The sequence below is a fragment of the Dendrobates tinctorius genome, unplaced genomic scaffold, assembly GCF_039654945.1.
Source record: "Dendrobates tinctorius isolate UK_male_01 unplaced genomic scaffold, ASM3965494v1 ptg000065l, whole genome shotgun sequence".
NCBI lineage: Eukaryota > Metazoa > Chordata > Amphibia > Anura > Dendrobatidae > Dendrobates > Dendrobates tinctorius.
Window position 1 is genome coordinate 22,072,561 of NW_027361733.1, and position 72,089 is coordinate 22,144,649.

The 72,089-nt window shown below is 43.5% G+C and overlaps 1 protein-coding gene across 1 annotated transcript; it reads right to left on the bottom strand.

Annotated features, from left to right (window-relative positions):
- Positions 1–2,572: 2,572 nt before the first annotated feature.
- PMEPA1 (prostate transmembrane protein, androgen induced 1) lies at positions 2,573–54,797 on the bottom strand. The gene is made up of 4 exons (XM_073580694.1): positions 54,316–54,797; positions 8,044–8,198; positions 4,432–4,485; positions 2,573–4,068 (listed from the first exon to the last, which is right to left on the bottom strand). Exons 1-4 carry the CDS (start codon positions 54,416–54,418, stop codon positions 3,529–3,531), a joined length of 852 nt encoding a protein of 283 aa, XP_073436795.1. The 5' UTR covers positions 54,419–54,797; the 3' UTR covers positions 2,573–3,528.
- Between the last annotated feature and the right edge of the window lie 17,292 nt (positions 54,798–72,089).

The window sequence follows — 72,089 nt, forward strand, 5'->3', positions numbered from 1 at the left end:
AAAAAAGGTGGCACAACAGCTGGTATAATATCACACAGCATAACAATCGATGCAACAAGTTTTATTTTTTTCTCTTTAGACTTTCGTCGGAGGAGGAAATATTGTAAAGCTTTTTATTTTGCCATGAAAAAAACTTTTTGAGATGGTTATAAATCAGAATTATGTTTCCTCCAATTATTCTTAAATAAAATGAGAACACTATTTCTGCAAAATTGAGAGAGGAAAATACAGATAGATGATAATTTGTGGGAAATGAAAGTTTTAAGCTATTTTTTTTGGTTTGAACAGTTTTTTTCATTTTTCTCAAAATGGTATTATAAATTGCGGGGAGAAAAAAAAAAGTGTCTATATTGAGGATACAGGGGTAATAAGGGATGAGATATCCTGCGATATATTGCTAAAAGGCGTTGCTGGCCGGGGAAGGCGCGGTGGGTCCTGTTTGCTTTTAAGCTTATTAGGGTTGTAACATTTCTGGCTGAATTGCAGTTTCGCTAAAGAGAAGAAAAATATCTTGTCATTTTAAGCTCACGGAGATATAGATTTCGGATGAAATCTCAATTCAGTTCACTTGGAAGGTCCGTTAATCACTATAATTAGCAGTTAGACGAGCTAATTTATGCCGTGCTTGACCCATTGACTCTAATCTGGTGTGAAAAGCTTAAGCGGTGTCCTAGCGAGACATAATATCGTTTAGCTACCGATAGAGCGACTGTATTGAATATTACTCCAAATAACTACTAAAATGCTGGGAGTTGTAGTCAAAGCGTAAAAATCTCCTGTCCTTCATCATTCAAGATTAGTAAAAAAAAATAAATAAAAATTAGCCTATGCTTAGCACAACAGAAAAGTTCCTTCTAGAAGAGACTTCCAATATCTGTACCCAGCCCCGATCCTTACCACATGTTCCCAGAGGATAATCTATGACCCATATTTATCAAAGCACTGAAAAAAAATTTGCAAAATAAGGATTATTTTCCCGAAAACTTAAATCTACTGACTTAACAGCAGTCAGTGTAGTCTTGAAATTTGAACTAATTATTTCAGGCAAAAAAAAAAAGATTCTGAATGACAAGTAGAGGAATCGCTTTGGGATTTCTTGTGGATTATTTTTAGACGTCCAAAAACGAGAAAAAAAATGCATTGAATCTTTTGTGGTGATGGGTCCTCCTGGCAGCTCTTATAGCAAAATGTTCACGTTACCACTCAATTTTGCCGAGAATGAGTTCTACACAGTACTCAGTGATCAAATTAGCTGTCCAATCCTTTGCTAATGTTTTGGTCAGAAAATGTAATACTTATATATACTGCTCAAAAAAATAAAGGGAACACTATTTCATTTGCAACAGGCTGTTTGTGTTCCCTTTATCTCTTTGAGCAGTATTATATATATATATATATATATATATATATATATAAAAAAAATTTAAAATAGGAGTCCAGACATACACCAATTTGGTTGAAAAGCTTAAATTCCCAGTAGGCTCTATAGGAAGAATAAAAAATTCCCTTCCCTTTCCTACCTTCCTCTTTTACCAGGTCCTGTTTATTTTGAAAAAATAAAAAAAATATATCTAAAAAAAAATCTTGGTATCACCATTTTTGGACAATCAGATCTGTAGTGGAGCTACAGACTTGAAATTAGAATTTGTCATCAAAACAACAAAATATATATACGGTAAGTAATAAATGCCTACAAGTCCCGGCATGTTAGTGAACATTTTGCATAAGCCTGCAGTATGGTTTTGCGTTGTTCTGTTGCAAGCACAATGGTAGACATTAACTAACACAAAGCCAAGTGGCTGCCGGCGAGCCGAGCCATTGGCATTGTGCAGGAACGATATGTTTCCTGTCAATCTGTTAAGACCTTTAAGGAAAAGAAAAACAGAATTGTGTAACAGAAGCTCTTAAATAAGATTATTTTTTTTCCAATTAAGATTGGGAAATTGGCCCAATTACTGTTTCTGGTCTACTAGGGAATGTATCAGCAGTGCTGGATGGGTCGGGTCTGAATGTGATGCTTGTTTTAATGTACAATTGTTTTTTTTTTTAAGTTTTCTTAAACTTTGCATTCACGGCAAAAGAGAATTTGCACATCAGGTACTGTCCCTTTAAAAAAAGCAGGCACAGGCAAAGAGAGAAGACTATGCATGGATGTAAGCACCCATAGGGTCTAGGTACAAAAATAGTGCAGATAAAAAGAAGCAGACCTGCCAAATACAGCCAATCAGATCAGAACTTTCCTAGTGAATAGGCCACATCCTATATTTTTGGTCACAATCTGACAGCCTTTATTGACCTTAAAGGGACAGAAGCAAAATTTAAAAGGGGTTTTCACCTAGTGAGCAAATTTTCAAAAAGTAATTAACTCTCAAAAACAAGCTCACGTTTTTCCTCAAGAACGGGCATTTAAAACAACAGAGACCTACAAGTAAGTTGATACGTTACCAGGAAAACCATTCAAATGTGCCATGTGCTACATTCGCTAAATTAAACATTTTTTGTACCATAAAGCCAAATCTTCCAACCCAAGACTTCACCAACCCAAATCTGTGAAAAAAACAAGTGCTGTAAAAAATTTTTATAATTATTTTAATTTGGGGGTTTAGAACATAGTTGATCAATGCAGCACATAACTTTCTTTTTTTAATTTTCCATTTTTTTTTCTTTTTTTTTTGTATTTCTTTGTGGTAGACATGATACATTGTTGTTAACACAAGGACAGCTATAGTCATATAAAAAAATAGTGCAATTTTTTTTTACATTTATATAAATAACTCTAGTCCCCGCTTTTTTTTTTTCCTTTTTTTTTTTTTTTTTAAACACTCTTTCAGAGTTGGCACTCAACAAATCGACCCATTCCCTAGAAAAAAAAATTCTGTTTCTCCATTTTTTTTTTACATCCATTTTCTGACAAACAAAACATCCCAAAATGTAAAGGCCCTTTTCGAATACAAAAATACTTCCCCATCACTCATACTATTTTTCTCTTAGTTCTCATATATATTTAGATATTGCAAGTCTTTTTTTTTTCTTTAACAAAAAAGTTTTGTGCAAATATTTCAGGATTTTGTTTCCTTTTCTTTAACATTAAGTGAGATACTTAAAAAAAAAAAAAAAAAAAAGTACATTATATATATAGATATAAGGTGATGAGGGGTATATAGGTAAGCACTCACGCAGGCTAGTCAACTTCTTAAAGGGTATCTGTGTAAGGAGAATCCAAGACACAGCGAAACATATAAACAGGATTGCAAGCTTCCTCGGCTTGTGCATTCAAACCAGACAAAACAACTAAATATTTATACAGGAAGAAGGTGAAGAGGCCGGGAGGGTTTTCTTGCTTAACATTTATTCTCTCCCTCCTCCCCGTTGTCTTCTTTAAAAGTTTTTACCACTGCAATCTGTTGGTCATCAGAAAGGCACGCAACCATATTGCGACCCGGCTGACAACGAAACGGGCCGGTTTAGAAGTGCAGCGTTTACGGATTTCCACTTTTTTTTGCCAATCAGTTTGTGTTTTTTTTTATCCTAAAACGGCTGTCCTTTTTGTTTGTCCTTGTCTTTGCTCCGTGCAACTGTGCTGTCAAGAACATTGCTTTGCAAGTGAAGTCTGCTGCTTTCTAATATTGAGGGAGTGCCCATGTTTTGTTGATGCTGGTAAAATGAGGACCCGGGGTAATGACCTATGACCTCACTATAAGTTGGCGGTGGACCTTCCATTCTCCCGTTGCTGCTGTAAGAGGTGGCGCTCACTCCAGAGTTGCTGCTCGGGGGACAAGGTCCTCCGTAGACCGAACTATCGATTAAGTCGCTGTCAAAGATGGTCCGGTTTGGAGGCGCCCGCACACTCTCTCGATTCAGTTCCATCTGTTGTTCAGGGTCGCGGAGCTGCAAAGTGCAAGGTCCTTGGTACGGTGGTGGCTCCTCTCCGTCTGATAAAGAGATGGTGGGCGGGAGGTCAATCTGGTGCTGAATATAGGGATAGGTGGGCTGGAAGCGGTTGAAGCGATCTCTTTGGAGGAAAGGTGGGATGTTGAGTCTGTCTGAGGGTCTCGGTGTGTAAATGTGCTGTAGGGGGGAGCAAAAGAAACAATGTATATATTAAAAATCAATAAAATGGTGCTTGCACATTAATATCATGGATTTAATTTCCATGCTCCTTTAAGAACTATGATAACATAAAAAAATAAAAATCTTTATTTTTTAACTTGCAGCCCTTGGCACGTCAAATCTGAACATATCTTAACGTCCTCACCAAAATAAAAAAAATAAAAAACGCAGGTGCTCAACCTTTTTAGACCTGCAAGTTGCCTTGTGAGGCTACTTTGATATGACCCTTTTTGCAATCATTAGATACAATCTTACAATCTTCAGGTTGTATGATCATTGGTCAAAGAGAGCAGCGAAAATACATCTGCTTTGCCATCTTACCTCTGCCACCCCGTTTCCCGATACTGTGCTCTCCGAAGGCCACAGGCTTCCTTCCTATGTCAGACAAAGAAAAAAAAATACCAATCATGACTATTGGCTTGGGGCCATGTGGAGCGTCTTGATCACCAAGAATGGGATTTTTATGTAATTTTGGTCAATTTGGAGGCGAGGGTCTCTTAAGAAGTTGAATAGGCATTAAAAAAAAAAAAACAATTCACCCCAATCCCTTTTGAACTTTTAAATTTTTGATTCATATAAGGTCAGCCCCCTCGCCAAAGGCAGCCTACAATTTTCACTAAGATGATCAGACTCCTGAGCTCTGACATCCCCGTTCCCTTTATCAGCTTGCAGGACAAATGTTGGACCATAAATGGAGGAATAGTCGGGATTTTGTATGAGGGAATGAGGTGGGGATAAATACGGTAGTTGGTCAAAATATATTTTTGTAAACTGGATAAATACATTGTTGCTCTGAAATGTATTCGTCGGAGACAGAGTATTTTTTTTAGCATTTAGTATAGCAGTCTCCAACCGGCATGCAGACAGATAAGGCAGTAATTGTAATCCCACTAATAGTGGCATCTGAATCAGTTGATCTTTTAAAAATCAACCTCATTTAGGCTATATGTACACGTGCAGAAATGCTACAGAAATTTCCGCAACATTTCCGCACTCCCGCCGCGGGTAAAATGCATGCGAATCCGCATGCATTTTTCCCGCGAAAAACAATTGTTTTGCAAGCGTTTTTCGCTTGCAGAATGCTTGCGCAAGCGATTAGAATCAACTGGAAATGTGATAGATAGGATGTTAAAACAATAATAAAAAAAAAAAATTGTTAATCTCACCTTCCGACGGCCCTCGATCTGCTCTGCGGCGCTCCTGGAATCTTCCGGTCCCAGTAATGCTTTGCACGAAGGACCTGAGATGACGTCACGCTCTCGAGAGCGCAACATCATCAGCGGTCATTCGCGCAAAGCATTACTGGGACCGGAAGATGCCAGGAGCGTGGTGAGAGGCGGGAAGGACTTCGGGGGCCGCCGGAGGGAGATTTTATCTCTATTTTTTATTTTTATTCTATTTTTTACAGGATTACGGTACCCAGCATATTCATGTCTTTAATGAGTGGTACCATGTGACCGCTGAAAGAAGGAAGAGCTGCCAGAGACCGTGGGAGAAGCAGGGGCTGCGGAGACTGTGCCAGGAGGGGGTACTTATGATATTCATCTGTCCCCGTTCCACCGCTGTGTGACGCTCTGTCCTCCGCGTCCTATGTCAGTGACGTTCCGGTTCGGCGCGATGACGTGGTTAGTGCGCACCCTCTGCCTGAACAGTCACTGACAGAGGACCCAGAAGACAGAGCGGCGCGCATCGGTGGAAAGGGGACAGGTGAATATTGCAGGTGCCGGGGCCCTGAGCTAGCGGTGACACCGGCACCTATCCCCCATAGTGCGACGGTGTCCCCACCTGCTCAGGACACCGGCACCTGGCCTCAAGCGATGAAAGAAGAGTATGTCTTTTTTTTTTTTAATTTGCAGCAGCATATGGGGCCATAACCTCTATGGAGCAGCATATGGGGCATAATCTATGGAGCATTTTACGTGGCAGCATATTGGGCATAATCTATGGAGCAGCATATGGGTCATAATCTATGGAGCAGCATATGGGGCATAATCTATGGAGCAGCATTTGGGGCATAATCTATGGAGCAGCATTTGGGGCATAATCTATGGAGCAGCATATGGGGCATAATCTATGGAGCAGCATATGGGGCATAATCTATGGAGCAGCATTTGGGGCATAATCTATGGAGCAGCATTTGGGGCATAATCTATGGAACAGCATATGGGGCATAATCTATGGAGCCTTTTATGGGGCAGCATATGGGGCATAATCTATGGAGCAGCATATGGGTCATAATCTATGGAGCAGCATATGGGGCATAATCTATGGAGCATCATATGGAGCATAATCTATGGAGCATTATATGGGGCAGCATATGGGGCATATTCTATGGAGCATCTTATGGGGCCATTATTAACCTTTGTGCAGCATTATATGGAGTGTATTTTGTATGGAGCATCTAATGGGAACATCATGAACTGTATCGAGCATTATATGGGGCTCCTGATTCAATATGGATATTCAAAAACATTTAAACTACTGAGGTCTCAATTAATTTTACTTTTATTGGTATTTATTTTTGAAATTTACCAGTAGCTGCTGCATTTTCAACCCTAGGCTTATATTCAAGTCAATAAGTTTTCCCAGTTTTGTGTGGTAAAATTAAGGGGGTCGGCTTATACGAGTATATACGGGTATATACATACACATATACAAAAACTAGGGTGCATCATTGTGTCAGAAATAAACCACTTTACATTCTAATGGGCGTGTGCCCCTCTACTGGTCATGCTAGGCAATGAATGGTGCCAAGAAGTTGTCAAACATCAACGATGACCCTATGAGTAGAGTCCATAATCAACCTCGTAGTTCCATAGAACGAGTGAGTGTGTGCCCTTGGAGATGGGCAAATATAAAATTATCAGGGATGTCAGGCAGTCCCTGCATGTGTTGCGGCTGTCGAACAGTCGCGAGGCATGCAGCTGAAGGGACTCGAACATATTATTCGAGAACGCCGAAAACATTCAGTCAGTACCCAAGAATACTCGGATAACACTTAAGCCCCCGTCACACACAGCGATCTCGCTAGCGAGATCGCGGCTGAGTCATAAGTTTTGTGACGCAACAGCGATCTCACCTGCGAGATCGCTGTGTGTGACACCTATCAGCGACCGGCCCCCCTGCCGGGTATCGCCGATCGTGCTCGAATAGCCTGGAATTTTATTGATCGTTGGTCTCCCGCTAACCAGCACGCATCGCTGCGTGTGGCAGGCGGGAGAGCAGCGATCACCGAGCTCCCAGCTCGTAGCCAAGGTAAACAGCGGGTTTCTAAGCGTCGTGCGGCGCTTAGAAACCCTCTGCGTACCTTGGAGACAAGCACGCTGGTGCAGGGAGCTGGTAACCAAGGTAAACAGCGGGTTTCTAAGTGCCGCGCGGCGCTTGGAAACCCGCTGTTTACCTTGGTTACCAGCTCCCTGCATCAGCGTGCTGGTATCTAAGGTACACAGCGACGCGCGCGCTCGTCGTCGCTGGTGCTGATCGCTGGTGAAGGTGCCTGTTTGACAGCTCACCAGCGATCAAGTAGCGACACACCAGCGATCCTGACAAGTTCATATCGTTGTCGGGATCGCTGGTGAGTCGCTATGTGTGACGGGGCCCTAACTCGCTCATCACTAGACTTCACTTCTGTTTTGGAAAGGGTTAGGGGCAGCAGTGCTGGTGCTCTTAACTATGGTTCTCAAAGATTAATTTTATAAAGAAGTACAAAATCTCTTCAATTTACTTCTAGGCAACCAAGGCCAATTTAAAGTAATCTTTGGCTATGTGCACACAGAGGTTTTCGAGCAGAGCATGAGCGAAGAAACTCTCCAAATCCTCCTCTAGTTTCCTTTCTCAAACAGAAAACTCAGCAAAAAAAAAACTGTTTGTGCAAATAGCCTCCATCTCCATCTCAAACAATTGTGCTGTGGACATCAAGGTGGGAAGACTTACTGAAGACAGATTCTCCTCCCTCCTCCTGCCTTGGCTGTGCCGGTGGATAAAGGATCGTGCAGAAAGCTTGTAGTGGTTTAGGAGACATGTGATCACTACGACCATCACCATCATCACCACGACAATGATGATTATCTGAACAAATTCCAGTTCCGCTGCAAGAAAGAGAGAAGAAACCATGAGCTGGTGTTGCTATAGTTAAAACAAATGAAAACACAAATCAATAACTCCAAAAGCAAAAAGTTTGTTTCCAAAAGGAATCACATGGACACCTTGGGTTCAGCTTGTAGAGCTTACTGGCACACTAACGGGAGTTGTCGTCCCTCACAACACATGAATCTCCGCCGGTCCACAATCTAACCTCTGCCGCCGGTAAGGTGACCTTTCATTGCCTTTTGTTATAGCACCCAGACATGGAAGCTCTGCCAAACACCACAATAACATGATACTGGAGTCAGATAAACTGGATAATCATTAACCAATGAATGCATAAAACAACCAACGGGGTAATTTATAAAGCGGTGATACGCTAATCATAGAAAACCATTACATTTGGAGACTCAATGTCTGTAGCCAGAGTTGGGTCACAGATTTTTTTTTTTTTAAAGTACAAAATCGGATGTAGATCGGACTGCAATGCTCGCACTGGCCTGTGGCTCTCCCGACCCGAATGTGACAACTTCACGTATTTCCAGTCCGTGCACTGCATTCTGATCCACGTCCGACTTATTCGGCCGTTTGACTGCGCCCTAACAAATGCGCGTTCCAGATTAAAGGCTCATTTAGACATCAGAACAGCAGTGGCATTAACTATAAAGTTCTCATCAACAAATGTCTTCATTTATCTTGTGGGGTCATAAAATCAATTTTGATGGTCCAACAGTGGTCCTTTCAGACAAAAAATAAATGGAGCAGAACTATGTGCATTTCTTTCCAAGACGTATGTCTTCCCATTAGCAGGCATCCCTCCCAAAATTAACCCAATAAAGGCAAATATATATATTTTGCTATTAATTGCCATGAAGGAGAAGTCAACCCCTGTCATCTTCAGGCAGACACATTCCTGCCAGTCACCGCTCCCACAAAAGTGGCAGAACCTTGTTGTGCCCTGGAATGATTAAGGATGACCTCTGTGGCCTTATCTTGGCAGCTTCACTCTCCTGATCTCGGGGAGTACATTCCAGATGTAATTGCCCTGCCCTTGTCAAGATGACCAGTGATTCACAGACTACAGGCTGGCAGCAAAATAAAGACTTCTTTAAAGCAACATGCAGTTCTCTAGAGACGCGGCCCCTCCTCGACTATGAGCGAGTTCCTTGTACAGGCTCCCTGGGAGGAACCCTGGCTCTGAACCCAGCAGACATGACAGGTTCTGTGCAGATCAAGCCCTGCTATCATCACGCAAACAACTATCGCGTCTACCAGGATGGCGAATCTCCGAATTCTCTTCCTGTACATTGTAACCGACTAGAAGAATTTTTTTTTAAGTCATGCCCTCTGTGGAAACACAATAAAAAAAAAAAGAAAGGTATATGCATTACCCCCACACCTCATTTAGGTTTTAGGGGAGAATGCACAAATCAAATGCATGGTTACCACAATAGAAATTAACAGTAACCTGTGCAGAAATTTTTATTAGTAAAAAAGAAATATGCAGTCTGAAAGTCCCATCCACTTGAACAATAGTATGCTGTGCTTTTACGCATGCAAATATGTCGAGGAAAAAAAACCCCAAAAACTGCAGTATACACATCGTCCAGAACTTAGCCTAATACCGGTTAGAATCTGGGCAAAATCGCAAATAATTGACACATATGAGGTCATACCAGGCAAAAATGACAATTATCACATCACGGTTCCATATCGTAATTTTTACAATATGTATTGCATCATCAAAACAGTTTAAACCTTGTGGGTTTTTTTTTTAGAACTTCTGCATGTTTCATTCCTTTTCAACTTGTTTTTAGAGAATCAACCAGTGCAGTGCAACGTACAATAATTGATTACCAGATCATGCATTTTTCTTGGAAAAAATGTTTAGGTCACAATGCTCAGTCACCATTATCTACCTAGTTTGTTATTCTCCAGTTTCCCCCTTGTGAAAATTTCTGGGGACATTCGCTATGTACAGCAAGTAAGAACCAGTCTAATAAAATAGTTTAGGGAACTGCATGTAACATGATGCAACCTATGAAGGAGTCACCATCTGAACTTCTAATCTAGGTCTTCACCAAAAAAATAAAAGCTAAAAACATTTCACTGTATGGCCTCACCAAGCAGATACGAGGCAGCGATACAAGGACATACTCTTAGCTTAAAAGGCACTCGTCATTTTTTTCTTCTTTAAACTTAAAACAAATAGTATATTTTTAGGACTCGCCATCTAACCGGCTTGGCTAAGGTCACGTAAGGTAAGAGTTTTGCTTACCGAACGATAATGGAGTCCCAGAAGATCGCTGTTCACCTCTTTCTTTTTATAGTTCAAGAACAATTACACCCAGGATATTTGTTTTGCATGATCAGCAGCATGGATAAAATCGGTTCCCATGCTACTAGACGGTGGGGAGAAAGACCCATGTGGTTTGCACCTTCTCCCAACGGGGAAAAAAAAAACATTCAACATAGGATGGACGACCAACCCAGGTTAAATATGGGTGATGTAGGACCAGATCCACGGATGGGGAGCAAAAAATATTAAGGAGTAGAGTTGAGCGACTTTGGTCGGATCGGGTTTCGTGAAACCCGAATGAAACAAAATAAGTTTCAGATGAAACTCGTCCGACTAGAGCAAAAAAAGTCGGAGTTTCGTCCGACTTTTATTTCCCATTGACTTGCATTGGGGTCGGGTTTCGGACGAAACTCCGACTTTGTTTTGCTCTAGTCGGACGAGTTTCATCTGAAAATTATTTTGTTTCATTCGGGTTTCACGAAACCCGATCCGACCAAAGTCGCTCAACTCTATTAAGGAGCAATGTTTTTAGATCCCTACAAGTACTTCTGATCAACACAAGATTTTATTCATGGCCTACGTCAAGGAGGACTTATTCTCACATGTCTTTATATATATAGATCCTGATAATATTTTGTTTCATGGAAACATGGAATGGGAAGGATATCATGGACAAAGACAAAGTTCAACCACCCAAAATTAAAATCAACGAAAGTTTGCGTTGGCACCACCAGACACATTTATGCTTTTGCATTTGAAAGAAGAGGAGTGTCTACATGGGCTCACCTACACCGAAAAATTAGGCATTCCTTCTAAAAAGATGGTGCCTTGTCAGGTTGCTGACTAAGTAAGCAAGTGTGGACAAATGGAGACTAATTTCATTTGCCCTGTCAATTTTAAAGACAGAAGCTAGAAAAAATGGTTCTGCAGTTTTCCAAAAAAAATTACCTCAACTCTTGTTTATAGTATTGTAATTATGCGAGTACCAGACACAATCCATGGACAGCACGGTGGCTCAGTGGTTAGCACTGTTCCTTTGCAGCGCTGGGGTTCTGGATTCAAATCCCACCAAGGACGACATCTTCAAGGAGATTGAATGTTCTCCCTGTGCTTGTGTGGGTTTCCTTCGGGTTCTCTGGTTTCCACCCACAAACTGAAGACATACTGATAGGGAATTTAGCTTGATGCCTAAATGAGTAAAATGTCTATAAAAGCAGTGTGCAATTAATGGTCCTATATAAGCGAGTAAAATAAATTAAGAAAATGGGTGGCACTGTTGAGGGAGGACATTTCTACTCCTTGGCATGTGGTCACCAAGGCTAAAAGATCATCAGAAGAGATGTGATGGATATGTGGCATCATATAAAAAAACTCTGACTCTCTTACTTGTACCCACTGTGCCGCATCATTTTTTGGAATTTGGAAGGGTCACTTTAATTCAGTAAATGCAACCACCGAAGCTCTTTAGCGGCTTCCACCAAAGCACGGGCATCTCTTCGGATGCTGCTGCCGCCTAAAGCAAGTGGAATTACAAACAGGCGTCCTATTAATGATAAACAGACAGACGGTCAGATGGATAGAAAGACGCTTCATAAAATATGCCATCTCATGCCGCCCCGCAGCCCTGCGGCAGCAAAGTGTAAACACTGGAATTTCGGCACTCACTCAAGCATGGGGATCAGAGAGTCTGAAATGTATAAAAATCTAATCTCGTTAGTTGCGGCTGTCTGTGAAGGGAGACGCTTGGAATTCATTGGGATTCTGGTCCGCAAGCGCTCTGCCACTGACTTTCAACTCCTGTCATACCACTTATCTCAGCCTCTAAAAGATTTAGACTCCCTCTCTCGCCTTGTTCCAAAATTCCACCCTACACCAGAAGATGATCCGAGCACAAAACGATTAGAATGATTTGCGAATAGCGGAGCTGTGCCTATACATTTTGCCCATTTTTTATAGAACATCTATTTTTCACTTTATTTTTTTCACAAGAGGAAAAAAAAATTTTAAATGTTCTCATTATTGAGAATTATTATTATACTCGTTATAGAAAACTAAAATTAAAAAAATACGTTTCGAAAAATTGTGAACTTCATCGTGAAGAAAGGGTTAATGTAGGCCATTTGGCTAAGTAGCAAGCGACATTTTTGGGGGCTTGATTTGATTTTTCGTTTTCTTTCTTTTTTTATTATTAAGTAGTACGTTTTTCTTTTTCCTAAATGGATTTAAATATTTTTGGACCTTTTTGCCTGATAATTTACATTTTCGAAATGTGCCGTATTAAAATGCAATTACAGAAAATATTCGACCCGATATTGAGAGATAGCCTTTATGTTAAAAAATAACTAAAAAATGAATGAAAAATTGCAAAAACAATGACAACCATGCAGATCGACTAGAAGGGGGGCAAGTTCGGGTGTTCGGAGTCACAGCTATATTTATATTCCCCGGTAACACAAGTTGAAGTGTGACTCCGGCAGCCAAGCGCGGGGCAGGCCCCAGCCACTTCCAGACAAGCGGGAGAGCAGCTTTATTTGCATAATGTCTAGACCGTCGTAACAGCTGCTGCCTGGAGAAAACCAGTTTTCGACACACATCTCCCAGGCACCTGTAGATGCTGCCCGCCAGGTGAGAAGGACGCGGGCAGCAAAAACATTAAACAAAGCCTATCATGCTGCCAAAAAAAAAGGTTACCGACCCCAAGGGCATGGGAGGCAGTAAATACCCATTGTACACTTTTTATCCAATTTTTCAGTAGTCAATTGTTCAAAAACACAGCAAGAGCTCAAAAGGCAGAAATAAGAAAGGAGGTGGGAAAAATAATAATTCTGAAAGCAAAAAATAAAAAATAAAAATTCCAGGTCAGAAACAAAAGGTTAAAGGAAACAATGTTGCCTGTTAAATGACATACAAAGAAACATATTTACAAAAGATTTTACTTCTACAAAAGATCAAAAGGTAGCAATTTTACATTCATGGTGAGAAGGCTTAGACAAAGTCACCCAATACAGGGGAACCCTACAATAGTTTAAAATTTCGGCAAACAATTTGGATTTTTATTTTTGACAGATGTCAACTGAAGATATTTATGATCTGCTGTTCACGGCGATCCAACATTGTTTTAAGCAAGCGCAAATTTTATTTTATTTTTTAAAACTTTGTCCCGAATTAGCTAGTTGAGTTCTGTAAATTCAATCATAACCTCCCATAAAGTATCAACCTGAATGTTTGCCAATTACTTAGCAATAGGAGGAAATGCTAATGAGTTAGAGCAATGGTATAGCAATGTACGGCTACTCATCTGAATGTATGCGAGTAGCAACACCTAGATTTCTAGATATGTTATCCAACTTGGAAAAAAGCTAATAGGAAACATCATTGAAAGCACTTCTGATTCATCTCCAATATTACTTCAGTGCTGCACCCTATTACACCTCCAAAATTACTCCGATATTACATCCATGATGCACCCTACTACACTTCATCTATTCCCACATTACAGCCAAGCTGAACCCTACTCCTGTAAAATTACTCTGAATTACATCCATGATGCACCCTACTACACTTCATTTATTCCCACATTACAGCCAAGCTGAACCCTATGACACCTGTAAAATTACTCCGATATTACATCCATGATGCACCCTACTACACCTCTTCATATATTCCCATATTACAGCCAAGCTGAACCATACAACACCTCCAAAATTACTCCGATATTACATCCATGATGCACCCTAAAACTCTTCATTTATTCCATTACAGCCAAGCTGAACCCTACGACACCTGTAAAATTACTCCGATATTACATCCATGATGCACCCTACTACTCTTCTTCATCTATTCCCATATTACAGCCAAGCTGAACCCTACGACACCTCCAAAATTACTCCGATATTACATCCATGATGCACCCTACTACACCTCTTCATATATTCCCATATTACAGCCAAGCTGAACCATACAACACCTCCAAAATTACTCTGATATTACATCCATGATGGACCCTACTACACCTCTTCATCTATTCCCATATTACAGCCAAGTTGAACCCTACGACACCTGTAAAATTACTCCGATATTACATCCATGATGCACCCTACTACACTTCATTTATTCCCACATTACAGCCAAGCTGAACCCTATGACACCTGTAAAATTACTCCGATATTACATCCATGATGCACCCTACTACTCTTCTTCATCTATTCCCATATTACAGCCAAGCTGAACCCTACGACACCTCCAAAATTACTCCGATATTACATCCATGATGCACTCTACTACACCTCTTCATAAATTCCCATATTACAGCCAAGCTGAACCATACAACACCTCCAAAATTACTCTGATATTACATCCATGATGGACCCTACTACACCTCTTCATCTATTCCCATATTACAGCCAAGTTGAACCCTACGACTCCTGTAAAATTACTCCGATATTACATCCATGATGCACCCTACTACACTTCATTTATTCCCACATTACAGCCAAGCTGAACCCTACGACACCTGTAAAATTACTCCGACATTACATCAATGATGCACCCTACTACTCTTCTTCATCTATTCCCATATTACAGCCAAGCTGAACCCTACGACACCTCCAAAATTACTCCGATATTACATCCATGATGCACCCTACTACTCTTCTTCATCTATTCCCATATTACAGCCAAGCTGAACCCTACGACACCTCCAAAATTACTCCGATATTACATCCATGATGCACTCTACTACACCTCTTCATATAGTCCCATATTACAGCCAAGCTGAACCATACAACACCTCCAAAATTACTCTGATATTACATCCATGATGGACCCTACTACACCTCTTCATCTATTCCCATATTACAGCCAAGTTGAACCCTACGACACCTCCAAAATTACTCCGATATGACATCCATGATGCACTCTACTACACCTCTTCATATATTCCCATATTACAGCCAAGCTGAACCATACAACACCTCCAAAATTACTCTGATATTACATCAATGATGGACCCTACTACACCTCTTCATCTATTCCCATATTACAGCCAAGTTGAACCCTACGACACCTGTAAAATTACTCCAATATTGCATCCATACTGCACCCTACTACACCTCATCTATTCCCATATTACCTCCACGTTGCACCCTACTACACCTCTTTATCATACTCATCTCAGAGTATCACCCCCCCATTACTCTACGATGCTAGGGTCTTCATGCCATCAAAGTTTGATAAGAACATGAAGTGAAAGGTCCCAATCTCTTTCATTAATGGGAAGAGCACTCACACATCCTACAGGAATCTTAAGATCGACAAAGAAGGTACCAAATTTGGAGTCCTTCCACCTTTCTGGCCTTAAAAACAATTTTGATAAAAGTACTGAGCCCTTTTGTAAGAGCGATGTAGGGAATAGTCTTAAACCCCTTCCTAAGCTCTAGATAGCTGTCAGCTAAACGATCGTTCGGCCGTCAGCCATCTTGCCTGACTATAATACACAGGAGCACTTACTCAGAGTGTGCTCGGTGAGAGCCACTGTGAGACATCTCTGGTGGCAACTTATCTCCTATAGAAAAAAAGATGACCAGCAATTTGGAATCAGACAAGACGGATCCTTCTCTTTCCTGACAATCCTCTGTTGAGGGAAAGTTGGGGGCCCAATACACATTAGACTGTTGGCCGATCCACCCAATATTGGTGGGTTCACACAATCGCTTGATGTGTATGGGGACCTTTTCATCTTTTACTTGATGGCCTATTTTTCATCTACACGGCTGCTGAACTTACAGTGTACCTACACCTACAATCTGCAAACTACTCTTGTGCTGCACCAATTGTATTAATGATGATTAGTCCTGCGCAAAGGATATGGTCAGGTGAAAAATAAAAGCTTTATAGTTATAATCTTGGTTATTATACACCTTAAAGACAGCCTGCCACCAGGACAAAGTGGCCAGTTTTTGATCTTCTGTTATTCCTGCTGCTTACCCTGAATTTTAACTTTTTAACATTTCTAGATAAGGATGCATTTCGCACAGGATCCTCTGGGGCGTGATTTTGCTCTGCGTGATTCCTGAGCTCCGCCCTCTTGGAAAGACCATAAAAATGACTTCCAAATAATAAGGCCCATATCTCTGGAACTATTATGAAAAAAACAAAAAAACAAAATAAAACTTATACTTAGAGGAGCATTGGGAATAAAACTGGAAACTGTGATAAGGTGACAGGTCCACTTTAAAGAAAGTTCAGCAGAATAGCAGAGAATTTAACAAGAGGGAGGCGTGCAGACATTTGAAAAGGGATCGTATGAAATCATTAAAAAGGGTTTGACTTCTTTCCAAAAAGACCCCCCCACTCGTATTGAATCTTAATGGAATTGGGCTGATATTGTAAAAACCAACATGCTTTCTTTACAGAGCCTTACGCTATGAATGTGGGTGGAAGTGTCACATCATATTAAGTTGCATAATAAGCAGAATAACTTGCCCAAAAATTTGGAGTTTAGATTTTTTTTTTAATATTTCTAATAAAAAAAATGCTGAAATTTATTACAGCTTCCCAGCGAATGTGTTTACAGGCATAGCATGCAAGTGCCATACATAATTATTATCATACGCCACGGCCTGACTCACAGGTTTCTATAAGGACACCCGCCCAGACTATACACAGCCGTGTAGGCAGGAGGCCACGGTTTCCGTATTTCCTTGACACAAAGCAATTGACCTGCGCTGACCTTGGAGATTCCTACAGTCTAAGCCCAGAGAAGAGGAAAGTCTGGCTAGACTGCGATCCGGGTACATTGCCCTTCACCTGTCCTTGTAGACATAACCTGCTGCCAGGCAGGAGGTGCCAGCTTATAATGCTGCCATACAAGATTCCTGCGTGTCTGGTTCTCCGCCTTCACCAGACAATATAAGATTAATGATCAACATGAGAGGATGAGATCCTTAACAGGTGCAGCCGTGGCGCTCCTGTCTAATTACACGGCTGACAACATCTTTTTCAAATTTACTTAATATTTTTAATTTTACTGCCTAAAAGCCCCCATAATAGGAGACAACGATGGGCTGACGTGTTCATTGGTGGGAGGAAATAAAAAAAACAAACAACATCGGCCATGTTGGATTTTTTTAAAAGTAATCCAACATGCTCGATCGGCTTATTGAATAGCAAACATTAACGGGTTGGTCATCAGTCAAAACTAATGGCTCGTATCACGGATCCAGATGATCGTTGACTATGGCCGACTACTATCCAATGAGTATTGGAGGGCCATTAAATTCATACATGCCTAAGGCAGTGTTCACACTGCCCGTTCATGTCCCCATTGTTGGGCTTCTCTTTGAACCCGTCCACCCAGAGGAGTGATTGACTACAACTTTGGCCTTCTTTCCAGCAGTGTATGTTTTTTGGTTGGACATATTGATCTAGTGGAAAGATAGGATATACAAAGAATTTTGGAGACATTTTTGTCAAATTTGCAGGAATTTACACATTTTCAGGGAATAGCGCTTTAAAGTTAGAGGGTTTGCCCACTACTGGACAACCCCTGCTTAACATACAAACAAAATGGATACTCTCCTACCACAGCGGTGTTGTTCCTGCAATGTTGGCGCCGCTATTCCTCATGGGCAGTGACATTGTTTTGTCAGGTGACCACTGCAGTCGATCATTGGCTGCAGCTCACCAATATTAAGTTAGACTGGACATCTGCTGCTTTGACAAAATCCATATGAAAGTGGACGAGATGGATTTAAAAACAATAAAAACGTAACAGCACAGACAACACCAAAATGGTACCGTGGCGGGAGGGAAGTATCCATAATTTGTCTGGTTTTTTTTGTTGGGCTCTGAAGTGATTCAGCAGGGGTTGTCCATTAGTGTCCAACCCCTATAGTCCATACGGAGTCATCACATGATGAAACAAAAAAGGTAAAAAATATACTATAAAAGTAGATTCTCTCCCGGCGGTCTGTAGCTAATGAACGACGGCAGATTTCAAGTCATACATGAAAGCTCTGTGACCCTAATTAGACGAGGGGGTCGGGGTCCTGGAGGGATTTTGTAGTCAGATCAAAAGTCAGGAATTCAGTCAATCAATTTTTTAAAATTGGGATGAAATAATATCTGGTCCTCAAATTGAGTGCCGGACCATGTTCCCACTATGCTAAAAAAAAAAAAGAAAAAAATGGGGGGTTATTAGCATTAAACAAAAATTGGAAAGTAGAGGAAAAAAATAAAATAAAATCACTTTTTGCTGTAAAGGCAACGTTCTATAAATGGCCAAAAGTACCAATTAAAACGTTGACTTTAAAAAACCGCTATAACAGGATTTATTTTTGATGGTTCTTTGCTTAATGAATATATTATCAATGATGACTACAAATTTACCTAAGCCCCCCCAAAAAGAAACAAACTTTTTTTTAAAAAAAGGATCAGTTTTCCTTTAAGCGCCCCTGTGTTTTCTAGCGATAGCGAACAATGTTTTTTCTACTGTTTTCCCTTTCGGAGAGGACAGAACATTCGGTCGCTATCAGACAGACGAGATTTAAAATTCCAGACAAAATGCAAATATTTCATTTATCTGTCTGGAACCCAAAAAAAAAAAAAAAGAAAAAAGTTACTTTTTTTTTTTTTTAAAGGGACAGTGTAATGACATTAAAGGGTGGAAGAGGGGGTGAGGACAACAAACAGATCCTTTGTATCTTTGCTAAAGAGGGGGAAGCGGCACAACAGACTGACATGTCATATGCTCCGTCCTGCCAGACATCTGATGTTTATTAAGAGTCTGAGAGGAAGAGGAGGTGACATTCGCCTCAGTGCAGGCCACACGGTGTCAGTCACCGAACCCTCCCTGTCACCCTCTGCGACCTGCTCAGTCACCATTCATGACTGTGCAAAATATCTTCAGCACTGCTCCCTGACCAGGAATAAAAGCCACCATTTTAGATGACATCTACTTGGCTTTTTTTAGGGGGGGGGGGGGGGCAAAAGGGTTAGGGTCATGGGAAAGCAGCTGATGCCTTCATTAAGAATTGGTGACATCACAAAGACACAAATCTTGACTCAGCAACGAATGTGGCTGCCAACATGGTGCATTACATAGACAAAGAAACGATTGTTAAAGTAGTTGCCTCCAACAAGGGCACGTCTAGTCGGAGGTGGTGCATCGTCTTTAGAAATAACTCTGGAATTATTGATTTGGAGTTTAGGAGTTCAAGTGGAGAGAAGACGGAGAAATTATTTTCATCAGACTGCACTCACATGACATCTGAGTGCAGTCCAATGTTTCACATGCACCCACAGACTTGTATGGGTTTCGTGAGCCGAGTATCATATGTGCACACAGCACGCTGCAATCGATATATATATAATTATATATATACACACATACATACGCCTGCGCAGTCTGGACCTCACAGAGTTACGCATCCGGGGATGAGGATTGTGGCCCAAAGGATCGCGGTATGTGTAAGCACTGAACGCATACCGCAATCTTCGGCACAACACCTTACCTATCCGGTATGCCGCGGGGTCACTTCAGTCATGAGGCCGGGACATGAATCCTCCGTTGGAAATGGCGCATGCGTATAGGGCACTTCAGGCACCATTTTGTAAGCTACGCATCCGAGGATGGGGATGCAAGCAGCACATGACAGAATGGGGGTGCAAGATGGGAGCAGCACATGACAGGATGGGGGTGCAGGATGGGAGCAGCACATGCCAGGATGGGGGTGCAGGATGGGAGCAGCACATCACAGGATGGGGCGCAGGATGGGAGCAGCACATCACAGGATGGGGGCGCAGGATGGGAGCAGCACATGCCAGGATGGGGGCACAGGATGGGAGCAGCACATGCCAGGATGGGGCGCAGGATGGGAGCAGCACATGCCAGGATGGGGGCGCAGGATGGGAGCAGCACATGCCAGGATGGGGGCGCAGGATGGGAGCAGCACATGCCAGGATGGGGGCACAGGATGGGAGCAGCACATGCCAGGATGGGGGCACAGGATGGGAGCAGCACATGCCAGGATGGGGGTGCAGGATGGGAGCAGCACATCACAGGATGGGGCGCAGGATGGGAGCAGCACATCACAGGATGGGGGCGCAGGATGGGAGCAGCACATGCCAGGATGGGGGCACAGGATGGGAGCAGCACATGCCAGGATGGGGGCACAGGATGGAAGCAGCACTTACCAGGATGGAGACCATATACCAATATAAATGATTGCCACCCGGGCGTAGAACGGGTTCAATAGCTAGTATACACATTATATATATATATATATATATATATATATATATTAACTGTGTGCATGTTTTATTTTAATATATATATATTAAAATAAGATATACACACACATGTATAGTAAAACATCTACTATATAATCGTCTAATTCTGTCTGTTTGTAACGGAAATCCTGCGCCGCTGATTTGTCGCGGCCGGCTGGGCGCAACCAATCAGCGACATGCGCAGTCCGGCTGCGAATTGGCGCGGAATTTGAACGACGCATGCCACCGCTACCGTCGGGAGATCTGCGGCGCTCCTGCCGCACGGATTTGCCGCAATCAGCGATATTGGCGCGGAATTTAAAGGGGATCTGTCACTCCATTTTTGGCCTATCAGATGCATCCACTGCCAACAGGGGCTTATATACAGCATTCTGTAATGAAACCTGAAAGATAAGAAAAAAAGAGTTAAATTATACTCACCCGGTGTTCGGTCCGATGGATGTCACCGTCCCGTCCAGTGCCCATCATCTTCATACGATGACGTCCTCCTCCTTGCTTCTCCCTCAGCTCCTGCGCAGGCGTACTTTATCGGTCCTGTTGAGGGCAGAGCAGAGTACTGCAGTGCGCAGGCTCTGGACCTCTCTGACCTTTCCCGGCGCCTGCGCATTGCAGTACTTTACTCTGCCCTCTACAGGGCCGATAAAGTACGCCTGCGCAGGAGCTGAGGGAGAAGCAAGGAGGACATCATCGTATGAAGATGGGAGGCGCCGCAACACCCACCGCACCTGCTCCCCGGTGAGTATAATCTTACGTGTTTTTCTTATTTTTCAGGTTTCATCGGGGGCTTATCTACAGCATTACAGAATGCATTACAGAATGCTGTAGATAAGCCCCTGATGGTGGTTGTCCCAGCTTATGGGGCAAAATTGGGGTGACAGATTCCCTTTAAATAAACTACATACATAGTCTAGATTAGAATACCCGATGCATTAGAATAGGGCCACCATCTAGTATATATACACAAATATAACACATAAATATATATTTTTTTCAATGGCAGTTTTACTTTTGGAGTGGGAGGGTCACATCGGTGTTTGGAATGACTTTGGATGATGATCTACATCTGTCCCTCTTTTTACCCTGCCCATAAAATAATGATGGATGGATGTGTTTCTCTCACTCAAGACAATGGTCAGTAAAGAAAAGCAGTTCCCCTTCCCCCTCCAAATCCCAACCTGACCACTCTATAACCTCTCACCTCTCCATGGCCTTGGAGGAGCTGGAACCTCCTAACTGATGGGGTATGTATTGTGAACCCAATTAAAAAAAACCTTTTTTTTTCATTGCTTTAGGCAACAGAGTAAGAGGAAAAAATAAAATTCTGTCCTTTCTAGGTCGTCATACATCTTGATTGACAAATTCTATTTTTTGGGGACCTTAAGCTCCAGGAAGAAACTGCCCGATTGGGGCCATTTTTGACTTTCGAGGTAATCTGTCTGCAGCCGAATTTACGCACTCGCAGATTATGCCGCAGCAGTCAATTAACCTACTAGTACAGAATGTCTGACAACCGTGGGAATCATTTTTTTTTTGAGCACCCAACAGAAACCAAACAAACATTGTTGGGAAGTACAAACCACCATGAATATACCGCCTGCTCGGAATGGAGGCCGGGGTTCCAGTGCTGCACGTCAGGAATGATAATGACCGTGTCCCCCATACCATTAACCCTCAGAAACATCAACAGTATCAGGAGAACCACTGGGACAAAGGGGAGGACGTGCAAAAATAAAAAGTCCAACCCTACTGACCCATGGCCAAATGTCTCAATAGGGGAGTGGGGGTGGAGCATTTTTTTTTTTATAAAGGGGACATCATAGGTATAAGAAGTTTAGTATACTCTCTAAAAGACTGCAAAAAGTAAGTGAACGTTAAAAAAAAACAAAAAAACTTTTTTGTGTGTTTATGTAGGTTGTAATCTAACCAGCAGAATTGACTAATGGTAACTTTGTGACATGTCCACCTGATTGTCACCCATGACAAATGTCCTGTGACCTAGCGTGGGCGTCACATCAGGAGAATCTGCTTATTAACAAGCATTACGACGGTAATTAGCGGAGAGAATCTGAATAGCCAAATAAAGAAATTGCTTAATACGGCGGACAGTTATTCATATCGTCCCACGCAGGTTGTGTCATTGCGGATAGTCGGAGATGGGCAACAGTGGGAAGAGCAACTAAATGGGATATAATGAATACATATATATATATACACACACACACACACACACACACACACACACACACATATATTTAAAACAAATATATATATATATAATTTATTTTTGTAGAGATATATAAGGTGAGGTTGACAGGCTATTTTTTAATGTCTGTGGTGCTTTTTCCTCATTTGTTTTGTTTTTAGTACTTTTATTTATTTTTTACAGTCCCCTAGGCAGTTTGCATATTGGCTTTATTGGTAATAATTGCCTTGTAATAATGTATTTTCATATATATATAGTATATATACTGTATAATGTTAGTGTGTGTGTGTGTATATATATATATATATATATATATACACACACATACACACACACACATATATATACACACAAACATTATACAGTATATATATATCATATATATATATATATATATATATATATATATAATGGTAGTGCGTGGGTGTCTGTGTGTCTGCATGTGCCTGTCTGCCTGAGTGTGTGCACGTGTCTGTGTGTGTGTGTGTGCGCGTGTCTGCGCATGTGTCTGCGCGTCTGTGTGTGTGTGCGCGTGTCTGCGTGTGTGCGCACGTATCTGCGTGTCTGTCTGCATGTGTGCGTCTGCTTGTCTGCGTGCGCGTGTCTGCATGCGTGTGTCTGCCAGCGTGTGTCTGCATGTGTGCGTCTGCGCCTCTGTGTGTGCACGTGTCTACGTGTGTCTGCATGTGTGCGTCTGCTTGTGTGTGTGAGCGCGTGTGTCTGCATGTGTGTGTGTGCGCGTGTCTCTGTCTGCGTGTCTGTCTGCATGTGTGCATCTGCGTGTCTGTGTGTGTGTGTGCGCGTGTCTGTCTGCATGTGTGCGTCTGTGTGTGTGCACGTATCTACGTGTGTCTGCATGTGTGCGTCTGCTTGTGTGTGCACGTGTCTGCGTGTGTCTGTCTGCATGTGTGCGTCTGCTTGTATGTGCGCGTGTCTGCATGTGTGTGTGTGTGCGCGCATCTGCGTGCGTGTCTGCATGTGTGCGTCTGCGCGTCTGTGTGTGTGCGCGTGTCTGTCTGCATGTGTGCGTCTACTTGTGTTGTGTGTGCCTGTGTCTGCATGTGTGTGTGTGTGCGCGTCTCTGTCTGCGTGTGTGCTCCTGCGCGTCTGTGTGCACGTGTCTGCGTGTGTCTGTCTGCATGTGTGCGTCTACTTGTGTTGTGTGTGCGTGTGTCTGTACAGATATATAGATAAAGATATACCGCACTATATATTTGGATAAAGAATTCAGGGAGCAATTATATCATACATATTTAACAACTATTATTAAAAAGACAACAAAACCCCATTGTAAACTCCATTCAGATGTGTACACCTTAGTACTTATTCTAGATCTCGATCTGAGGATTATACCTTGGTTTATAGACAAACATGCAGTCGGTGTATGTACTGGCCCAATGAAAATTCGCATATTTAAAAAGACAAAATAAGTGCGACTATTCCCCCGCTACAATCACATCTGCACGCTGTCTAGACACAACGATCATACAATTGAATGAGCAGCCCACTGCCTCTCCACAACCCTCCTTTTTTTTCACTCTTCACATAAGAAGCTTTAAAGACAATGTAGGAGTTAGCGGTTTATTAGAAAACATAAAAATTCTAGCTATTTTTTTTTTTATTAGTCTTTAAGAATAATTGAAGTAGCATAAATAAAAAAATTTTTTTAAAAATTTAAAAAAAAAACCAAAATCTCCCCGTTCTTCTCCCAGCAACCCAAATATTCTGGCTGTGCTGTGTCTAGACACCAGATAACAAAGGCCATTTGAGGCTGCGCAGGAGACATAGAGCGATAGTAGTCATTTAAGGATGCGGCGAGCGCTCGGTCTCCCCGGATCTGTTTGTCAGACGAAGTTAAAATGGAAATGATCAGCTATCACTTTGTGTCACAGCGTGAAGGGGAAAAAAAAAGGCAGAAACAGAGGAAGCTGTAAAAAACTTTAAACATTTTTATTATTTAACTAAACGAAAAATCTATAATAAAAAAAGTATATAAAAAAAATATAATTATTTTTTGAGGATTTTTTTTACGGTGTATAGAATGTTATTCCAAGCAGTTCAGGCTTAATACATATAGATTTTAATTTTTTTTTTTTAATGAACGCGGGTCGTTTTCTCCGCTGCACGTTCGCGTACTGTCATATTGTACAGTGACAGAAAGCAGCTGCGACAACATCTGGCGTCCACGTTGGCACTTTGCTCGTCCTGATGGTAAACTAAAAGCACGTTTTGGTTGTTCTATTTAGAGCTCAATATGGCGCTAGAATATAAAAATGTCTGCTCTGGTTTATATGCCACCAACACGATCCCGAGCGGTGTACAAAAGCGGTACAAATAAAATAATTCTTGGTGATTCATAGAAAAATAGTAAAACATTTACACTTGAGAAACAGAAAGTGACCAATTCTCTTACTATTCCACCTGTTCGCCACCTACCAACCCAAATAGTCAAGTAGGCGTGGCATTGTGAGAAGCCCCTACGCTTTTTCAGCCAATCAAGAACACCCAGGTAGCTAATGTGAATGAGGATTGGCCAAAAAAGGGAAAAAAGACTTAATACCGCCTGCCTGACTACTGGCATAATATATGGAAGATATCGGCAACTGGTGCCAGGAGGCTGCCAACAAGCCACTGTGATGCATGAACTGGTCCCCCGACACCCATGTATATGCCTCCAAGGCTGTCCAGTTCTTGGCCTACAGTGAAGAAAAGTCCAATGACAGTTGGGTGGTCTGCGTCTTTGTGGGTGTAATAAGGGGCTGCTCTATACCTTTAAGAAGTGTCTTTAAAGGGAAACTCCAAAAAGGTTCCTGGTTGTAATTATTCTTTAGGCACGGGAATGATAGAACAAGTGGAGGATGGAGACAAGACTGTCAGGTTGACCAGGAATAGAAAAACATGGCTGCTTTCTACCAGAAACAGCGCCACACCAGTCTTCAGGTTGTACGTGGTATTGCAGCTTACCCTATTCTCTTGACTGGAGATAAATACATGTGGACAGGTGCGGCCCCATTTTTTGGAAATAAAACGTAAAGCCATTATATAGGTCTAATGTTGCGGTCGAGGAGTGATTTTGGGGTTGGGAGAAGGGTGGTCTGACAGGAGCCCACGTTCACACACAGACCCTCAGTGCTCAGATTTCCGCTCCTGACAGACCAGACGGATGAGGCAAATTGTAATTAATCATTTTCAAAAACCATCAAAGGACGTTTTCAGGGTCCGGTCACAGTCTGGAAGCGCCACCGCCATCATCCTTACACCGTAACACAAGGTCGACTTTCTGCTCGCTCGTATGGGGGCGCATAAAGTGGTCACCCAACTTTCTCAGGGGCCAAATGGCAGGGAGAAGATTTCAATAAGAGTCTGAGCGTCTGCCATGAGAAGGAGTTGCTATGTTGAGCGGGGCCGACAGACAGCAGGGAAGCTTTTGAAAATCACTGACGCATTCCCAGAGAAGAACAACAAAATTCGGAGGTGGGTTGAGAGTGAGTGAAGCAGCTTCTGCTGGTTATTACACAGTCTCTGAGGCGGTGAGTAATAACACGGTTATTTTTAATACGTCTTCTTTTGTATCCAAGAACATTGGGTGGAATGCATTAAACGTCGCGGCCCAGATCCGCAGAATTGGGCAGCGTGCAATGAATATGTCCCCGGCGCCCGGACAAAAGCTTTGTTCAGTCTCCCAGATGGAAATGAACCCCTTTAATGAGACACAAGAACCATTATGTGCAGATCTCAATACAATCCCCACAACACATATACGCAACACCGAGGACAAAAAAAAAATTCATAGAGTCTGCCAAAAAAAGAGAAAAAAAAAAGAAAGAAATGAAAAGGCCCACCACTCCTGCTGGAAGAACAAGGGAATGCGGCACGGAGATGGGGACACACAGGGCTATGTGTAATCCCAGCCAAACATTCTGTGTAGTCCAAAATGGCCAACAGCCCATGTCTGGCCCCCATACAAGTCAATGGGTGTCATTAAAAGGACACAAGAAGATTGGGACTGTACCAGTTCCCAAAAGTAACGGGCCAATGGCACCCACACATACACTGCCATTTCAACAGCCAAAAGTCATATTCCCAGGAATACCCTCAACACACTTTTGGGTCAGTCTTTATTATAACCCCCTTTTGTGATCCAATTTAACTGGAACCCACAATATGGAAACTGCTATCTGATCAGCAGGCAGTGAGCTATAGAACAGAAGGAGCTGATCAGATTTATATCGTTTTGTGGAAAAGTTTCATAAAACCTTGTATTTTATTCACTAATATTCGTGGTGTTTGTATTTATACGAGTCCAGTGGGCGGTCTTACTCATGAGTCCAGGGGTGGTTCTATTATGTGATTGACTAGTCACTAATAGCACCGCCCACCGGACTCCTATGCGAGAAAACCCCAGGCATTTCAGTGAATAAAATACAAAGTTATTCGGAATCAGGGTAGCCGTCGGCCAGTCCGAGCTTTGCGCTGCGAGTTATACATCTGTCTGACTGCACCTTTAGTGTGCCGATGAGGGTCTTAGCCCACAGACACCTTCTAATAGAGGGGTACCTGTCAGACAATTTTGATGGTGTTCTTCTTTAAGCTTAGTCAATTAAAGGAATTAACTATCTTTTCCCTAAACACATACGCACCTTGTTAGAAAAACTCAAAGTGACATACACCAAGGGAGACGTAATGGCGGCCACATTGTTTGCCAATTATCATCCAGCAAAGACAAGGAAAGCCTGAACAAAAATTTGCCACAAGACGCAAAAAGGACAATTGTATGCTCTGAGGTGTCTTTAAATTTAGAGATGGGTTTGGGGGAAGACTATTTAGCTAGCTGACAGGGTGGGAATTTCTAGGCCCAAAGCCTGTGCCAGAGTAGGATAACACCTGCAGTGTAACATGGAGGCCAGACATCAAAGACTGATCTATAAACAGTCTTATCTCCTCCGTCTAATCGTCTGGGACTGAGGTTCCTTGAAGCTCTTTGTAACGTCATGGACTTGGAAGAGATTAGACTGCAGCTTCCTCCTGAGGAACAATTAAGACCTTGTAAAAACAAAACCGCAGGAGGAACCGAGGCGCTGAAAGAAGACACCGTCCCATAAAAATACTGTACAGAAAAAAAATAAACAGGCAGAGGAAACCCAAGAATTGGGGCGACAATAGGCTGGGCGAGAGCAGGCGTGTCGCAACAGGAACTGGGAGAAAATGTGATCCACCGCATGTAGAGACAGCAGGGAGGACATCGACTGAGTATGAGGAAGACATGGCGAAGGCTCTCCTTCTCTTCTACTGACCAGCCAAAGTTCCTTCTACTGTGCATGTGTCAGTCTTCACTGCGGATCTGATATTCAATTCATGAAGTAGGCGGCTCAGGATGAACAGATCTACCAGTCTTGCTCAGACAAAAGTTTTGGAATGTAAAAAACGTGAGATTCTACCAAAATTGTATCCAATTGATGCTTTCTACAGGGAGATATAAAGTAGGGTCCTAGATTAAGCAGTGGCACGACAGATATCGGGAGAGATACAGAGCGATTGGAACCGTCGCACTAAAGGCTGCTCCAGCTGTATAAAGCGATGGGGACGCCGCCCGCAGCAAGCAGCTATATCCTACGTGTATTGCACGACACCAGATGAACGGTCGACTGTTCTCCAGAGTGACTAGAGATGACAATGTGAAAACTCTTCAAGATCTCATGATCTCCACGCTGCATGAGTCAGAAGTAAGCAGCGAGGGGGAGGGGGTCATAACGAAAATCAGATATTTTAGAGGGATGACACTTCGCTGAATGATAATGAGTCCTAAAGGATCATAACCAACACCTGGTGAGACAGCAACGACATAATGTCATGATAGACTGTGAAAAATCTGAAAATGGAGGACGCATTACCAGGTCAAAAGTGGACAAATTCTGCTTGTATTTTATTTTGGCTGCTTCTCCAGAGTATTACATTTTTTTCTTCTTAAAAATCCATCATATGGTTCTAGAGATATGGGGTCTTTTTATCTAGGGCAAATTTTTATGGTGTTTTTCAAGGGGGCGGGGCTCATAGGATTCCTGGGGGGGGGGTTAGGCTCTTCTGCATTATTACCCTGTAAGCACGCCCCCTTGGTAAACATTGTTAAAATCAGGGCAAAAAAAGGCCCATATCTCTGTAACCACAGGGTAGATTTTTAAGAAGAAAAAATGGGAACACAATTGGAAAAATAAACTGAACTATTTTTACTTGGCCTGTCTCTAGCCATAAATATAATATTTTCACCTGGTTAAATGTCATTGTCCTCCTGAATTTGGAGTTTTTTTTTCCTTTTCCTGTATATAAATCTAGCCTTATTAGCAAGTAGGCATGGTCCAAACGCATCTATTGGAGCCTTATAAGAAAACACTCTCCAGAGCAGTTAATGTCACACGGAAAACAAGTCCTTACTAGAGCAGAATTGTCAGAAGAGCCCATTTTTGTGACTAATTTTACAAGTAAGTTGTATCTCACAAAATGGGGGAGGCCGTTTTAATGCTCATTATGAGTCCATTGTGTCCAGATACGCCAACCTTAGCAGCCAACTTTTTTTCTTGGGATGGTCACAAAGGCCAACCTGACCCCCAGGGACATGCCAGTAACTGATGCTAGATATTTGAGGACTGTCATGATTCGAACTCCTACCGCTGTAAAAATCGCCTCAAACAAAAGCCCATAGCTGCCATCATTCTAATATGTTCGAACATTTTTGAGCTCAGCCATAGAGGTCAAAGCCACAGTCGTCCTCATCAGACATGGAGGCCCTTCCAGACTGAAGGCCGGTGGTGGGGGTGGGTGGTGCGGCCTGGGTGAGGCGAACAGAGGGTGGCAGAATTTTTGGCTCTTGACTCAGCTACAATTTAGGATTCTGGAGAGATGATGCGATAAACAGATGGTTCTGTGTTCCACTAAAATGTTCACGTATTTCAAAGCGCTAGAATATTTTCCGAAGCGCAGACTGCAGAGGCCTGAAAAAAAAAAAACAAATGGGAAATATGTAGAGGCTTTAACCCAGACACAACCGAAAGGAAGCGAGAGGAATAACATTTAGATAGGAGGGGTGCGATAACTTCTCCAGTGGGGTCAAAAATATGTAAGAGATCTCAAGAGCTATAGAAGCCACCAGGAAGCAAGAGTCACCATGAGCCACCAATATGTGCCAAAAGTCTCCAAGACCCAAGTGATCCCACCCTGAATGTCCTACCCATAATCACTTTTTCCTAAAGCCCTGAATGACAAATCAACTCAGAGACTTGTATACACAATGGAAGGGCCTTTAGTAGGATTTTAGGAGTAAACATACATGGTGGCATTGTTGTATTGGCGTCCATTGTAAAGGTTTGTCCACATAATATTGGTGGGAAGTGATACTCTTCATACTTGCAGTAATATTCACACGTATGGTGTGGAAAATAACATTGCAAAGTAAGAATACTTTCATAAATAGAAGCGTTCCTATATTTTTGAGCATGGTTGAGTCGCTTGGCCTTGTTTTCATGTAAAAGTTATGGATTTTGGCTGCAATTCTTCTATGAACACCACTTCTGCCTAGTCATCTCTGAACAGTGGATGGGTGTAGCTGGTCCCAGGTCTGAGCTGATGGCACTGCTGGACATCTTCTGATTTCAAATGAAAGTAGTTACGAATCTCACGATGAGTCTTTCATCTGCTGCACTAAGTTTCCACAACTGACCACTGCATCTACTGTCCTCGTTATTGCACATTTCTTGGTCTCCTCAATGCTAGCAGATACTTATCCATCATGCAATGCCATCAGGGAGGTGTCTCGATTGGCTCTAAACTTTTTCTGCAGCAGGACAACCTCAATAATACAGCCAATGTCATTAAGAAGCATCTTCAGCATAAAGGAAAACAAGGAGTCCGGATGATACGGCCCCACAGAGACCTGATCTCACATCATCCAGGTCTGTCTGGGATTACATGAGGAGACAGAGGGATTTGCACCAGCGACATCCACAGAAGATCTGTGGTTAGTTCTCCAAGATACCTGGAACAACCTCCCTGCTGAGATCCTTCCAAAATGGTGTGCAAGAACATCTAGAAGAACTGATGAAGGCAAAGGGCGGTCACACCAAATACTGATGTGATTTATATTTATATTTTGTTCTTTCACTTTGCATTTTGTTAATTGATAAACGTAAACTATTAACACTTCGATTTATGAAAGCATTCTTACTTTGCAGCATTTTTTTCTCCAAAGTTTGCACATATATATATTTGAAGTATTCATGGAAAAATCCGTGGCTGTTATTACTCCAATATTCAGGCCTCATGTTCACCACAGGGCTGTAAACACTCAAAGTGCCGCCATATGGTACCACTGTATGATACCCCATTAATACACCATCCAACAGAAGAAGCCCTGAACCTCCCTATTGTGCAGACACAAATCTCTATACAACAACGCTCTAGCATAGGAAATACGGGCATAAACGAGTCCGTATGGGGCATTTTTTTTTCCACCACGTAAAAGAAAAAAAAAGTACGGTAAAAGAACGAAAATTAAAAATTTAGATCTATTCTCCAGCAAAGCATCAAAAAGTCTCTCTCCCGCAGACAATGCATGCATTGTGATATCCCGCTCCATAACTTCACATTCATTTTCATCACAAAAGGCAAAAATTTCTCTCTAGATCTTGTCGTCTGGCTGGGAACACATGCCGCTATCTGTCTGACGGGGGAGGGGACGTCTCCAAGATCATTCAAGGGCCTTGTACTATCGCATAAAACATCACGTTATAAAAGTTGCCATTCATTCTTCACTGTAAACATGCAGCGAACAAATAAAATCAGCCAAAATTTAATACTTTTTTTTTTCTTTTCTTATGTCATGCTGACCTTAATATTATGATGTCCGATTACAAGTGCATAGGAGAAAAATAATAATAATAATAATATATATTTTTCTGCTGCAAAAACCTTCAGCAAAAAATGCAAAACCTTTATATAAAAAAAAGGTAAAAAAAAAAATGCACGTTTTAACGTGACTGATGCACAAAACACACAATAAAAACTCCATGTGAACATACCTAGTAACGACAAGTTGTTTTTTTGGGGGTTTTTTTTAAAGAGGATTTTGGACCATATCCGATTCCAAATCCACATCAAAAACTGCTTCAAAAACTCTTTGAAGTAAATTTCGAACCAGATCCACATCAAAGAGTTTTAGAAGTAGTTTCTGATGTGGATTTTGGAGCGGATTGGCTTCAAAATCCACACTAAAAACCCCAAACTATAAATCTAGTCTTTTTTTCAAGCAGAAGATGCTGCAGGAAACTCTGAAAAAATTTTGTGTGTAGTTTGATCGTTTCCTGAGCTTTTTCACAATGGTTTTTGGGATGTCTTTTTTTTTCCATTTTCCAGTTTTTGTTTTTTGGTTTTTTTTTCACTCCAATGAAAAATGAAGACATCTCTAGTGTTTAAGGAGAAGTGATGGCAAAGCTCTCCAAAAATACGTCCGGGCGCCTTTTGAGCTTTCCCATTGAGCAGAAAATGCCGTAAGAATGGTCAGGTCACTTCTTTTATCAGCTTGGCACTTTTTAGAAACCTGATGCAATTAAAAGCTTGACCGTGTGAACCGCGAGTGATTTTTACATAGACTTGTACATGTTCATTCTATACAGCGTTTTTAGGCAGTTTCTACGACAGAATCTGCTTGAAAAAGACGCATGCGCATAGCTTTGAAGTGTTTTATCCTTTTTCAATCGATTCAGGAGTCGAATTTGGACCATTTGTACATCTAACATCGCTTTAAACACTCTTTGAATACTCCAAATAAAAAAACAAAAAGAAATAAACACTCCAAGGGGAGTAAAATCTTTAAAATTAGATCATAGGGATAGAAAAAAACATTACTTTTGTTAGAAAAGTGAAGAGAAAAAACAACACAGCACAATGCCTGTTCTGGGTTCATCTCCATTGAAGTGAATGAGCTGCAATACCACATGCAACCTGTGAGCAGGTGTGGCGCTGTTTTTTTTTAAAGCCATATTTTTTTTAAACCTTATCGCGCACCCAAGTCCCGGCAGGGTCTTGACCGCAGAGCTGTCCGTCCGTCCTGGGCACATTGCAGTGAATCACTCCCGGCTTATATGACTGGTTTGGAATTACAGTAAGATCTGCGCGGCTGGTGGAGACACCGATAAATGAATCATGCTTTCCGCAAGAATAAACCTTTGGGCTTTTACAGACATCAATTAGGGGCGAAGCTAAAGGAACAAAGAGCGCCAGACGTGTTTGTACAAAGTCAAGTAAAAGTGGATTCATCGGGAAGCAAAATTAACACGACCGCTACAATATCCAGTATTCCATCCTGCTAGGGGCAACATGCGGAGGGTAAGGATACCGAGGGCCGGTCCGAGGCTCGTAATCTTTCAACTTCTTACAATTTGCTCTAAAAAAAAAAAAAAATCATCTCAGTCATTCTGCATATTTATATGAAAACTGGGTGACAACCACAGGCTTCAAGGGGGTGGTCCAGGATTAGAAAAAAAAACAACGCAAAAAAAGTCTCCTATCTTTCAGAAACAACGTCAATTGTCCACGGGTTGACTACAGAATGGCAATTTGGATCAACTAAAATGATTGGGAGTGAGCTGCAATACCACATACAACCTGTGGACAGGTGTGGCACTCTTTGTATGAAAGGAGTCATGTATTTCCAAATCCAAGGAAAACTCCTATAAATGATTTGTAGCAAGTATACAAGCCATCAGCCAACTTCTTGATCGCTGGGCGTCACACTGCTGGGAAGCCCATCGATCCGAAGAATAAGGCTCTGAAGAGCTTCGTCTGAATGGAGCGGAGGTCGAGCACAGACACCTCGGGGCCCACATATTCTCTTTAAGACTGCAGGAGAGAGTACTGTGGTTGTGGTCACTCAAGGCCAAAAAGTTCACCGCCCCTCATGCTGGCTTCAAACATTCAACTTTCACCATCCTTGGCTGTGTTTCGGTTAATGGAACCCGCGACTAGCCTCGTCCACTACCTGAGGAGCTGTTAGGTTATTTATCCCTAACAACTCATATCCGAGCGCTCCTATGTAAAAGAAAGTTGGCAAAGAAAGCTGTGGGCCGAACGATAGCTCGTACCGTCCGACAGCTATCTATTGTGTACAGGTCAAGTAAGTAAAGCCCCGCCATACATGATAGATAGCTTTGGGACTGATCGTTTTGCCGGCAGCTACATGTCTGGAGCACTTGCTCATTAGAACGATGGTACGTGTGATTGTTTCGCCGGCAGTTACTTCTCAGGAGCACTTGCTCATTAGAACAATGGTACGTGTGATTGTTTCGCTGGCAGCTACTTCTCAGGAGCACTTGCTCATTAGAACGATGGTACGTGTGATTGTTTCGCCGGCAGCTACTTCTCAGGAGCACTTGCTCATTAGAACGATGGTACGTGTGATTGTTTCGCCGGCAGCTACTTCTCAGGAGCACTTGCTCATTAGAACGATGGTACGTGTGATTGTTTCGCCGGCAGCTTCTTCTCAGGAGCACTTGCTCATTAGAACGATGATACGTGTGATTGTTTCGCCGGCAGCTACTTCTCAGGAGCACTTGCTCATTAGAACGATGGTACGTGATTGTTTTTGCCGGCAGCTACATCTTAGGGTCACTCGCTCTTTTGAGTGCTCTTGGGGTCTCTACGTCAGTCCTTTTCAGACCCCTCTTGCGCCAGCTTATGACAAAAAGATCCTTGTCTCCCCAGACATCATCAGTTTGGGGGTGAGCGAGAACTGGGAGGCCCCCCACATACAGATGATTATGTATATGGGGGGGTTCCTTTAAGGGGGTTTTACACTAAGCGATATCGCTAAAGCGTCACCGGTTTTGTGACGTTATAGCGATATTGCTAGCGATATCGCTATGTGTGATACTTACCTCCGACCGGCTCCCCCGCTGTCCATCGCTGATCGCGCGAGAATGTCCGGCTCCATGTCTCGTCGTCTGCTTCCTGCTGGGCTTCCTGCTGTGACGACGAGCGACGTGTGGAGGCAGGCGGGAGGACGCAGGATCGCTGTGTGTGAAAGGTGAGTATCGTGCGCTGCGTCGCTGCTGCGTCGCTGTTGCATCGCTGTGAGGTCTGCCTGTGTGGCAGCTCACTAGCGATCATTTAGCGATGCACCAGCGATCCTGACCGGGTCGGATCGCTCGTCGGATCGCTGGTGCATCGCTAAATGTAAAAGGGCCTTTATCCTCAGACTCTAGCTTCCATCGGCGGAGCCTCAAAATGAACGATAACAGTAGTGATGATGCTAGAACTTACACCATTATTTTGCACAGAATGGGGGCCATTATTTTTGGGTGAAGGAAAGGACTGATGGAAGTTTACAGAATGGCGAGTTTTGGAGGAAAATATTAGATATAGAAATTTTTATTGAGGCAAGACAAGGACGACGAGTTGATCAAATAATGGGGCCACATCCTTTGCAGTACTGTGTGACTGGAAGGTCATGTTCATAATCTTTTCAAAAATTGTCCTAAAAAATTCCTTGAGTTATTGCTACATATTCCGTTCAGTAGTTGCCTGGCTAATACTAGCTTTGGAAACAAATGTGGCCAATTGTGTCAGGGTTGTCCATTGAGAAAGTCTTTGGATTATGGTTGTGTGCAAAATGGGAGAGCAAAAGGGTAGTAAGCCCAACTTACAAGAACAATCGTGAACTCCTGACCCTGATGCCCAAAAAGCCACCATACTACAAGGGCATCCAAAACAATCCAATCACAAAAGAAAAAAAAATGGGGAGGGTCAAATGGCTTTTGAAGACTCCCAGCAATTATACTTGGAGGACAAGAATTGTCCCCTCGATGCCTTTGTGATGTTTATAAGACAATTGACCTTTAAACTTCACTAATAACCTTCACAAAGACCTTTCCCACAGATCTGATCCTTGTCCTTAAAGACGAGGCATGTGGAGGTGACACAGACGTTAACAGCTGGGGCTTTTACTAGTTTGGCAGGAGACACCATAAAAGACCAGATACAAAAAAAAAAATTGCTTATAAAACGAGACATGGGATTGACCTCAGATGGTTTTTATGGGAGGACTTTGTAAGAAGGAGAAGAACTTCAAGATGTCCACCAGCTAAGTTCCCGGAAACTAAAAAAAGGATTGGCCAAAATTAATAAAAATGATTCTGCGATTCCAGAAGTGGAAATAAATATTGGAATCCTTTAGTGTCAAATGCTAGATACGGTTCCCAAGGGAAGTGCTATCTAGTCCCTCAAAGGGTCATGCCAAGTTTAAGAAGACCCCATGCCCTATAGTCAGCACTGATAGGGGCAACCTCCTCCACGGCACATTCTATTGAGTCAGAGAATGGGGTGATGGAAATACTTTGTTTGGGTTGATTTGCTATATAAATAAAGGGCTGCACATCGGCCCTGACCTTCATGAGTGACCGGACTTCTAAACTTTGATCACTTAGATTGTGTCTTTTTTAATTTTTTGGGGAGAGGAACATTGAGCTCAATTACACAGAAGTCCATCTGGCACTGGAGGGGAAAATGTTATTTGGAAAAACACAACTCACCAGAGCCCAAATTGTACTAGAAATCGCCTGTGGTTCTTAGGGTTTCTTTTTGATAACCATTCCACCCTTTCAAAATGCCCTACAAGTACATGTTTGGGTGAGGAGGGTCCCCGGTTCCCCCTCCCCCACCACGTAGACTACATCTCACATAAAATATACCGTAATTCGGGCACAGTCGTACCTTGATATACAAAGACCAAGGGAGTTTCCAACAGTGAGACCCCAAACAATCACCAAATCTTGCCCACCCTGGAAGGAGAATGTGTGGATTCTACACCTTTTAGTTCACTTTTCCAATTGGAATGATAAATCTCCTTTTCATGGTTCATCTCACGAGCGAGAAGCGATTATTTACATAAGTCTTATCATTAACGGAAAAACTAAGTTTGTTCTTCCAAAAAACGAGTCAGTCCTCTACCAAGTTATAAAACCCATTACTACATTTATTAATTGAGATAAAACCCACAAAATTAAACCACTGATGAGTCTACTTTTTTTTTTTTTTTGCACTGCATCTTCAACAATAAGATGAAAAATAAAACACCAATTGTCTGGCAGACGGTGGCGAATTCCAGCTAATTCTGCTACTCCTGTGAATCTTCCGAGCATTTGTGTGTTTATCTATCCCTGAGACACCAGAGGTTAAATAACTAATCACAGAGAAAGTAATCAATGGGAAAAGCGGGCGCCAGGCAACGCTGCTCAAGGTATTCATAAAGAAAAGGTGCCAGAATACAGAATAAAAGGTAGAAAGCTTACACATAGGGGCAGTATTACAGCAGTTATATTCTTGTACATACAGTTGTGGCCAAAAGTATTGACACCCCTGCAAATCTGTCAGATAATACTCAGTTTCTTCCTGAAAATGATTGCAAACACAAATTCTTTGGTATTATTATCTTCATTTAATTTGTCTTACCAGAGAACATTCTTCCAAAATGTTTTAGGCTTTTTCAGGTAAGTTTTGGCAAACTCCAGCCTGGCTTTTTTATGTCTCGGGGTAAGAAGTGGGGTCTTCCTGGGTCTCCTACCATACAGTCCCTTTTCATTCAGACGAGGACGGATAGTACGGGTTGACACTGTTGTATCCTCGGACTGCAGGGCAGCTTGAACTTGTTTGGATGTTAGTCGAGGTTCTTTATCCAACATCCGCACAATCTTGCATTGAAATCTCTTGTCAATTTTTCTTTTCCGTCCACATCTAGGGAGGTTAGCCACAGTGCCATGGGCTTTAAACTTCTTGATGACACTGCGCACGGTAGACACAGGAACAGTCAGGTCTTTGGAGATGGACTTGTAGCCTTGAGATTGCTCATGCTTCCTCACAATTTGGTTTCTCAAGTCCTCAGACAGTTCTTTGGTCTTCTTTCTTTTCTCCATGCTCAATGTGGTACACACAAGGACACAGGACAGAGGTTGAGTCAACTTTAATCCATGTTAACTGGCTGCAAGTGTGATTTAGTTATTGCCAACACCTGTTAGGTGCCACAGGTAAGTTACAGGTGCTGTTAATTACACAAAATAGAGAAGCATCACATGATTTTTCGAACAGTGCCAATACTTTTGTCCACCCTCTTTCATACGTTTGGTGTGGAATTATATCCAATTTGGCTTTAGGACAATTCTTTTTGTGTTTTTTCATTTAAGACAAATTAAATGAAGATAATAATACCAAAGAATTTGTGTTTGCAATCATTTTCAGGAAGAAACTGAGTATTATCTGAATTGCAGGGGTGTCAATACTTTTGGCCACAACTGTAGGAGCAGTATTATAGTACTTATATTCTTGTACATAGGGGGGCAGTATTATAGTAGTTAAATTCTTGTACATAGGTGTCAGTTTTATAGTAGTTATATTCTGGTACATAGGGGCAGTATTATAGTAGTTATAGTCTTGTACATAGGGGCAGTATTATAATAGTTATATTCTTGGGCATAGGGGGCAGTATTGTAGTAGTTATATTCTTGTACATAGAGGCAGCATTATAGTAGTTATATTGTTGTACATAGGGGGCAGTATTATAGTAGTTATATTCTTGTACATAGGTGTCAGTATTATAGTATTTATATTCTGGTACCTAGGGGCAGTATTATAGTAGTTATATTCTTGTACATAGGGGGCAGTATTATATTAGTTATATTCTTGTACATAGGGGGCAGTATTGTAGTAGTTATATTCTTGTACATAGAGGCAGCATTATAGTAGTTATATTGTTGTACATAGGGGGCAGTATTATAGTAGTTATTTTCTTGTACATATGGGCAGTATTATAGTAGTTATATTCTTGTACATAGAGGCAGCATTATAGTAGTTATATTCTTGTACATAGGGGACAGTACTATAGTAGTTATATTCTTGTACATAGGGGGCAGTATTATAGTAGTTATATTCTTGTACATAGAGGCAGCATTATAGTAGTTATATTCCTGTACAAAGGGAGCAGTATTATATTAGTCATATTCTTGTACATAGCGGCAGTATTATAGTAGTTATATTATTGTACATGGGGGCAGTATTATAGTAGTTATATTCTTGACATAGGAGGCAGTATTTTATGAAAGGTAATATATAGTAATATTTATCTGAAAACTGACTAGAATCATCCTTCTATATTTACAGATGATTACAGTATAATAACAGTATTACATCAATATCGTAACGGTTGTAACAGGTAGATCTATTAAACCTTGCTCAAGAAATGCATCCATTGGAAGATGAATATATGGCAGATTATGCCCCATAAGTGGAAACCAAAAGTGTTTAAAGGAAAACCTTGCAGACACATTTCTGACCATAACTGGAGTGCTGATCTATAGCATTTTAAATACAGTCAATAAACCACAGCAGGATATAAGGTGACCACACAGATACCATCATGTACAAGGCACAAGACAATTGATTTAAAGGGCCAGAGGCTTTTCTGGAGTGAAGAGGAGCAGCTGATATCGGTCACATGTGGAGTAGATGTCTGGGGGAAGGGAGTCTCAGCACTTATGATTTGTGACACAAAGTAGTGATCATTGGGGGAGGGGGGATTGATGCTTCTTGTTATTATCCCTTTTATAAAATACTGCAGTGATAACAATGACTGATAATGGGGGACAATAGAGATTCCTATCTATGTAGTAATTACGGTAAGTCACAGATATATGATGCCAAAATGTCAGTTTGGCGGAGCTTCCATCCTTACTACCCCATTACAATGGACATTATTTTACTATTGGGGTGGAGGGACACCTGCATAAGGGAGCCAAGTTTGGCAAATCTTTATTAGTCATGCAAAATGGAAATTAGCAATAAAAGTTTCTGGAGATGATAAAGAAACCTGAAACTGCTCATCCTGGGCTACCAGGTGCATGAACAACCGCTGACATCAAGCAAATTGAAGTACTGTACATAGATCACATTTTCTTTTTTAATTTCGGAGGCAAGGTTTTGGAAAATGGAATGGCGGTATTATTTTTGCATCCTGTGTCCCTTTAAACCTGGCTGGTAGCGCAGTCTGAGCGGGGTCATGGAAGGCGAGTGTTCGTGGCACGTCTGTTTCCTCCCAGGCAGCGTCCAGCGCTCGGCGAGGAGCGGTTTAGCAGGATACGGTAACTACAGGTGACATGACACCACAAGCTGCCGTGGGTTGGGGAACATATGGGCAGATCTCGGCTTCCCAAAGATTTGGATTATTTTCTCTCCTGTTCCAAATTCTGTTCTTTTCCTGATAAATTTAGATTTGCAGAACAGATACCAGATCTCAGCATCCAAGAGGACGCAACGATGTGCGTTTCTGAGGCTTGCCAGGACAAGAAATCTGCAGCAAAGCCTGCAGGCTGAGCAGGTAATACCGCCATATAGTGAATTTAAAGGGGAACTAATCCTGTACCTTTTAATGGTACGGCATCCTTATATTAACAGTGGCTGGCATCAACATATACATGGAAATGTCCCTGGAGTTTCTCATCTCTGGGGATTTGGTATATAAATTCTTGGTGGTAGGGAATTTCTTAGGACAGTTATTCTATGGATAAAACTACAATCAGACTCACTGCAGCCTGGAAACACTGATAACAGGGAGCAACAGAGTGCAGGATAAATGAGTACAGTCAGCCTCGCCTGGCTGATAACAGGGAGCAATAGAGTGCAGGATAAATGAGTACAGTCAGCCTCGCCTGGCTGATAACAGGGAGCAATAGAGTGCAGGATAAATGAGTACAGTCAGCCTCCCCTGGCTGATAACAGGGAGCAATAGAGTGCAGGATAAATGAGTACAGTCAGCCTCCCCTGGCTGATAACAGGGAGCAATAGAGTGCAGGATAAATGAGTACAGTCAGCCTCCCCTGGCTGATAACAGGGAGCAATAGAGTGCAGGATAAATGAGTAGAGTCAGCCTCGCCTGGCTGATAACCGGGAGCAATAGAGTGCAGGATAAATGAGTACAGTCAGCCTCCCCTGGCTGATAACAGGGAGCAATAGAGTGCAGGATAAATGAGTAGAGTCAGCCTCGCCTGGCTGATAACAGGGAGCAATAGAGTGCAGGATAAATGAGTACAGTCAGCCTCGCCTGGCTGATAACAGGGAGCAATAGAGTGCAGGATAAAGGAGTACAGTCAGTCTCGCCTGGCTGATAACAGGGAGCAATAGAGTGCAGGATAAATGAGTACAGTCAGCCTCGCCTGCCTAATAACAGGGAGCAATAGAGTGCAAGATAAATGAGTACAGTCAGCCTCGCCTGGCTGATAACAGGGAGCAATAGAGTGCAGGATAAATGAGTACAGTCAGCCTCGCCTGGCTGATAACAGGGAGCAATAGAGTGCAGGATAAATGAGTACAGTCAGCCTCGCCTGGCTGATAACAGGGAGCAATAGAGTGCAGGATAAATGAGTACAGTCAGCCTCGCCTGGCTGATAACAGGGAGCAATAGAGTGCAAGATAAATGAGTACAGTCAGCCTCGCCTGGCTGATAACAGGGAGCAATAGAGTGCAGGATAAATGAGTACAGTCAGCCTCGCCTGGCTGATAACAGGGAGCAATAGAGTGCAGGATAAATGAGTACAGTCAGCCTTGCCTGCCTAATAACAGGGAGCAATAGAGTGCAGGATAAATGAGCACAGTGGCTGATAACAGGGAACACCACACCGTCAGGGAGGTGAATCGGCAGGATCTCTGTAGTCGGAAATGTATTCACCTATCTTACAATTTTTGCCGTCTAGAAATGGCTGATAGCGGGGAACAATAGATTACATGGCACAGGAAATTTTAGGATATATTCAGATGAAAAAAAAAAGCTTCAGATGATCGTCACTGGCAAGAAATGTTAATTTTCACGCCATCAAAGCCGCCATTATCTATAGCTCGCAGTCGGATCTGCTGAATTAATACATCTATGTCCAGTTATCTATATAGAAAGGCTGGCACAGTGGGTAAATGCCCATTCATAGCTGAATAAGAAAAATTTGCAATGACATTCGCTTGGCAATAAGACATCTTTTGATTATCAAAGAGGTTCTGTAGCAGTTCTCAATGAAAGCGCTACCCAGCAGGTTGTGCAGACTGTTTCTGAGCACGCTCACAGCGTCTGATTATTTGCCCCCAGACAGGAGAGGGAAAAAAAAAAAAAAACAGACAGCCGTCTGCAGGATGCTGCTGTCCTGGAAGATCGAGACGGAGGAATCAAAAGCGATGAGTCAACGGCGTAACCTGTGGGGGGAAAGCGCGCCTGTACCATAGGCGGCCATCACACTATACCGTATCGGAGTATTTTCATGCATAGAAATTAAATTAAAAAAAAAAGAAGAAAATTGTTATCGAAATTATTTATGGATCCATAAAGATTGGCCATAACATTAAAACCACTGACGGTGGATTTGAAGATGATTATCTGGTGACAATGGCACCTGTCGGGGGTGGGAGATGAGCGGCAGCAAGTTGTTAGTCAGTTCTTGATATTGATGCAGTGAGGAAAAAAAAAATGTAAAAAAAAAAAAGGCAAACGTATCAAACAAGAACCAAATGGCGATGTCTAGACGACTAGGTCAGAGCATCTCCAAAATGGCAGGTCCTGTGAACCAATGCCAGGGTCATGGATGGCTATGACAGAAAGGGGTCAGAACACGCAGAGCCTCGCAGCCCGCCGTCTATGGGGTCGGCTGGCGCACATCACTTTCAAGCGTGCCGCAGATTGCCCACCCTAAAGGGTCACATCTTTTATCGTTTGCTTCATTAATATAGTACCGGAAGGGGTTAACTATCGGACCCAGGTACAGATCGTTAAGACTATGACCCCCATCCCCAGCGCTGCGGTTTTTTTATCATTATGCACATTTATTATTAAATGTCCGTGAAATAAATGCACCGTAAACCGCAATTTCACGCTCGTTCCTGAGAGAAGCGACTAAAAGCACGGAGAAGTCTGTCTTTGGAAAGACTCGGGGCTCAATTCTATAATCGCTCGGGGTCGGTGACATTGAAGGTAACTTCATAGGACGTGCACCCCATGACTTTAGGACACGGTGCGGATGTCTCTGGCGCAGGTATCAGACTGACAGGAGGCTGATTATACCGGCACGGCTGCGCTATAATCGCCTACGCCGGAGCCACTTCTCTTATCGCAATGGCAGAGTTGATGACTTTTGACAATTTGCTCATTCTAATGACCTTGACGGGGATGAAGGGAGGGGTGGAAGACTTATGCAACACCCTATAAGACATCATGGGTGACAAATTTAATGAGACTGAATTCATAAAGGATCATCAGAGACCATTTTTAACCAGTTACTGCATAGCTGAGGCATCCCTGGCAGACATAGATGTAGCAGAGCTGAAACTGTCATCCTTTTAGTCTCCGGGCATTAGATTGTCTCTTTGAGGACAGATAATGCAGCAGAGTTAGTGATGGCATTATGGAACATTGCAGGTGTTAGACGGGGACAAACTTAGCTCTGCTGCGTCACTATGGCAGATTCTTACAATGACAGCAAGAAAATTTGGGATCTTGGTCTGGGGTGAACCAGCATATTATAGGATATACACTATGGTTGTTATGGCGACACATTACATAGGTGCTCCCCTTTTCTCACCATCTAAGGCTGAATTGATAAGTGCAGTACAGCCTTCATTACACATGATGTCCAGATGTAGCAGAGCTGGATCTGTCCCTAACCCGGCTTGGGTTTGTCTGCAGTCCTATGCAAGACCCCCAAACAAAGCAGTGACAAGTACCAAGAGACAGACTGAGTTCTGCTACGTCCTCACAGACAACGTGATACAGACGAGACCCTCACACATCTGGTGACAGAATCACCGAGGATGAAGCACAGCACAACTCAGCCTGCGATGGCGACATCCACAGAAAAAAGTCAACAAGAAACAGATTCCAAACAAAATCCGTCCTCATAAGACGGTGGAAAGCAGGAGACGCAGACGCTCGTGGATCTGACACTTCACCTGGGGGGAAACTGATGGCATCTTCTGCTTACAGAGCATCTGCCGCAAGTCATTACCCTCTGTATACTGACTCATATATTCCCGGGCTCCGTCCTACAGTCATCACTGAGTCAACGGACATCGGACCATAGACAGACCGTGACAGGGACGGCACTCCTGCCTCCACCAATGAGGAATCCAACTGGAATGTTATATACACACAGAAACATAAACCTCTATATACACAACCATCCGCACCGGTATACGGAGACAGGGACACGTCCATCTCCATATACACAGATATATACACACCTATGTACAGAGACAGGGATACGACCATCTCCATATACACAGATATATACACACCTGTGTAGGCAGACAGGGACACGATCATCTCCATATACAGATATACACACACCTGTGTACAGAGACAGGGACACGACCATCTCCATATACACAGATATATACACACCTGTGTAGGGAGACAGGGACACAACCATCTCCATATACAGATATACACACACCTGTCTATGGAGACAGGGACACGACCATCTCCATGTACACAGATATACACACACCTGTGTAGGGAGACAGGGACACGACCATCTCCATGTACACATCCACACCCGTGTACAGAGACAGGGACACGACCATCTCCATATACACATCCACACCTGTGTACAGAGACAGGGACACGACCATCTCCATATACACATCCACACCTGTGTACAGAGACAGGGACACGACCATCTCCATATACACATCCACACCTGTGTACAGAGACAGGGACACGACCATCTCCATATACACATCCACACCTGTGTACAGAGACAGGGACACGACCATCTCCATATACACATCCACACCTGTGTACAGAGACAGGGACACGACCATCTCCATATACACATCCACACCTGTGTACAGAGACAGGGACATGACCATCTCCATATACACATCCACACCTGTGTACAGAGACAGGGACACGACCATCTCCATATACACATCCACACCTGTGTACAGAGACAGGGACACGACCATCTCCATATACACATCCACACCTGTGTACAGAGACAGGGACACGACCATCTCCATATACACATCTACACCTGTGTACAGAGACAGGGACATGACCATCTCCATATACACATCCACACCTGTGTACATAGACAGGGACACGACCATCTCCATATACAGATATACACACACCTGTGTACAGAGACAGGGACACGACCATCTCCATATACAGATATACACACACCTGTGTACAGAGACAGGGACACGACCATCTCCATATACACATCCACACCTGTGTACAGAGACAGGGACACGGCCATCTCCATATACACATCTACACCTGTGTACAGAGACAGGGACATGACCATCTCCATATACAGATATACACACACCTGTCTACGGAGACAGGGACACGACCATCTCCATATACACATCCACACCTGTGTACAGAGACAGGGACACGACCATCTCCATATACACATCCACACCTGTGTACAGAGACAGGGACACGACCATCTCCATATACACATCCACACCTGTGTACAGAGACAGGGACACGACCATCTCCATATACACATCCACACCTGTGTACAGAGACAGGGACACGACCATCTCCATATACACATCCACACCTGTGTACAGAGACAGGGACACGACCATCTCCATATACACATCCACACCTGTGTACATAGACAGGGACACGACCATCTCCATATACAGATATACACACACCTGTGTACAGAGACAGGGACACGACCATCTCCATATACAGATATACACACACCTGTGTACAGAGACAGGGACACGACCATCTCCATATACACATCCACACCTGTGTACAGAGACAGGGACACGGCCATCTCCATATACACATCTACACCTGTGTACAGAGACAGGGACATGACCATCTCCATATACAGATATACACACACCTATCTACGGAGACAGGGACACGACCATCTCCATATACACATCCACACCTGTGTACAGAGACAGGGACATGACCATCTCCATATACACAGATATACACACACCTGTCTACAGAGACAGCGACACGACCATCTCCATATACACAGATATACACACACCTGTGTATAGAAACAGGGACACGACCAGCTCCGTATACACAGACCTATACACACCTGTGTACCGAGACAGGGACACGACCATCTCCATATACAGATATACACACACCTGTGTACAGAGACAGGGACACGACCATCTCCATATACACATCCACACCTGTGTACATAGACAGGGACACGACCATCTCCATATACAGATATACACACACCTGTGTACAGAGACAGGGACATGACCATCTCCATATACAGATATACACACACCTATCTACGGAGACAGGGACACGACCATCTCCATATACACATCCACATCTGTGTACAGAGACAGGGACACGACCATCTCCATATACACATCTACACCTGTGTACAGAGACAGGGACATGACCATCTCCATATACAGATATACACACACCTGTCTACGGAGACAGGGACACGACCATCTCCATATACACATCCACACCTGTGTACAGAGACAGGGACATGACCATCTCCATATACACAGATATACACACACCTGTCTACAGAGACAGGGACACGACCATCTCCATATACACAGATATACACACACCTGTGTATAGAGACAGGGACACGACCATCTCCATATACACAGATATATACACACCTGTGTATAGAGACAGGGACACGACCATCTCCATATACACAGATATACACACACCTGTGTATAGAGACAGGGACACGACCATCTCCATATACAGATATACACACACCTGTGTACAGAGACAGGGACACGACCATCTCCATATACACATCCACACCTGTGTACAGAGACAGGGACACGACCATCTCCATATACACAGATATATACACACCTGTGTATAGAGACAGGGACACGACCATCTCCATATACACAGATATACACACACCTGTGTATAGAGACAGGGACACGACCATCTCCATATACAGATATACACACACCTGTGTACAGAGACAGGGACACGACCATCTCCATATACACATCCACACCTGTGTATAGAGACAGGGACACGACCATCTCCATATACACAGATATACACACACCTGTGTATAGAGACAGGGACACGACCATCTCCATATACAGATATACACACACCTGTGTACAGAGACAGGGACACGACCATCTCCATATACACATCCACACCTGTGTACAGAGACAGGGACACGGCCATCTCCATATACACATCTACACCTGTGTACAGAGACAGGGACATGACCATCTCCATATACAGATATACACACACCTATCTACGGAGACAGGGACACGACCATCTCCATATACACATCCACACCTGTGTACAGAGACAGGGACATGACCATCTCCATATACACAGATATACACACACCTGTCTACAGAGACAGCGACACGACCATCTCCATATACACAGATATACACACACCTGTGTATAGAAACAGGGACACGACCAGCTCCGTATACACAGACCTATACACACCTGTGTACCGAGACAGGGACACGACCATCTCCATATACAGATATACACACACCTGTGTACAGAGACAGGGACACGACCATCTCCATATACACATCCACACCTGTGTACATAGACAGGGACACGACCATCTCCATATACAGATATACACACACCTGTGTACAGAGACAGGGACATGACCATCTCCATATACAGATATACACACACCTATCTACGGAGACAGGGACACGACCATCTCCATATACACATCCACACCTGTGTACAGAGACAGGGACACGACCATCTCCATATACACATCTACACCTGTGTACAGAGACAGGGACATGACCATCTCCATATACAGATATACACACACCTGTCTACGGAGACAGGGACACGACCATCTCCATATACACATCCACACCTGTGTACAGAGACAGGGACATGACCATCTCCATATACACAGATATACACACACCTGTCTACAGAGACAGGGACACGACCATCTCCATATACACAGATATACACACACCTGTGTATAGAGACAGGGACACGACCATCTCCATATACACAGATATATACACACCTGTGTATAGAGACAGGGACACGACCATCTCCATATACACAGATATACACACACCTGTGTATAGAGACAGGGACACGACCATCTCCGTATACACAGACCTATACACACCTGTGTACCGAGACAGGGACACGACCATCTCCATATACACAGATATATACACACCTGTGTACGAGACAGGAAAATCTCCATATACACACACCTGTGTACAGAGACAGGGACACGACCATCTCCATATACACATCTATCCGCACCTTTGTACAGAGACAGGGACATGACCATCTCCATATACACAGATATACACGCACCTGTGCACAGAGACAGGGACATGACCATCTCCATATACACAGATCTATACACACCAATATACAGAGACAGGATACGACCATCTCCATATACACAGATATATACACACCTGTGTACAGAGACAGGAAAATCTCCATATACACACACCTGTGTACAGAGACAGGGACACGACCATCTCCATATACACATCTATCCGCACCTGTGTACAGAGACAGGGACACGACCATCTCCATATAAACAGATATACACGCACCTGTGCACAGAGACAGGGACATGACCATCTCCATATACACAGATCTATACACACCAATATACAGAGACAGGATACGACCATCTCCATATACACAGATATATACACACCTGTGTACAGAGACAGGGATGCGACCATCTCCATATACACACCTATGTACGGAGACAGGGATGCGATCATCTCCATGTACACAGATACACATACCTGTATACAGAGACAGGGACATGACCACCTCTGGATACACAGATATACACACACCTGTGTACAGAGACAGGGACATGACCATCTCCATATACACAGATCTATACACACCTGTGTACAGAGACAGGATACGACCATCTCCATATACACAGATATATACACACCTGTGTACAGAGACAGGGATGCGACCATCTCCATATACACACCTATGTACGGAGACAGGGATGCGATCATCTCCATGTACACAGATACACATACCTGTATACAGAGACAGGGACATGACCACCTCTGGATACACAGATATACACACACCTGTGTACAGAGACAGGGACACAGCCATCTCCACATACACACATATGTATACAGAGATAGGGACACGGCCATCTCCATATACACACACCTGTATACAGAGACAGGGACACAGCCATCTCCACATACACAAATCTGTATACAGAGATAGGGACACGGCCATCTCCATATACACACACCTGTATACAGAGATAGGGACACAGCCATCTCCATATACACCTGTATACAGAGACAAGGATACAACCATCTCTATAAACACACACACACCTGTATACAGTGACACAACCATCTATATACACATCCATCCACACCTGTATACAGAGACCAGTCCATCTAAATATACACACCTGTATACAGAGACAGGGACACATTAATCTCTGTATACAGGTGTGTATATCTGTGTATATAGAGACAGTGAGTCAACCATCTCCATATACACACCTGTATGCAGAGACAGGGACACAACCATTTGTTTATACACAGACCTGTATACAGAGACATGGAGACACACCTGACTACATCTCCATGTACACACAGATATACAGGCAGCGATACTTACATCTCCACAAACACACAGACATACACACCTGTATACAGACAGGGATACAACCATCTCCATATACACATCCATCCACACAGATATACACCCCAGTATACATCTTCATATATACACAGATATATAGAGTGGAATTTAACCATGTCCATATATACGTCTATTCATAGGGATACCACCTGTATACATCTCCATGTATACACAGATATACAGAGATGGGGATAAGACCATTTCCATATACACAGATTTACACAGCTGTATACAGACAGGGATACATCAATCTCCATATCACAGATATACAGACAGCGATACCTACATCTCCATATACACACACAGATATACGCCAACTTGTATACAGATAGGAATACAACCATCTCCATATACACATCCACACAGATATACACTCCAGTATACAGACAGGGCTATGTACATCACCATATACAAATAGATACACTCACACTTATATGCAGACATCACAGACAGCGACATAATTCAATGACACATATACATCTCCATATATACACACGTCCATCCACACCTGTATACAGATAAGAGAGGCACATACACACACACCTGTATACAGATGAGAGGTACATCTATACATCCACCTACGTACATGTATACACACAAGTACATCCATGCACATCATACAGAACATACATAGCTACATATACACGACGAGGACACACACATATAGGAACATATATAGGATTTATGTGAATGGAACACACCAGTAAAGATGATGGACTTTCATTAACCCATTGATTCTTAAAGCAGCAGATTTTATACCTCTTACGGCTACGGTCTTTAGAACTACCATATCTATGAAGAAAACATCCCCCATCATCCACTGAACTGTGGACCAACATGCCTATATACATATATATTTATTTTTCTACTGTAGTGATCAGTAATCACCATATATCAGGCTGGCTCACCCTCAAAGTAATACACCCCCCCAGATGACCCCATAACCCTCAACAGTCTCACGATAGAGCTCCCTACAACAGACGTACACAATTCCATTACTCCGGCAATACACTTAGTAATCCAGAACTCTTAGAATAAAATGTTTTCTGCCCAGAGCTGATAACGGAGAGGACGACAATTCGTGATATTCACACAAATCAAACACATTCACCTAATGGGATTCTACAATCTCTCCTTAAATACACTGTGCTGCGGCCAAGGAAAGAGCACGGACGGTTGTAGACCCCGCCGGTTGATCGCCTCCTCGGAAGCCCCTTTTCTTCCTCCCATCTCCCAAATGTTTTGGTGCAGTCGCCATAATCCCTTTTAAACTTCAGTGCAGGGACATTAAATCCCGGCTGCGGCTATGGGAAACGTCTCGTCTCACGCTATTAAAACTTACGCAGTAAATTCCCAGCTTCCTGGGAGAACTCATAAAAACATTCAGCGAGTTCACATTTTATTTGAAGTTTTCCTATGTAACATGGGCTTGTGCGGTGCAGTCAGTCACCCCTGGGGTGCCGAAATCCCCCGACTGCATTCCACGCTCTATGGAAAAGGTGATTAATCCCGCAGTATGGAAGAGTTTCTGCGCAGACTTCAGCAGCTGAGGTCATGAATACTGGGGTGGAAAAAATGGGGGTCAGCACAAGAATATGGACAAGAAGGGTTGGGAAGGGGGGGGGGGAGAGTTTTTAAGTTTATAGAAAAGGTCTGGGGCTGCTATGGGGGTCTATAGGACTGTGGTGGGGGTCTACAAGGCTGTATCGTAGGGGGTCTACAGGTTGTTCAAGGGGGTCTACAAAGCTGCAGGCTGAAAATAGGGTCTACAGAGATGCTCAGAGGATAGATGGAGAAAGCTGCAAGACTCTGGAGGGGATCTAAATGTGTGTGGGGGGGAGTGCGGGTCTACAAAAAAAATGTAGAGCTGCAGAAGGAGTCTGAAGGACTGTGAATGTGGTTCACAAGGCTATGGTGGGCTCTACATGGGAGGTGAGACAATCTATGGAAGGGGTCCACAGGGTTGTCGGGCTTCAAATGGGGGTCGAAATAAGAGCTGATGAGTGAGTCTACAGGGGGGCTGAGTGGATCTAAAGTGCAGATGAGAGATGAAGGGTCTTCTAAAAAAACAAAAAAAAGCAATCCCTGAAAATCAAACGGGGACATTAAACCTCCATAAAAAGAAGGGTAATGACAAGAAAGGGTTACTACCCCCCCAAAAAAAAAAAAAGGGTTAACAATAATGACACTGACAAGCCTGCTCTATGAAATAGTTAAACAGGGGGACATTCAAGGAATGTACATCAGAACACATGAAAAAAGAAAAACAAACAAATAAACAATGAGAAGACAAAGGCAACAATGTATAAAGAAAAAGTAGCAAGAATAAGGAACAAGGGTCAGAACTGAGCCTGCAGAGAGGACAGAAGAGCTGAGCCTGCAGAGAGAGTACAGAGGAGCTGAGCCCGCACAGAGGACAGAGGACCTGAGCCCGCACAGAGGACAGAGGAGCTGAGCCCGCACAGAGGACAGGGGAGCTGAGCCCGCACAGAGGACAGGGGAGCTGAGCCCGCACAGAGGACAGCAGGGGCTGAGTCCGCACAGAGGACAGCAGGGGCTGAGCCCGCACAGAGGACAGCAGGGGCTGAGCCCGCACAGAGGACAGCAGGGGCTGAGCCCGCACAGAGGACAGCAGGGGCTGAGCCCGCACAGAGGACAGAGGAGCTGAGCCCGCACAGAGGACAGAGGAGCTGTGAGGACAGAGGAGCTGAGCCCACAGAGAGGACAGAGGATCTGAGCCCGCAGAGAGGACAGAGACGCTGAGCCTGCAGAGCGGACAGAGAAGCTGAGAGGACAGAGGAGCTAAACCCACAGAAAGGACAGAGGAGCTGAGCCTGCACAGAGGAGATGAGAGGACAGAGCAGCTGAGCCTGCAGAGAGGACAGAGGAGCTGAGCGGCAGAGGACAGAGGAGCTGAGAGCAAGAGGAGCTGAGAGGACAGAGGAGCTGAGCCGACAGAGAGGACAGAGGAGCTGAGAGGACAGAGGAGCTGAGCCCGCAGAGAGGACAGAGGAGCTGAGCCCGCAGAGAGGACAGAGGAGCTGAGCCCGCAGAGAGGACAGAGGAGCTGAACCCGCAGAGAGGACAGAGGAGCTGAACCCGCAGAGAGGACAGAGGAGCTGAGCCGACAGAGAGGACAGAGGAGCTGAGAGGACAGAGGAGCTGAGCCCGCAGAGAGGACAGAGGAGCTGAGAGGAAAGAAGAGCTGAGCCGACAGAGAGGACAGAGGAGCTGAGCCTGCACAGAGGAGCTGAGAGGACAGAAGAGCTGAGCCTGTACAGAGGACAGAGGAGCTGAGAGGACAGAGGAGCTGAGCCTGTACAGAGGACAGAGGAGCTGAGAGGACAGAGGAGCTGAGCGCACAGAGAGGACAGAGGAGCTGAGCGGACAGAGAGGACAGAGGAGCTGAGCCCGCAGAGAGGACAGAGGAGCTGAGCCGACAGAGAGGACAGAGGAGCTGAGAGGACAGAGGAGCTGAGAGGACAGAGCTGAGCCGGCACAGAGGACAGAGGAGATGGGAGGACAGAGCAGTTGAACCTGCAGAGAGGACAGAGGAGCTGAGAGGACAGAAGAGCTGAGCCTGTACAGAGGAGCTGAGAGGACAGAGGAGCTGAGAGGACGGAGGAGCTGAGCCGACAGAGAGGACAGAGGAGCTGAGCCTGTACAGAGGAGCTGAGAGGACAGAGCAGCTGAGCCTGCAGAGAGGACAGAAGAGCTGAGCCTGTACAGAGGAGCTGAGAGGACAGAGGAGCTGAGAGGACAGAGGAGCTGAGAGGACAGAGGAGCTGAGCCGACAGAGAGCACAGAGGAGCTGAGCCTGTACAGAGGAGCTGAGAGGACAGAGGAGCTGAGCCTGTACAGAGGAGCTGAGAGGACAGAGGAGCTGAGCCTGTACAGAGGAGCTGAGAGGACAGAGGAGCTGAGCCTGTACAGAGGAGCTGAGAGGACAGAAGAGCTGAGCCTGTACAGAGGACAGAGGAGCTGAGCGGACAGAGGAGCTGAGAGGACAGAGGAGCTGAGAGGACAGAGGAGCTGAGCCGACAGAGAGCACAGAGGAGCTGAGCCTGTACAGAGGAGCTGAGAGGACAGAGGAGCTGAGCCTGTACAGAGGAGCTGAGAGGACAGAGGAGCTGAGCCTGTACAGAGGAGCTGAGAGGACAGAGGAGCTGAGCCTGTACAGAGGAGCTGAGAGGACAGAAGAGCTGAGCCTGTACAGAGGACAGAGGAGCTGAGCGGACAGAGGAGCTGAGAGGACAGAGGAGCTGAGAGGACAGAGGAGCTGAGCCGACAGAGAGCACAGAGGAGCTGAGCCTGTACAGAGGAGCTGAGAGGACAGAGGAGCTGAGCCTGTACAGAGGAGCTGAGAGGACAGAGGAGCTGAGCCTGTACAGAGGAGCTGAGAGGACAGAAGAGCTGAGCCTGTACAGAGGACAGAGGAGCTGAGCGGACAGAGGAGCTGACTCCCCCGCCTTCCTCCTATACTACACAATGTACAGCCAACTCCAGGAAAAGTTTGTGTAGCGGCAGCACAAGTGCCAAGAAGCTGCCAGCTCACTCCCCCACACCCAGACAGCACAGGGTACTCACTGATCTCCATGCTTTGGAACAAGGACCTCTTGCAGTTGCAGGAGCAGGAGACATTGGACTGGATGGCAGAGCTGGTGCTGTTCAAACCCATCAAGTCATACATTAAAGAAGAGGAAACTCCTGGAGGAAGAGGCACAGAGTCACTGGGGGCCACAGGGCTCAGGGTTTGGCTTCTGCTGGAACATTGCAGACAGGGCTGTGGTGGAGGGGGCTGCTGCTTCTTCTTCTGGATGTAGGGGGGCTGCAGAGTTACTTTGTGGCAATCCCAGCTTCTGTCATCTACACTGGGACTGGAGGAGAGGGTCAGCTCCAGCCTTAGAGGACAAGTCCACAGCTCCACTCCCAGGCTGGGTTTGTGTAAGGAGCACTCAAGTCCCAGTCCTTCCTTCCTTCCCCCTCCTCAAGTCCAAGGAGATTGCCTTGCAGCCGGATCCAACCCCAGGCAGCCAGACGGGCCGTGACGTCAGCGCCAGACTGGGACTGCCCTTCCACTGCAAGAGGGGGGAGGGAGTGGGGAAGCTAGCGTGACTGACAGCAGCAGCAGCCAATCCGGAGTAGCAGGAGGGAGGGTGCACTTCTTAAAGGCGAAGCTTCCTGTTAAAACTTCAACTGCCCAATAGAGGGAGGATTGAGAAACTTGTAGACTATTGAAAGTGATTTACTGGTACAGAATGTATTTTAGGTCCAAGTATCATGCACAGGTGGAGTGATCCTTTCTGTCTCAGAATTTGGGGTTGCAAGAGTTATTCTATAGATTGCAGGAATTTTACGCCATAAATGCAATAATTTGGATTTTGCAATAATTTTAAATAACTTTCAAATATAATTATTCAGTTTTTTTTCTGTCATTAAACAATGAAAAGTTTGGAAATAATAGATGAAAGCGCCTGGGAAAATATGGGCAGATGCCAGCGCTCATTGGGCTTGGAGCTGGACTAGTGCAGTGCCGTGGTGAACCCATTGTGTACCCAGCAGTCCTGGCTGGCATAGGCGTCATCATGTAAGAATCGGGGGGCTCTTAAAGGGCGCTGTGCAGTGTAGTGGGCACTGCGGTGGGGACAGTAAGGGGGCAGTGGTGGGCGGCACTGTCATTGACAGCGGGGTAATGGGTCAAAGCAATGTTATAGGGTGGTGAAAAGGTGGTCAGCGCTCTGGACAGAGAGTGATAACGATGCCTGTAAAACACTGCAGAATATATTAGTACTATATCACAAAATAATGATTTGCAAATAAATAATGCGGGCACTGTAGTAAATACTGCGGGCATGGGAAGGAGGAACTGTGGCTGGCATCGGGTCACTGTAACAGATACCCTAAAAAGCACCAATGTAATGCGTCATGCATTCTTATAGGGGCACAGCTGTTGGTACTGTAAGCAGGAACTGGTTGGCATGTGTTGGGCATTGTCAGGGGCACTGTAGAAGATAAAGTTAGTAGGCACTGTGAGAAGGAAGTGTGGGTGTGCTGTGTTGGGCATTGTCGGGGGAACTGTAGAAGATAAAGTTGGGGTACTGTAAGACAGAAGTGTGGGTGTGCTGTGTTGGGCATTGTCGGGGGAACTGTAGAAGATAAAGTTGGGGTACTGTAAGACAGAAGTGTGGGTGTGCTGTGTTGGGCATTGTCGGGGGAACTGTAGAAGATAAAGTTGGGGTACTGTAAGACAGAAGTGTGGGTGTGCTGTGTTGGGCATTGTCGGGGGAACTGTAGAAGATAAAGTTGGGGCACTGTGAGACAGAAGTGTGGGTGCGCTGTGTTGGGCATTGTCGGGGGAACTGTAGAAGATAAAGTTGGGGTACTGTAAGACAGAAGTGTGGGTGCACTGTGTTGGGCATTGTCAGGGGCACTGTAGAAGATAAAGTTGGGGTACTGTAAGACAGAAGTGTGGGTGTGCTGTGTTGGCCATTGTTAGGGGCACTGTAGAAAATAAAGTTGGGGCACTGTGAGAAAGAAGTGTGGGTGTGCTGTGCTGGGCATTGTCGGGGGAACTGTAGAAGATAAAATTGGTGGCACTATAAGAAGGAAGTGTAGGTGTGTTGTGTTGGGCATTGTCAGGGGGTACTGCTGTAGAAGATATAGTTGGTGGGCACTATAAGAAGGGGGTTTGGGTGTGTTGTGTTGGGCATTGTCAGGGGACTGTAGAAGATAAAGTTGGAGGCACTGTGAAAAGGAACTGTGGGTGTGCTCTGTTGGGTATTGTTGGGGGACACTGTAGAGGTTAAAGTTGGGGGCACTGTGAGAAGAAACTAAGGGTGTGTTGTGTTGAGCATTATCAAGGGCACTCTGGCTGCTTCTGTAAGGGGGCATTGGATGGGGGCACTGTGAGAAGGTTCTGTGCCAGTAATTAACTAATAATAATAAAGAAAACTTGGCACTCAACTTCTAGAATATTTTTTGGATTTTTTAATGCAGCCAGAAAATAATAGACGTTTTGGCCTCACAGGCCTTCATCAATAACAGACTGCAGTATAGTAGTTAATCGCATTCACTGTGATAGCAGAAGTGACACCATTGTCGCTTTAAATGTGCCTGGTCATGCACTAGGCACTGGGCATGGAGCCTGAATCAAATAGTACCTGGGTGGGTGGGGGTGCCATGCAGACATCAGCGACCCGGTATCCACTGTTGGTCAGCTTGAGCACCTTCTGAAGTTGTGCATACAGTGTTTTTCCTTTACTAGTAATGAACTAATGTGATGAAAAGGACTTATCTCACTTGTCAGGGGTAGCAGAGGTGGCAAATTTATATAAAGTGAAACATGTCCGAAATAAGCAGCAGGTCAAGGAATTCAGCATGAGCCTCGGTTCTTGTATAAATGTTAACCCTTAAAACCACAAATCCCCTATTTGTTCATATGATGCAATCTAATATATAAAGCTCAAGTGTGTGTATGTATGTATGTATGTATGTATGTATGTGTGTGTGTATGTATGTGTGTGTATGTCCGGGATAGGCATCCGCACCGTCGCAGCTACAGCCACAAAATTTGGCACAGTCACACGTCTGGACCCCGAGAGCGTCCTAGGCTATGCTGTGAGGTGAAATTTTAACCCCGCGCGTTCCAATTCACCAAACAATTTTGCCCCTGTCTACATACTGGGAAAAAGTGTGTGCGCGTCAAGCCCCGCCCCTCATTATGATGTCATAATGCCCCTATCTACATAATGGGGACAAAGTGTATGCGCGTCAAGCCCCGCCCCTCATTATGATGTCACAATGGTTGCCATGGCGACGCTGATGTCATCAAGCCCCGCCGCTCATTATGATGTCATAATGGTTGACTATGAGATGGAGGATGTGTGATGGGTATATGGGCACTGGACTATGGGATGGAGGATATGTATGATGGGTATATGGGCACAGGACTATGGGATGGAGAATATGTATGACGGGTATATGGGCACGGGACTATGGGATGGAGGATGTGTGATGGGTATATGGGCACTGGACTATGGGATGGAGGATATGTATGACGGGTATATGGGCACGGGACTATGGGATGGTGGATATGTATGATGGGTATATGGGCACGGGACTATGGGATGGAGGATATGTATGATGGGTATATGGGCACGGGACTATGAGATGATGGATGTGTGATGGGTATATGGGCACTCGACTATGGGATGGCGAATATGTATGATGGGTATATGGGCATGGGACTATGGGATGGATAATATGCATGATGGGTATATGGGCATGGGCTATGGGATGGAGGATATGTATGAAGGGTATATGGGCACTTGACTATGGGATGGCGAATATGTATGATGGGTATATGGGCATGGGCCTTTGGGATGGTGGATATGTATGATGGGTATATGGCTACGGGAATATGGGATGGAGGATAATTATAATTTGTTATAACTAACCACAGTTAGTTACTATGCCCGCAGAAGTGCAGAAAGGAGAGCAACAGCACTATTGCCCTAGTATGAATATAAGTGGCACTGCCATGGGCACTCTAAAGGGCCCACAATTTGCTTATACCTCACACGTTCCTACTTACAAGTAGATATTAGGACTGAAATGTGCGAAATAATAGTAAACAATGAAAAATATACAAAACAGCACCTCCTTAGGCATTATATACTACATGCTGCAATGGTTGGGGCAATCGGCGTACACTAGGATGGATTACTCACACAATACAGCTCTCCATGCCAGTAAGCTGCCTGTAAGACTATCAAAAAAATGTTGTTGTCATATGATTAGATAATCCCTGAAAACCTATGCATTGTTTCGATGGTGGTCATGGTACCTTGAAAACCAAGAACCATTGATCCTAGTGATGAGAAAGGCTGTCAACCTGTCACCATAAAGGCATGAAAGCAGATGTGATAATAGCATGAACCAAACTTAAAAAAAATGGCTGAGAGGGTAAACTGAGGATAAACCAACCATAAAATGAGAAATTCTGGGTGGAGTCGCCTTTAAAACATTATGTCTTTATAATAAACCAGCTTCCTGTGCATTTCCTGAATCACTCGCTCATAGACTAACAGGGAATCTGCATCCAAAATAATGCTTTATAATTAGCCCCCGGTGGATTATTTTGGTTTGTGGTGGTAACAGTTGTAGCCTTGGCACAACGGGCAACATGAAATCGCTTTCTGCTGTCAAGTTGTTAAAAATTCTTCAGTGACACTTAATTTGTTCGACATCACAGCTTTTCCAGACTCAAGAATGGCTAATCTTCCTAGTTTAGACACTGACGGATTTGGGAAAGCTGGGTGACACCACAGAGGCCAATTTCACATTTTCGCAGGTTCCCACTCAGCTTTCCCACAGTAAATAACCATGGAGCTATGGTGTGATATAACCCATATATATCAGTCTACATATCCAGTCATACGATCTAGTCGAATTTGCCATTCAGGAGCCTGGTAAAGCTGGGTGACAACTTTATAAAATAAATTGATTTGAGTAGTGTGAATAGTGTTGAAAGTGATCAGGTCTGAGGACGCTCTGGAATATCAAGGATAACCCCCCAACATTGGTCCAACCAAGCTTTCCCAGAGTCCTGAAAAGCAAATTAGCCTACTTGCATAGTGATTTTTTTCCCTATTCCCACATCGTAGATTTGCAGCTTTGCAGTCTGGAATTAACAAGTGATAATTAATATCACCACTTTTACAAACTCACATATATCACCCAGCTGTCCCAGAGACCTGAATGTCAATTCTGTCTAGTGATATATCCAATTGTTTTATTTACCAATACATAATTGTTATTTTTGCCTTTCAGGAGACTGGTAAAACTGGGTGAAAATCAATACGGTCATATCGCAACTTCTTCTATAACCCAGTTTTCCCATTGTCCCAAAAAGCAAATCTGCTATGTTCTGCTCCATTTCTACATGATAGCTTGTATATGGTGGCATGACTATGCACATGTGCCATTCTGAATAATGGGAAAGTTGGATTGCAACAAAGACTATTTTTTTACATCTTTTTTTTTTACCCAGCTTTCAATTAGTTCTGAATGGCAGGGTAACATACTACACTCATATATATGGTTGTGCATTTGGGCAGAACTGCTATGCAGGAGCCTGGATAAGCTAGGTGCCTGGATAAAGCAATGACTCTGGAGTTGGCACCCATATTGCCCAGCATGGTGGCATTGTAATAGCAACTTACATACCCATAGACTGCAGGGGCATCTGCAGAGAAATCTGCAATTACAAAGCATGTGAAATGATGGCACAGCAGTGGCGGAGATGGCACTGAGGAGCGGGTGCCTAGGTGGGTAGGAGGTCTATTTTGGTACATCTGTTCCCATTCTGCAGTCACAGGAATTTCCAAAAGCCTGTCTAGACATATCTATTAGGATTTCAATGCTAGACATATCCCCCCCTCCTCCCCTGCATCAGTTAACACCTTCCCTGCCTGACAGCTCCATAAAAAGACCCTGCACCCAAGCGGGGATGCAAGAAGACAAAGGACCAATGCAGAGGAAAAAATGGAGACTTCACTTCTCAACTTTTGGGGATTTTTTTTTCTCTTATGGAAATGCAGTAAGAAGCCGCGTCCTGGCAGCGCTGCTGGAGACAGACTTTCCCTTTAATGCTGCGGTTATTATCTATGCCGTTGGCAGGGCTTAAGCAATTGCAGCCCTGCGGGATGGATTATATGGGATTTACTCAGATATAGCAGAGCTGAAGATGTTTCATGGCATTGCGGTGCCAGTGTGGGTTATGGGGAATGTTCAACCACAGTCCTATGGGAAAAAACTGTTACGGCTCGTCATGACACGTGACAAACTACTACCTGCTACATCTATATAGGAGAGAGGACCATTTTTTAATCCAACTTACTGGGTTTAATAAATCAATGTTATATCATAGTTATGTTGGCCGATGACCTCCATCTCAGCCGACTCTCCCATACACAGGAGCGCTCGTTCGGCCGCTGACTGACACGTCGGCTGTCGGCTGGTCTCTGGGAGAACAATGTGATCAGCGGTCTGACATCGGACATGTGTGATTGACATCTCTCCCGATCATCAGTCGCCCAGCGCCCCATACGCATCAACCCTTGGGCCAAACCCATCAATATCGTTGGCATGAGCCGACATCGGTCTAAGGCTATGTGCACACATCGCGTTTTGCGCTGCGTTGTTTCTGCATGATTTTGTAGTGGGAAAGACGCAGCATTTTACAGCAGCAGTGGAAGGAATGAGATTTCGCAGATCTCAGGCACACGTGCATTTGTCCTTGCAGATCTGAAGCAGTGTCGTCTCGGCAGCTCGTCTATTCTTTCAGCATTTTTGCAGCTTTTTATTCATTGTCTTTAATGAATGTGGGAAATGAACCAAAAACTCTTATTTTACACAATGTTTTTCCTGCCAATGCATCAGATTATCTGTCTGCGTCACATATCTATTTATCACCGATCTCATGGGAACAGGATCCATCAATCTATTCATTTATCTGTGTATCAATCATCGCTCGTCTTTCTATTTATTTATTTCATGGCTACAGGATCCATTGGTTTATGTCTTTCATAGCTATTAGTATATTTCATATCTATCTATTATCTGTCTTATCTATTTTACTCACTCATATCGCGCCATTAATTTCTCCAGCGCTTTACAGACATCATCATCACTGTCCCCATTGGGGCTCACAGACTAGCTTCCCTATAAGTATGTCTTTAATGCAGGTAACATGATGATTAGGAGCGTCTATCTGGTCTGTAGGAGCCAGAACTCTTAAAGGTTGGTAGGGGATCAAATACTTATATCTCACTGCACAATACAAATACATTTATATAATTTCTACAATGTGATTTTCTGGATTTTAGTTTTGATATTCTATCTCTCAATGTTAAAATTAACCTATCCTTAAAATTATAGACTGTTCATGTCTTTGTCAGTGGGCAAACTTCCAAAATCAGCAAGGGATCAAATACTTATTTCCCTCACTGTATCTCGTATCTATCCATCTCATATATACTGCTCAAAAAAATAAAGGGAACACATTACAGGCTGATCCAACTTTTAGTGTCCCCTTTATTTTTTTGAGCAGTATATATCTCATATCGAACTGTCTCATATCAATCCCATATCTATCTATCTGTCTATCTATCTATCTATCTATCTCATATCTATATATCTATCCCATTTCTATTATCTATTCCATATCTATCTATCTATCCATCCATCCAATATCTATCTATCTATCCCAAATCTAACTATCTGTCTCATAACTATTATCTATTCCATATTTATCTATTTATATCATATCTATCCTATCTCATATCTATTCCATATCATCTATCTATCTATCTATCCCATATCTATCTGTCTCATATCTATTATCTATCCCATATTTATCTATCTATCTATCTATCTATCTATCTATCTATCTATCTATCTATCTATCCCATATCTATCTGTCTCATATCTATTATCTATCCCATATCTATCTATCTATCTATCTATCTATCTACCTATCTATCTATCTATCTATCTATCTATCTATCTATCTATCTATCTATCCCATATCTAACTGTCTCATATCTATCTATCCCATATCTAACTATCTGTCTCATATCTATTATCTATCCCATATTTATCTATCTATCTATCTATCTCATATAATTTTTCCTTAGAATCTCATTTCCGTCAGACACATTCTGAATATATTCCTGTAGGGGGATAGCGCTGGAGCCAGTGCTGCAGTCTCATCCTGTGCCCACAGCCCGCAGTGATGCCAGGAGATCTGTATATGGCGTATCTGGCTCGTCTGCTGTCAGGGATAATTGTTTGTCCTGTTACTATATAACTACGACTCCCATCATTTATTCTGCAAACAGGACTTGCTGTGACTTGAACATTTTTACCAGCAACGCATCCAGCCGCCTGGCTATGCACAGCCTGATAATCCTTCCGCATACGATACTATTACATAAGTCCCTGACGTAGCTGCTGACAATGCCTCATTCCGTTTGCTAATCAGTAACATCATAAAAGCGCAGTCTTGTCCCCTGACAACCCCCGACCCGCGTATATCAGAAGCGTGCAGGCTCAGGCACTGTTCACACACATATAGCGCTACACACTGGGCACTATGGCGGGTTTCGGGCAGACCACGCTTTTGTGCATGTCTGAGAGAGGAAAGACACTGCCAGGATGGCGACCAGACTGTGTCCACGGTTCATTGACATGAATGGCCCCATCGGGGTTACCCCAAGAATCCTGTTTTTGGGGGATTCTGACAGAAACCTTGATACAGAGCACTGTACATAAGTGATAGGCAGGTGTGGAAATCGTGCTGTAAAGTAAGAATGCTGGCAGAAATACAAGTGTTAATAGCTTATTTTTATTACTTAGCAAATAGCAAAGTGAAGGAACATAAGAAAAATCTACAACCAATAATTACTGTAATCGCCCTTTGCCTTCATCACTTCTTCTTGGTCCACTTGTCACTTGCACACAGGATTTGAAGGCGCTCGGCGGGGAGGTTGTTCCAAACATCTTGGAGAACTAACCACAGATCTTCTGTGGATCTCGCTTGTGTAAATCCTTCTGTCTCTTTATGTAATTCCACACAGACTGGATGATGTGATATCAGGGCTCTGTGGGCCGTATCATCACCTCCAGGACTCCTTATTCTTCTTTACGCTGAAGATAGTTGTTAAAGGGGTTGTCCAGTCCAAATCAATAAGCATGTAGTCATTCTGTGTGAAAGCAGACCTATGAATCCCCTCAGCACAGCGCTGGTTTCCGAGCCGGAATTGGAGGGTATGTATATGTTATACATACTCCCAGGCAAATGGGCATGGCCTCACTCCACACACTTGTATTGAGCCGATGCTGCACCCCGACTAGTCACGCAGCCGTCTAGTGGACTTGGCTGTCTAGAGGGCACGACCTCGCTCTATACAAATGTATGGACTACAAGGCCGCATCCACTGGCCAGGAACCTGTATATATCATACATACCCTCTGGTCATGGCTCAGAAAACGGCGAAACCCTGCAATGCACCTTATGTGCACTGGGGGGGGGATTTATAAGTCTGCAGTCACACAGAGTGACTGCAGACTTATTGATTTGGACTGGACAATCCCTTTAATGACGCTGGCTGTATGTTTGGGGTCATTGTCTGGATGCAGAATAAATTTTGTGTCAGACACCTCCATGACAGTATTACCTGCATTTCTCAGCTTTGAGAACATCATTCATCCACCATGCTTAATGTCGCCTGTAGATACTCAATATTGCACCTTCGGGAACAAACCGCCTTCTGTTACAGAACAATATTTCACATTTTGACTCCTTAGTCCAGAGCACCTGCTGCCATTTTCAGCACCCCATTTCCTATGCTTTTGTGAATAGTTTAGCCGCTTGGTCTTGTTTCCATGTTAATTTATTTTACTCACTTATATAGTGCCATTAATTCCTTAGCACTTTACAGACATTTTCATCACTGTCCCCAATGGGGCTCACAATCTAGATTCCCTATCAGTATGTCTTTGGAGTATGGGAAGAAACTGGAGACCCTGGAGGAAACCCACGCAAACACAGGAAGAACATACAAACTCCTTGCAGATGTTGGTCATTTCTTTTTGTCTGCAATTTCTCCATGAAGATCACTTGTGGCCAGACTTCTCTGAAGAGTAGATGGGTGTAGCTGATCCCACTGGTTACTGCCAGTTCTGAGTTGATGACACTGCTGGACATCTTCCAATTTTGTAGGGAAGTAAAGGCCCCGTTACATTTAGCGATGCACCAGCGATCCCGGCCACGATATGACCCGGTCAGGATCGCTGGTGCATCGCTAAATGGTCGCTAGTGAGCTGCCAAACTGGCAGATCTCACTAGCGATGCAGCAGCGGTCAGCGGTTGTTACTCACCTGTCAGATGCAGCGATGATGACCGTCTTCCGCCCGCGTCCATGGCTCGCTCGTCGGCACCAGCAGGAAGCCGACGACGAGAAATGGACCAGGCCGATCTCGCACGATCAGCGATAGCCAGTGGGGGGGCCGGTCGGAGGTGAGTGTCACATGTAGCGATATCGCTAGCGATATCACTATGTGTAACAGGCCCTTAAGCATCTGATGTCCTTCATCTGATACAATTTGCTTTGTGGACCCCTGCATTTATGGTTCTCAACGTTGGTCACTGCTTCTACAAAATATCTTGAGCAGCACATCTCAAAACCCCAGTCTCCTTGAAAATCTTTGCCTGGGAAAGACCTTGTTTCTGCAGTATAACTACCTTGTTTCTTGTTGCTGTGCTCAGTCTTGTCATAGTGTATGACCTGTGACATGAAACTGTCTTCCAAAACCTCACCTTTGTAGCAAAGTTCCTCATCCAGTTTTAAGCCTCCTACACGGCTGTTTTTACACTGCTCAAAGAAACAAAGGGAACACTTAAACAACAGAATATAACTCCAAGTAAATCAAACTTCTGTGAAATCAAACTGTCCACTTTGGAAGCAACACTGACTGACAATCAATTTCACATGCTGTTTTGCAAATGGAATAGACAACAGATGGAAATTATTGGCAATTATCAAGACACACTCAATAAAGGAGTGGTTCTGCAGGTGGGGACTACAGACCACATCTCAGTACCAATGCTTTCTGGCTGATGTTTTGGTCACTTTTGAATGTTGGCTGTGCTTTCACACTCGTGGTAGCATGAGACGGATTCTACAACCCACACAAGTGGCTCAGGTAGTGCAGCTTATCCAGGATGGCACATCAATGCGAGCTGTGGTAAGAAGGTTTGCTGTGTCTGTCAGTGTAATGTCCAGAGGCTGGAGGCGCTACCAGGAGACAGGTCAGTACACCAGGAGATGTGGAGGGGGCCGTAAGAGGGCAACAACCCTGCAGCAGGACCGCTACCTCCGCCTTTATGCAAGGAGGAACAGAAGAAGAACTGCCATAGTCCTGCAAAATGACCTCCAGTAGGCCACAAATGTGCATGTGTCTGCACAAACAGAAACCGACTCCATGAGGATGGTCTAAGTGCCCGACGTCCACAAATGGGGGTTCAGTTAATGACTGTGTTTCAACCTGCGTATGAAAATAATAATTATCTTGTTTGGTAGAGTTGGTTATTCATGCACCGGACTATAATCCTACAAATGTTGTGAAATTTGAGGATTTCTCTCTACAAAAATTGATGCCATGTTGTAGGCAAGGGCAGTCACAACAAATAATGATCCGATTTTTGATTTCTCTATTGTTCATTTTCTTTACACTTTGATATTAATAAACCATTGACACTTATTTTTTTTAAGTATTTTTGGAATCCAACACTTGAATAAAACACATGCAGTGTTTTATTGCTCAGTGAAGAGCACTGTATGTGTGGGCACCTAGCCTAATAATAATGCCTGATACCTGTCTTATATATCAGTGTAACATTACTGCCTGATACCCTCCTGCCTTATAAATTTATATATATGGCTCTGTCTGACCATGCAGGAAAATGGTCTGATCATACCACACCTCCAGGGCAGGGGAAGAAGCAAAAGAAAGTATACAGATATTACAGAATTGGAATCACAGCTGCTGGTTTCTATGAGGTAAACATTTTGCTGCCTGTTTTACCTCACAAAAAGAATCAGCTGTGATCCCATGCTGTTCTGTCTGTATACTCTTTTGCACCCTCCCCTGCCCAGGAGCTGTGGTGTGATCAGACCATGTCCCTGTACGGTCAGACACAGCCAATACACAATACACAGCAGGGGCACATTTATAAGATTATCTCAGCACAGGAGTAGGGAAACCTACCTGACATATCAGAGTAAAAATACTGCCTGATACTCACCTGCCTCATATATCAGAGCAATAATAGTGCTTGATACAAACTTGCCTCAAAGTAATAATACTGCCTGATACCCCCTCTCTCATATATCAGAGTAATAAAACTGCCTGATACCCCCTGCCTCATACATCAGAGTAGTAATACTGCCCGATACCCCCTGCCTCATATATCACAGTAATAATACTGCCTGATACCCCCTGCCTCATATATCAGAGTAATAATACTGCCTGATACCCCCTGCCTCATATATCAGAGTAATAATACTGCCCGATACCCCCTGCCTCATATATCACAGTAATAATACTGCCTGATACCCCCTGCCTCATATATCAGAGTAATAATACTGCCCGATACCCCTGCCTCACATATCAAAGTAATAATACTGCTTGATACCCCCTGCCTCTTACATCAGAGTAATAATACTGCGTAATAGCCCCTGCCTCATATATCAGAGTAATAATACTGCCTGATACTCGCCTGCCTCATATATCAGAGTAATTATACTGCCTGATACCCCCTGCCACATATATCAGATCAATACTGCCTGTACCCCATCTCATATATCAGAGTAATAATAGTGCCTGATATCCCCTGCCTCATATATCAGTGTAATAATACTGCCTGATATCCTCTGCCTCATATCAGAGTAATAATACTGCTTGATATCCCCTGCCTCATATATCAGAGTAATAATACTGCCTTTTACCCCCTGCCTCATATATCAGAGTAATAATACTGCCTGATACTCACCTGCCCCATATATCAGAGTAATAATACTGCCTGATACTCACCTGCCTCATATATCAGATTAATAATACTGCCCTTTACCCCCTGCCTCATATATCAGAGAAATAATACTGCCTGATACCCCCCTGCCTGATATATCAGAGTAATAATGATGCCTGATACTCACCTGCCCCATATATCAGAGTAATAATACTGCCTGATACTCACCTGCCTCATATATCAGATTAATAATACTGCCTTTTACCCCCTGCCTCATATATCAGAGTAATAATACTGCCTGATACCCCCTGCCTCAAATATCAGAGTAATAATACTGCCTGATACTCACCTGCCTCATATATCAGAGTAATAATACTGCCTGATACCCCTGCCTCATATATCAGAGTAAGAATACTGCCTGATACCCCTGCCTCATATATCAGAGTAATAATACTGCCTGATACTCACCTGCCCCATATATCAGAGTAATAATACTGCCCAATACCACCCGTCTCATATCAGAGCAATAATACTGCCTGATACCCCCTGCCTCATATATCAGAGTAATAATACTGCCTGATACTCACCTGCCTCATATATCAGAGTAATAATACTGCCTGATACAGAACTGCCTCATATATCAGAGTAATAATACTGCCTGATACCCCCTGCCTCTTATATCAGAGTAATAATACTGCCTGATACACCCTGCCTCATATATAAGAGTAATAATACTGCCTGATACCCCCTGCCTCATATATCAGAGTAATAATACTGCCTGATACCCCCTGCCTCATATATTAAAGTAATAATACTGCCTGATACCCCCTGCCTCATATATCAGAGTAATAATACTTCCTGATACTCACCTGCCCCATATATCAGAGTAATAATACTGCCTGATACGCCCCTGCCTCATATATCAGAGTAATAATACTGCCCGATACCCCCTGCCTCTTATATCAGAGTAATAATACTGCCTCATACTCACCTGCCCCATATATCAGAGTAATAATACTGCCCGATACCCCCTGCCTCATATATCAGAGTAATAATACTGCCCGATACACCCTGCCTCTTATATCAGAGTAATAATACTGCCTGATACTCACCTGCCCCATATATCAGAGTAATAATACTGCCTGATACTCACCTGCCCCATATATCAGAGTAATAATACTGCCCGATACCCCCTGCCTCATATATCACAGTAATAATACTGCCCGATACCCCCTGCCTCTTATATCAGAATAATAATACTGCCTGATACTCACCTGCCCCATATATCAGAGTAATAATACTGCCTGATACTCACTGTCTCATATATCAGAGTAATAATACTGCCTGATACCCCCTGCCTCTTATATCAGAGTAATAATATTGCCTGATACTCACCTGCCCCATATATCAGAGTAATAATACTGCCCGATACCCCCGTCTCATATATCAGAGTAATAATACTGCCCGATACTCCCTGTCTCATATATCAGAGTAATATTACTGCCCGATACTCCGTCTCATATATCAGAGTAATAATACTGACTGATACTCACTGTCTCATATAGCAGAGTAATAATACTGCCTGATACTCACCTTCCCCATATATCAGAGTAATAATACTGCCCGATACCCCTTGTCTCATATATCAGAGTAATAATACTGCCCGATACGCCCTGTCTCATATATCAGAGTAATAATACTGCCTGATAATCACTGTCTCATATATCAGAGTAATAATACTGCCTGATACCCCCTGCCTCATATATGAGAGTAATAACACTGACTGATACCCCCTGTCTCATATATCAGAGTAATAATACTGCCTGATACTCACCTGCCCCATATATCAGAGTAATAATACTGCCTGATACGCACCTGCCTCATATATTAGAGTAATAATACTGCCCGATACCCCCTGCCTCTTATATCAGAGTAATAATACTGCCTCATACTCACCTGCCCCATATATCAGAGTAATAATACTGCCCGATACCCCCTGCCTCATATATCAGAGTAATAATACTGCTCGATACACCCTGCCTCTTATATCAGAGTAATAATACTGCCTGATACTCACCTGCCCCATATATCAGAGTAATAATACTGCCTGATACTCACCTGCCCCATATATCAGAGTAATAATACTGCCTGATACCCCCGCCTCATATATCACAGTAATAATACTGCCCGATACCCCTTCCTCTTATATCAGAGTAATAATACTGCCTGATACTCACCTGTCCCATATATCAGAGTAATAATACTGCCTGATACTCACCTGTCCCATATATCAGAGTAATAATACTGCCTGATACCCCCTGCCCCATATATCAGAGTAATAATACTGCCTGATACCCCCTGCCCCATATATCAGAGTAATAATACTGCCCAATACCCCCTGCCTCATATATCACAGTAATAATACTGCCCGATACCCCCTTCCTCTTATATCAGAGTAATACTGCCCGATACCCCCTGCCTCATATATCAGAGTAATAATACTGCCCGATACACCCTGCCTCTTATATCAGAGTAATAATACTGCCTGATACTCACCTGCCCCATATATCAGAATAATAATACTGCCTGATACTCACCTGCCCCATATATCAGAGTAATAATACTGCCCGATACCCCCGCCTCATATATCACAGTAATAATACTGCCCGATACCCCTTCTTATATCAGAGTAATAATACTGCCTGATACTCACCTGTCCCATATATCAGAGTAATAATACTGCCTGATACTCACTGTCTCATATATCAGAGTCATAATACTGCCCGATACCCCCTGCCTCATATATCAGAGTAATAATACTGCCCGATACTCCGTCTCATATATCAGAGTAATAATAGTGCCTGATACTCACTGTCTCATATATCAGAGTAATAATACTGCCTGATACCCCCTGCCCTATATATCAGAGTAATAATACTGCCTGATACCCCCTGCCCCATATATCAGAGTAATAATACTGCCCGATACCCCCTGCCTCATATATCACAGTAATAATACTGCCCGATACCCCCTTCCTCTTATATCAGAGTAATAATACTGCCTGATACTCACCTGTCCCATATATCAGAGTAATAATACTGCCTGATACTCACTGTCTCATATATCAGAGTTATAATACTGCCCGATACCCCCTGCCTCATATATCAGAGTAATAATACTGCCCGATACTCCGTCTCATATATCAGAGTAATAATACTGCTTGATACTCACTGTCTCATATATCAGAGTAATAATACTGCCTCTTACCCCCTGCCTCATATATCAGAGTAATAATACTGCCTGATACTCACCTTCCCCATATATCAGAGTAATAATACTGCCCGATACGCCCTGTCTCATATATCAGAGTAATAATACTGCCTGATAATCACTGTCTCATTTATCAGAGTAATAATACTGCCTGATACCCCCTGCCTCATATATCAGAGTAATAATACTGCCTGATACCCCCTGCCTCATATATGAGAGTAATAACACTGCCTGATACCCCCTGTCTCATATATCAGAGTAATAATACTGCCTGATACTCACCTGCCCCATATATCAGAGTAATAATACTGCCTGATACGCACCTGCCTCATATATCAGAGTAATAATACTGCCCGATACACCCTGCCTCTTATATCAGAGTAATAATACTGCCTCATACTCACCTGCCCCATATATCAGAGTAATAATACTGCCCGATACCCCCTGCCTCATATATCAGAGTAATAATACTGCCCGATACACCCTGCCTCTTATATCAGAGTAATAATACTGCCTGATACTCACCTGCCCCATATATCAGAGTAATAATACTGCCTGATACTCACCTGCCCCATATATCATTGTAATAATACTGCCCGATACCCCCGCCTCATATATCACAGTAATAATATTGCCCGATACCCCTTCCTCTTATATCAGAGTAATAATACTGCCTGATACTCACCTGTCCCATATATCAGAGTAATAATACTGCCCGATACTCCGTCTCATATATCAGAGTAATAATACTGCCTGATTCTCACTGTCTCATATATCAGAGTAATAATACTGCCTGATACCCCCTGCCCTATATATCAGAGTAATAATACTGCCTGATACCCCCTGCCCCATATATCAGAGTAATAATACTGCCCGATACCCCCTGCCTCATATATCACAGTAATAATACTGCCCGATACCCCCTTCCTCTTATATCAGAGTAATACTGCCCGATACCCCCTGCCTCATATATCAGAGTAATAATACTGCCCGATACACCCTGCCTCTTATATCAGAGTAATAATACTGCCTGATACTCACCTGCCCCATATATCAGAGTAATAATACTGCCTGATACTCACCTGCCCCATATATCAGAGTCATAATACTGCCCGATACCCCCTGCCTCATATATCAGAGTAATAATACTGCCCGATACTCCATCTCATATATCAGAGTAATAATACTGCCTGATACTCACTGTCTCATATATCAGAGTAATAATACTGCCTGATACCCCCTGCCCTATATATCAGAGTAATAATACTGCCTGATACCCCCTGCCCCATATATCAGAGTAATAATACTGCCCGATACCCCCTGCCTCATATATCACAGTAATAATACTGCCCGATACCCCCTTCCTCTTATATCAGAGTAATAATACTGCCTGATACTCACCTGTCCCATATATCAGAGTAATAATACTGCCTGATACTCACTGTCTCATATATCAGAGTAATAATACTGCCCGATACCCCCTGCCTCATATATCAGA

Coding starts and splice junctions, on each gene's coding strand:
- PMEPA1 (XM_073580694.1), bottom strand. CDS start 54,418: ATGTATGACTTGATGGGTTTGAACAGCACCAGCTCTGCCATCCAGTCC. Junction 8,199..54,315: donor GTTCCAAAGCATGGAGATCA/GTGAGTACCCTG, acceptor TCTTTCTTGCAG/CGGAACTGGAATTTGTTCAG. Junction 4,069..4,431: donor CGGGAAACGGGGTGGCAGAG/GTAAGATGGCAA, acceptor TCCCCCCTACAG/CACATTTACACACCGAGACC.